The sequence below is a fragment of the Melanotaenia boesemani genome, chromosome 19 (genome assembly GCF_017639745.1).
Source record: "Melanotaenia boesemani isolate fMelBoe1 chromosome 19, fMelBoe1.pri, whole genome shotgun sequence".
NCBI classification, from domain to species: domain Eukaryota; kingdom Metazoa; phylum Chordata; class Actinopteri; order Atheriniformes; family Melanotaeniidae; genus Melanotaenia; species Melanotaenia boesemani.
In genome coordinates, this window is record NC_055700.1 from 11765365 (window position 1) to 11821898 (window position 56534).

Below are 56534 nucleotides of genomic sequence, written 5' to 3' on the forward strand. Positions count from 1 at the left end.
CAGCGGTAATACATCACAGGGTATTTCTTTTAGCTCAGAATCAAAGGATGATGATTTCAGGGTTCATTGCTGTTTGAGTTCACAAGAACCCTCATTACCTATTTTACCTCAGCTCTCTAATGATACTTTTCTACTGCAATCTGCTTTCACAGAGCTTTGTGTAAAACCACTCTCCTTCTCTGTCATGCAGGGAATTATTACATCTGAATCTTCTGGGGCTGAGGGAGTTGTTGAGAGTTTGATCGAGCCAATTACCACTGAGCCCCTCTCCAGCTGCAGCTTCAGCTCTGAACACAGTCAACCCACTCTTTTATGTAGGTCATTATCACCACAGTCCGATAGTTTAGATAGTGATACAGTTGTTACACATATGTCAGATCTTTATATTTTTGAAAATGACTCGTATGACTTCATCCTGAGCCAAACCGTAGATTCACAAATTACATGTCCTGAAGACCAGCAATTACCACAAAGTGGACTGGGAAAGGCAAGCCATGACTGTGATACACATGTCCTGATGTATGACTCAGCAGGCATTGTGACACAATGTCATCGTGGCTCTAGTGAGGAACGAGCTATAGAGGACAGTGTGTCAGAGGTGAGCCAACATGAAGAGTTAGGACCACCTGCTGCAAATGCCTTCGAGGTGGACTTGATGTCTGTAAATGATGTGAGATTAGGGAAAGTAGAGGTCGATGGTTTAACCCTTCATCAACAGCGCAGCAACAGTCCAGTTGAGCTCTGGCTGGATGCATGCCAGTATCTAACTAGTGAGGAAACAGAAGATCTGGAGGTTTTGGACAAGACAGGTCACTTGGATTTAAATGACACCTCTTTTCTCCCAAAAGACACATATGTGTCAGATTACAGCCCTGAAGGTAGCGAGAGGATTGGCTGGTTGAGTGATGACACTAGAAGTTGGGGGCCACCAGTTGAGAGGTGGTCATCGGTGGACAGCTGGGCAAGTGCACTCTCAGACTGGGTCGGCATCATTGAGGCTCCACCAGAAGACATCACAGCTGCCTTCACAGAGATAGGAGCGGAAATAGATGCTTTGACACAGGCTCTAGAAGATGTGAATACTCACATAGAGTCAGAGAAGCTGCAAAGAGATCTAGAAACAACAGTGCAGGAACAAGCACAGCAAATTATGGGTGTCCAGGATCAGCCTCTGATGACTCAAAATATCCCAGAGAGCGCCATCCACTCTGAGCACAGCTGTCTCGCTTTGTGCCTGGAAGCAGGATCTGAACTCCACAACAGAGAGGACACAAAAAGCATTGAATCCTTGTGTGATCCAGCTCTAACCACAAAAGATGAAGAGCCTCAGAACCAGCAGGAAAAATACCCCACTCTCCAGCACTCTTTCATGGATTCATCCCATGTGGCCTCTCCTGGAGAACACAGTTTGGATGAGACTGATGTACCTGTGTCATTTAGTGGTTTGGATCTTTCTCAGTTTGATGGGTATTTGAAGGCCTTTGAATCACACATTTTCACAAGTAATGAAGACCGTCCAGTTGAACTGAATATAACTGAGGATAGAGATTTTAGCCTACCTGAAGGGCTGCCATTTGAAGAGGTAAGATTTTTTTTTTTTACATAATCTTTATGATTATTGTGCTCAGCTTGATTGAAAAAGTATTAAATACTGTATGTCTTCATATTTTGCTTTTGAGAACATTGTGTTCTGTTTATGTGTCACTTAAATATATACATGCCAATACATTCTCACTTCCCGCACTCACAGCTCACACTCAGGTATTTGGCAAATCTGGAATTTTGGAAGCACTGCCAAAATGTTAAGAGACATTCCAGCTCTTGTCCTTGTGATTGCTCTCATACCTTTGGAGACAAATCAGAAATCCATGTATGACAACTCACGTGAGACTTATCAGTATTATCCGGTTGCTTTTGGTGGGAGCCAGTCAGGACTTGCCGCTGACGTTCATTATGTATTATTGGCTCCCACCTCAAAGACTGACAGACAGACAGGCGGTACTGGAGGAAACAGGAGTGCATGAAAAGTAAACTTCAGATGGACAGAAATGGCATCTAATAATAGCTGAGAGTTCGGTGATAATAGCATGCATCTGTGGCGTGTCAGGGTGGAGGGCTGAGAGGAGAGCACAGCTGAGAACTGAAACACGATCCTCCTTTGCTCTATCTCTCTTTTGCGCCCTTTAACACACCCATTCCTACCACATCTCCCTTAAAAACCTGAGATCAGGACACAGACAGGTCCTCAGGCCGGGAAGACTGCTTGGTGTAAAGCATATCTGGGCTATGAATGCAACAGTGAAAGTTTGAAGCGTATGCAGAACAAAAGGACTGTGGGATTGGATATAGAAAAAACTGATGTTTCATGAACTTCTGTTTTGCGGCTCTATAGAAAGGTATGTGTTGAACAGGAAAATCATAAAAAAAAACAAGAATCTGCCTTTAAACTAATAGTCTGCTTTTGACTTTGAAGAACTTTTTCAGAAACAAAAACTATTGTTACTTTCATGTTGTTTAACTTCTGAAATATAGGAAGACTAAAAGAAATGATCAGCCATAAAATTGTTATTTCTTAAAATCACCAAATATTTTTAATTGTGTTTGTTTTTATTTCTAGCCCTTTAGAGATGGACTGTTTCAAGTGACGGGTGAATGCAGTGTCCCCCAGCTGGGCTCGGTGGCTGCACAGCAGGTTGATTGTGAAGGAAACAAGTGCACAACAGATTTCAATTTCCTCTCTGCACACACTTCAACAACCTCAGATGTGCCAGGTGTGGACACACAACCTGACCTGCATGCACATGTGTCATCTAACATTTTGCCGGATCTTGCTGGACCACATCAAGTGGCGCCACAGTTGGGGGTTCCTGAGTTTATTATGCCTTTAGCTCCTTTGAGCGGTGGCTCCTCCCTCATCTATTGGCTGAACAGCAGTTTGGAAGGAGATCAGTCTTGTACCAAAAGGTCTCTCAATGACAGCTTTAGTTGTGATCACGTACAACTTTCGCCCTGCCCAACACCGGATGGAATTACTGACAAGCCAGCCCTGAAAGGTGATGACGAGCAGAATCATAAAAAGCAGAATACAACAAGTGCTGTTAAGACTCCTACACAAGAGACCCACGCTGATGACATTTCAGAGAGTTTGTTTACTGCAGGAAAAACAGAAACTGAGGAGACTACAGATCTCAGCAGAGAACTAGCAAACTTCACATTTTTTCCTGCAGATCATATAGTCGTCTCAGAGGAAAACCGTGTTGCATACATTACTTTAGATTTGAATGATCCATTTGTCTCCAGGGCTGCAAAACCCATCTTCACAGATTCAGTTTCTGATAGGGCTGAGCTGGAGATGCCTCACAAGACTCACAAGAATCCCTCAGAGAGCAAAACACGCTCCAAAAAGGAAAAATCATCTGGTCATCATGATGAGCAAGCTTCTAAAAAACAGGAGAGCATATCTCACCTTGTTTCCACACAAAACACTGGCAAACTGCAAGAAAGTCATCCCATTGCTAGAGAAAACCACAGCAGTGAGAAGAGTTCAGCTAGGCTTGAGGCCAAGGAGGCTAAACTGCTGATTGAGACTGTTGTGGGGACTGAGAAGGTAACAAGCAAGCCACACAGCAAGAAGAAAAAGAAACATGGTCAGAACACAACAGTAAAGAATGGAGGGGAGCAATCAACTGATCTGGAGAATGGAGCTAAACCAAAGACTGCAAAGGGAAGAATTGATATGTTCGAGGCCAAGCTGTGTGGTACAGCTGGGAAAGCTCAGAAAGACGCTGATCAGTCAGTTAGTGGAGCAAAAATGTCTCAGCAGCCAGTGGCTCAAATGCCCGCGGCAGAGCCATCTCAGCATTACATAGACCTCAAAGACCACAAGTCAAAAATCTTGACGGGTCCCCGGAACGATGAAACCATCAAAAAGAGACGTGTTACCGGAGATAAGTTCGGGAAAATTGTCAGCACTTTGGAGTCTAAACTTCCAAAAACCGATGCTTCAGTTAAAGTCAAAGTGGATGAGAATCAGACAGATGTTGGAGGAATTCGTAAGAAGGCATACAGTGAAGTGGTCAAACAAAACATCGTACCAAAGGAAGGTGAGGCGACTCATCAAACAACTCAGGATAAATTTTTTCTCCTGCTTGATAACAATGTAAACAGATTTTATTCGTGATAAATTCATTATCTCTGCAGATCCAAAGGTGGTGCAGCCAATCCAGGCAGAGTCAGTGAGTGGGGACCCTCAGAGTCTGTGTCTGTGGTGTCAGTTTTCTGCTGTCTTCTGTGACTACACTGTGACCTGGAGCAGAGAGGGAACCATCCTGACTGAGATCAAGAGAAGGTATTAACTTTTAATAAACAAAAATAAAAAATACAAATTCTTTAAATTTTTAATTAGTCATACCTCCTTCTTATGTTTTCAGCTAACTGTTCAAACCTTTATATTGCTTTCCATGTTACGCTACTTCATGTTATTTCCAAATCCTCTGGAGTACTGTGATACAACTAGCTGTGGTTAGGAGCTTGTAACATCTCATTAAGACAGTGGTTCCCAAACTGGGGGGCAGGAGTGTGTGTGTGTGTGTGTGTGTGTGCATGTGGGGGGGGGGGCACAGAAAGGCAAAATAAAACTTACAGTTTTTGTACTACTAACAAAACACGGACAAACTTGTGAAAGTACCAATGGGCAAACAGCAATGAATCAACAGAGATTTCAACTATCAACAAGTTACAACACCACTTTGAGACTTCTCATCCTGAAAACAAAGAAAAGCCTGTTGATTACTTTATGAATAACCAACTAAACTGCCATATATAAAGCAGAGTTGTTTTACTAAAGAAGCATCCGTCTCACTGAAAGCTCTTCACACCTGAAGCAGCTTGCAGAGCTTTCTGGTTTTAAATGCCTCACACTATTCACTATTATTCATTCATTATCTGTACCGCTTTATCCATTATGGGTCGCGGGTAAGCTGGAGCGTATCCCAGCATTTTAGCAGGTGAGAGGCAGGGTCACCAGTCCATCGCAACACAGAAAGAGACAAATAACCATTCACACACATACTCATTCCTGGGGAGAATTTAAAGTGACCAATTAACCTAACATGCTATGGATGGTGTAAGGAAGCCAGAGCATCTGGACAGAACCCACACATACACGAGGAAAATATGCAAACTCCACAGGTTTGAACCTCCCCCCAGCCGAGGCTCGAACCAGCAACCTTCTTGCTGTGAGGCTGCAAGCTTATTTTACTTGCATTAAAGGTGATCTTGCACAATAGCTACTGAGTGTGATGTTAAATGGGACATTTATTTCTCCAAAAGATTATTTCAGTACCAAGATCTTTGTTGCTTTTTTATGAGATTGTGTTGCTCTATTAAGTGCAGGGGATGAGAGCAGAGTGTCGCTGACCATCTCCAACGCTTCTCACAAAGACCTGGGCAGGTACCAGTGTCGTCTCAGCGGCGTGCATGGCTCAATCACCCTGGACTACCTGCTCACATATGAAGGTAGAAGAAAAATGTCAGCTATAGAAAAATGACTCAACAAGAAAAACATTCAGTTAATAACTTTCTTTTGTTTTATGGTTATATTTCAGTTCTCAGTGAGATTGTCATCCCTCTGTCTCCAAAGGCAGTTTCATGTGAGTGAAGATCTAAGGCACTGCTTTATTACTTTGCACAGCTGACCTCAAAATACCGATGGCAGATGACGCAGTGTTTGTATCTTCTTCTACCAGCTGCTCCTGTAGATGTCTGCAGTGAGGAAGAGGATGCCCAGTGTTCCAAGCTCTTGTTCAAAGAGAATTTCCTTTCTGACCAATATTTTGGAGAGAAACATCCCATCAGCATCATCACTGAAAAGGTCCACTTTGGGGAGGGGATGCATCGGAGAGCTTTCAGGACCAAGCTGCATGCAGGTCAGATACCCCTGTTGGTGCCAGGACACTCCTGTGTGCTCAAGGTGCACAACGCTATCAGCTACGGGACCAAGAACAACGATGAGCTCATTGAGAAGAACTTCAGTTTGGCTGTGGAGGTAAGAACATCATGGCTCTGGTTTAGTTGTTACGACCTAAAATAAAAAATGGAATAATTCATACTGTAGCAACTGTGTGGATCTAACATTCACTTTATAGCACACCTTTAACTTTAGAAAAAAATACAAAAATATACTTCCAGCAAATAAGGACAAGCATGGGTGAATTTAACCATATGACATTCCTGTGAAGCTCTGTTGGTTTCTTTGAGGTGGATTATTATCATGTGTCTAGATACTATGACAATCAGCTAATAAGAGTAACTGGCTGTTGGTTCTGCAGGAGTGTCAGGTCCAGAACACAGCAAGGGAGTACATCAAAGCATACAATGCTGCAGCTCAGTCTGTTGAAGCCTTTGGGGACATCCCAGAGTGAGTGACATATTTAAAAAGCTGTAAACCTCCCACAGCACATTTATGTCCTTTTATCAAACTTCCCCCCTCTTCATGTACCCCCCAGGATCATTCCCATTTATCTGGTTCACCGCCCATCCAATGACATCCCCTACGCCACACTGGAAGAGGAACTGATTGGTGACTTTGTCAAGTATTCGGTCAAAGATGGCAAAGAGATCAACCTGATGAGACGTGACTCTGAGGCGGGACAGAAATGCTGTGCTTTCCAACACTGGGTCTACCAAAATACTGAGGGCAACCTGCTGATTACTGACATGCAAGGTCAGGAGAACAGAAACATTGCTGTTAGCATAAATGGTTGTGCTTTAAATTATAATGCAGAGCTAAACATGGGTCTGATTTTCTCTCAGGAGTGGGCATGAGACTTACAGATGTAGGAATAGCCACTTGTAAGAAAGGGTGAGTATTTTTTTTTTATCAATTTATTTAATGCAAATAATTTATTTAATACAAACTGCAAACTAATTCAGACTAAATGATTGATGAATATTGCTTGTCTTTGCAGTTACAAGGGATTCAGAGGAAACTGCTCCACCTCCTTCATTGACCAGTTCAAAGCTTTGCACCAGTGCAACAAGTACTGTGAGATCTTGGGGCTCAAATCTGTGCAGCCAAAAGCCAAAAAGGCTTCAGCTGCTCCAAAATCTAAACCCCAACCCTCTGCTGCAACCAAGAAAAAAACATTCGGTTCAACAGTGAAGGGCAAGTCATAATAGGAGGAGAATCTTGGACCCTTGATTTCTTTATTAATAGAAATGCCAGTGTTTTTCCCAGATTGGGATTGCAGGATGCCAGATTACTGAGGAGGCTGGCACACAACCAACAGCTTTGTTCAATATGAACCGAACACATGAAGTTATTTTGAAAGATCTACAAGGGGTTTGTGTCATTATTTCATAAGTTTGGGAAAAACTGTGATAATATTGAGGAACACTTAAACAGTTTGTCTACAGTAATGAACTGTGATGTCTTAGACCATTTGATTGATGGAGTGCAATCATTTTTCTTTTCAGATGTTTTGTTCTTTTTCTACTTCTGTGATGTTGTCAAGCTGTTAGTTCATTAAATTAATGGACCTATTCATTGATTGATTGGAGGACATGTCTCTGAAGTAGGTTGTATGAATGGGTTCTTTTTGTGTGTTGAAATATAGCATATTCAGACTAATGATGCTTTATTTTTATTATAATACTCCTTCATTTAGTGGAGCACAGACACAGTGAACTTTTATGTTAAAAAAAAAACACAAGGAAACTGTATGCACTCAAAGTTCATGAAAAGACTTTGTTTTCCAGGAGAAACAGAAACTTTTTTCAATGCATGATTAAATTATCTGAGTTGTTTCTTCCTGTTCTGTTCATTTAAATAGTCTGGCATCATCTCAAATATCTACACTGCACTGGTTTAGGCTACTAGATGTTAGTGTATGTGAAGTAAAAGGCATGTCAAAGTATTCACACACTGACCTTACATCAATATGATCTCTGAAGTATTCCAGTTATTTAAATACAGTCTCTCTACTGTCCCACTCTTGCTGTTGCCTTTTAAATCCCTGAACCAAACTGCTGATACTGGGGCTGTGCCCAGTGTGTGTGCAAATAGTAGGTCTTTAAATGTTTTATCCATTACAAATGTTTTCTAATAATTGTGAATTTCATGAAGCATGAAGTTAGATCAGTTCATATATTATGTACTTGGACAGATATGACACATGTAATAGGTCTGAGATTGAGAACAGTCATGAAACTTGAACATTGGATGGTATTTAATTCTTAAGAATGGCTAGTGGGATACTCCATAGAAATAGACACTGTTTATTTATTTTTTGAATGCATGATAACATAAGTGCAATCACAAATTCCAACAACACAAGTAAGATGTCCTGTTTACATGTTGAAAACTCACACGAGGTCACAACAACACGGAAATAAATGCCTTCTTTTTTCCTTTTTTTTTTAATCTATTCTCACAGGCAAAGGACCCCAGCATCCAATTAGCACCTCAAATGCAAAAATAAGTAGGTTGCACTCGGAGGCTCGACATCATGTTTCGACACACTTTATGTCTATTTCCATCTCTGCGTCTCCTGTACTGGTGTAACGTGTCCTGTGCTGTCGCCACCTTTGACATATGGGGACACATGTTCAGGCTTTACAGTATGAATGAGGGAAAGTATGGATTATACAGGAGGTTACAAAATAAATACATGATCAAAGGAGGAAAATCAACCACACAAAGCAGGAAGGGAAGGAAAACACTGAGGTCCTTTTCACACTGTAGCTATTTAGTGTGATAATGGCGTTTGATAGACAGAAAACAAACACCATTGTCACACTCCACAGCTCTGGAGGACAATGTTTCGCTGTAGATGTGGAGATGAAGAGGTGGTTAATACAAGCTGGTAGATGGATGGATGACCTGGAGAAATAAAGGGAAAACAGCAGTTGGATGTGTTGAGTCAGTAAAGAGAAAGACGGGATGGGGGAGCTACAAGAAAGTAAAGTTTAAAAAAGGTGTAACATGACATAATGTGGTTTTATCTGCGTCTATTTGTGAGGTTTTCCAGTACAAAGATTAACAACCGCACTTTGTGGAAAGAAATGCAGATAACTTCAGAGAAAATTGTGACAAGTAAATACTTGAGGCTTATCCAATGTGTCCAAAGTCCAGTCATGTTGCTGTTTTTTCCTTTTTTTTTTTTTTTTTTTTTTTTTTTGATTATGGGGATGATTGCAGCTGTGTGAACTTGTGTGTGTGTGTGTGTGTGTGTGTGTGTGTGTGTGTAGAAGAGTGTGTAAGACAGAAGCAAAGAAAAATAGCATCTGTGTGATCCACATAAACAGTTTTTTTGCTTAAGTTTTCTAAAGTTTAATTAATCAATAAAGCTTATTCAGACTCTGACCTGATAACATTTTGATGTGTCTACTTTTAATAATGCACTTAATACACGTAAGCTGGAAAAAAGGATCGTAAAAGTATTCCTGAGATTGGGATTTAAGATTAAAACGAACAAAGTTAGGAACAAAATTAACATTAGGAAAGCTTTCGGGCCTTGTGCAGAATGATCCCAACTCACCTCATGATTTAAAGGTCTCCGGATTTATTCATTCATTCATAGCCAGCAGTCAGTGTCTTGCTCCCCTTCCTGCTGCAACTCTCAGCTCTCCGCTCCTTGTGTCTTTGTTAAAGTCAATTTAAGTCCAGTACTGTGTCCGCAGCTGCAGGGTTCATGAAGTGATACGTGGTACATTTGGGTTAGACACTGCCCTGTCCAAGTCTTTATGTAGACAGAGCAGAGTTTGCACAAACAGCCAGTTGCACATTAGTGATAAGCTACGGGGGAAGTATTGATCGACCCTGACCAGAGGTAGAGGGTGAAGGGTGAAGGAGGGGGAGACCAAAAGGCGGCTCTGGACGGAGCTTTTAAACTGACCTTTCTCTGAGTGTCAACGTAAGCTGAATGCAACAGATGTGATCATGTAAGTGATGGTTTCTGAGAAATGATCGAATTTGGAATATGCAGTTTGAAAGTAGACACTGATAAAGTAAGAAAGCTGCAAGCTTGACATGTTTTTAATATGGTAAAGTCTAAACATCTCTGCGCGGAATTCTGGTGAAGAATAGAAAATAGAAAAAGGCATAAGAAACCCAAAGGATAAAGAAAGAAAAACTGTAAACATTCACACATTTACGACACTGCTTAGCTCAATAGATGACCAGCGGTGAAGTTTCAACTTTAAATATCTGTCAGAAACTAAACAATTCCAGGTAGGTATGGATAGCCACATCACAGTATGATAACATTGCAAATGTTCTCACTGTATTAATATTAATTCACTGTCTCTGTTCTCTGTTATATTTAAGGTAAAGTTTTAAAGCATTACTAGATGATAGCCAGAAAGGAGCTCATTGGCAGTTCTCCTGGCTGTGCTATAAAACCAAAAAGACACAAACATATATTCCAAACAAATGTGTTTACATTAAAAAGAGGATAGAGACACCTTTAAAAGTAGAAAAACCATAATAACAGACATCATCATGCTTTCGTTCCAGCTCATCACCTCTCATCATTTAATGTCACTTTTATGACATACCAGAATCAGAGGCCTGTTAGAGACATAGAAATATAGACACCTTTACAAGTACTGTCGAGAATTCACTAATATATCTGAGGTTTTATCTACCCTTTTATTTTTTTATTTATTCATTTTTGTCTTTAAGCGTGTGAGCAGTTGGAATATTTTAGAGCTAAAGAAGAGTTGGCTCTTGATTTGTTTGTGACCAGATGGAGAGTACGAGGGCTTGATAAAATGTCCCCGGACAGGCAGGGTGGTTTTTATTTGCTCGTCCTTGGAGCTGATAACTTTTAGATTGCCTGTGTGAATGAACTGAGGTCCCTTCACCACACTACACCATGTGCACCTACACACACCAGAGAGAGAGACAGAGGGCTGCAAATCTCATTAATGTCCCCAAAAAAAAACAACGGTGTTTGTGCTATAGGATGCATATATGGGTAAATTATAAGAATCTTCCTCAACAGACACATATGTGGGATTATAAGATAACATCTTTTTAAAGGAAAGCAAATGAGTTGGCTGTTTGGAGAAGGGGGGACCATTATATACCATGAATTTTAAGAACCATTCAATTATTTTGGTAAATGTAGAGCAGAAAGAACAACGCTAAGTCCATCAATCCATGCCAACACCCCTAAACCAGCTTGTAAAACCGCTGAAGATCCTGCTAAACATCTAGAGCATAAAGTATTTCAACTTACCTTTCCCCAAGGATTATTTACTATTCCTTTAAATGAAATTACTTTCTAGTGGAAAAGTGTGACTACTTAGTTATATTTTTTTGTTTTTGCTGACTGAATTATTTTAACCTAGGGTTCACATCAGTTTTTAATCTGATAACCATGTTCACCTGCCACTTTATTCAGTTCACCTGGGAGATCGAACACAATCCAACATAAAATCTGCTTCTCTGGAGCACCTGTGTTAATTTTGTTGAGGTTATTGAAAGCTCAGCAGTAATACACTTGGGTTCATTACTGAAGAATGAACGTTGGCAGTGATGTGCTTTTACCCCTACATTCATTTCATGAAGGTAAACCCCAGAATTTCCTTGAGTCGAAGGATTATCCAAAGTCTGATGGATTTTTAAAAACAATCCCCAAAAGAATCTATGAATGAGCTGCTTTATTAGCCAACTATTTGGGGGGCTGAAACGGTTGTTTGGATCTTCTAATATTCCAGGTTTATTCATTATTAAGTTTCAATCAACTTAAACAACACAGTCTGAGAAGTTTTATTTTATTTGAAGTTAAATGAACCACAGAGTTGCAGAAAGAAGTGGAATTGTTAACAAAAAATTATATTTTCCCCAAACAATAAAAAGAAAACCCACTAAAAAAAAAGGAAAAAAAAATAATATGCAGTCAGTCTGAATGGTGACAGAAGGGAAGAAACATAAGGGAGTTAAATACAGAGAAAGGTCATAAAGGATGAAACAGGGGAAACTAAAAGACATGAAGTCTCAGCTCCACTTTTTTCTACCATAGCAGCAGCCCAGATTTACAGACTATTTATATTGCACCAAGTGAGTGCTCTGAATGGAAAAAAATAATCACATTCAAGTAAATGACAAGACATACATCAGGCGACATGACCTCAGTGATCTATAAAGTGCCCTTTAGGTTCAATTATGTTAGAAAAAGGATAGAGAACAACATAAAAAAGAACACATTTTTATCTTTGTAAGAAACGTGCTGTTTTATATTCAGTGGCAATCACAGCTTTTCTATCAGTCACTCGCACGCACACAGCTTCATTTTAGTGTTGATCAGTAATACTTCTGTTAAATGTAATACATACATATATTTATAAATCATGAAAGAACTTAAAATGTATTTTTTCCAAGAACAATTTACAGCATTATGAACAGCAACAGGCATGAGAATAATGTAATCAGATAAAATATCCCTCGTTTTACTTTTCCCTTCACAACCTCCAGACGCATCAAGCTTCCATTTAGTATGTAGTCAAAGCAAACACAAGGTACAGTTTCATGCTGCTTTTAAAGCACTACAATAAAAACCATTGTATTTAAACACATTTGCTATCACTGTAACAAATGATATGCATTAATCATTTCCCAGACGAGCCAGATTTGCACTTCACAAAAACATGTGATATATAGTTGTCAAAATAGTAAAGAACATTGTTCATCAGTACAAATACACTGAGTATGTTCCTGCAAGAGTTATACAAATGATTATTTAAAGAAAAAAAATGTTCCAGGATGACAAAATTATATTTAAAAAAAAAAAAAAAAATCATATTTGGGGATTATTTCAAACCCCAGCATTGAAATTTCTCTTAACGGCTAAAAAAGAAAAACTTCATTCTACAAAGGCTGTAGCGGCAATATCTGATCACATGACACGGAGAAGGCTCTACAGAGGGGTGTGGCCGATTTCCTGAAATGTGACTGGCTAGCATTCCTAAGGTAATCTGGTGTTGGTCATAAGATTTTAAAAGAGTTGTGATCATAGTGCCATTGCAGTTTCTTAGAGAAATAGTGCATGTAGAAGCCAGATTAAGGCCATGCTAAGACCCCTCCACTGAAGGGTGCTCGAATACTGTGCTATAGTGTACATAAAGGAGCTATTGAAATGCATTGGTGTTTTCCAGCACTGAAGATTTTCACAGGACAAGGGTAGAGGGGAAAGAAACAGGATCAGGGCCCAGCTCCTGTCATTTGTTACTCATGCCTGCAGATAAGAGATTTCAGCATTCAGACAGTGCAACACTCCCTTTCTTTCCTCCACACCTTTACAGAGCGACCAAACCACGCTGAAAAGATAGAAAGACATAGGCATATTGGCTCAACAAGTCGCTGTACAGTCAAACCACCGTGCTGTAGAGGTGGCTCATATTCAGGCATTACAGTACAACATGCGCGCACAGAACTGCTACAGCAGCTGGTTTCACATCCCTGTGACTTTTCCTTTTGATTCATTGTCGAATGCAGTCATCAAGGGGGGTTTGTGTTTAGTCGACCCCTTCGAAACCCTGCGCGTTCTCTACAGCCATTAGGAGTTTCTCTCTCAGGTCCTCGAATGATTCATAGGCAGGCAGATCCAGGCGGTTGAAACTGGGAAGAAAAACAGGATTAACTCATTTTAAAAAACAAAAGCAAACATGAACAGAAGATCAGCTAGAGTCCCAGCCTTGTTTGCATGTTTGTGCAATGGTGGCGTACCACGTGTGAGCTCTTGGCAACTTATCTGGTGTTCCCCACTGCTCGATTGTGAAAAGCTGAGGACCATTAGAACCTGAAACAAAGAAAGAATCATTAAGAGCTCATACACACCACACCTATGTCAAGAACCAGCTGTGACAAAAGGCCTCCTTGCATTGCAAAAGGCAGGGCAAAAAATATGGCATTCATACTGCAAAGACCACATTCTGCTGCCAGGATCCAACAATGTTACGGTCGTAAACAAGAAAACCAAAAGACCGGGTAGCTAAACAAAGCAGTTTGCTTATTGTAATCCCATTTTTATTCACTCATCATAGAATATTGTTTAATATTTGAAGGAGATGATCAAGTAGAACTTTGTTTTTGGACATTGTTGGCTGCTCTTGGCGAGGATGTGGAGAAGAATAATACAGAGAAACAGCAGTAACTTTGAGAAATCCTTGGAAAAGTTAGATCCAAAATTTGGTCATTTACGAAACACTATTACACTTGTTATAAATAATTGTCTATATATGTACAATCATAGGAATCCAATTCTTGCAGCACTAACAGTGACGGTCCATCTCTTTCTCAAAAAAAAAAAATATTGTGAAATATTTGTGTCACTGTTATATAAAGTTCAGGCTGAACCATAGCATGATGGTTATGAAACCAGGAATTAAGGGAACCTGAATTCGTCTGATAAGGTCACGTACCATAAAGCTCAGCAAAGCCATTCATGGGCACTCTTGATGTTCCCGTTACAAACTGGAGGAGTCGGATTCTCTTCTCAGCATCCATCAACAGAACGACCTAACGTGGGGAGAAATAAACTCTCAGTGACAAACATCTGATAAGGATTAAATTCTCTTTTTATAGAACGCAGAAATTATTCAAAGCTTTTACTGTTTAGCCTGAACGAGAATATTTTGACAGAACTTCAAAGGGTGTTTCAGGGTTCAGACTCAGTTTTGAATCAAGATTAGATGTCATAAGTTCTGGTTGGGTCAGTTTAATACAATTAACGATGTTGGCTGAGGTTTGACAGCTTTAATTATTATTATCCATGTCTTTATGAAAAACAAAATCCTCAAAAAACAGTAAGAGTGACCAAACAAATTCAAACAAAAGTGTATCTGAGGTCTGTGAGTGTGTTAACAAGATAATAACCGGGGCAGGTAATGCTTCAGGCTCTTTCAACACAGCAAACAAGCCTGTGCTTCCAAACAGACTTTGATCTTCAAAAGTGAGGCCAGTAAACCTGCCACATTCTGCGTGGAAGGAAACAAGGCTGGAACAAAATAAACTTCGTAAAACAAAACAAAAAATAAATAAAAACATGCCCTGCGTCTAAAGAATTGAGACACTACATAATAAAAATAAGTGCAGAATAAAATTTGGTGTCGTGTTTAAACTTTATGCCTAATTCAAACCGTGAAAAGGCAAAAATTAATAGTTAAAAATGATATATATTTGAAAAAGGGGATATAAAAAGTAAAATTACATGGTTACAAAACTCAAATTATCAAGAGTTTAGACAAACCCGAAAAATCTCATCATGCCTGAGAGAAAAAAAAAGCTGAAAACACATATTGAACATCCCTTATCTATAGCAGATTAAAGAGAAAAACGATTTTGTAAGTAGAATCCCTTCATGAGGTTAGGATAATGTTGTAAAACATTGTCAGTTACCACACAATTAGCGTGAACAGCTAACATGTGGATTTGCAGACTGGGAATCATGGATACTTTCCCTCCTGGTTAAAGAAAATAGGAACCATGTAGGTTTTTATCATCTCACTGAAGAAAAATCACAAGTCACTTCCACAACAGTGAAGGCAGCCTGAGTTCTATATATACATGTCGTGGATCAACATATGCCAACATCCTGGAAGGGTCCTGCTTTGTTCAGCATAAGACCAAACCACAGTCTGCTCATATTACAGCTGCATAGCTTGGTAGTAAAGGAGTCCAGGTCCTAACGTGGCCTTCCTGCAGATAAGATCTGTCACTTATTGACAAACTCTGAGCTCAGTGAAACAAAACGTGCCAAAAGTTGTTGAGCAACTGAAATCCTATTTTAAGTAAAAATGGAAACCAATTCAGCTTCCGAAACTACACAACTCATCGTAAAATAGTGTTAAAGAAACTCTTATAGAGTTGAGAAAATAAATAATTTTTATTTTCTTTTAGGCTCTTTTTTCTCTTGGGTTAAATAACATAGTTTGTGTGTTTCTGTTGCATGTAGACATGAATATAAGTATGGATATGAAACAGACCTTCCAGAACCACTGAATAACTGGATGGTTGGGACAGTAGCCGTTCTTGTAAACAGTGTGCTGTCTCCAGTCGTTGACGTCAACGTCACCCAGACCGCACATGAGCAGCTACGCAGAAGCAGAGGAGGAGGGAGAAAAGAAAGAATGCTTTACAGCCGGGACCACATTTCATCTCAACAATTTTATACATTTATATAACATTCAAATTAATGCTGCTATAAAATCTGTAACTTAACCGTTTCCATTTTAAATGAATCTGCAAATCATAATCTTAATTCAGAAGTCACAAAAACAATAAGAAATTGCAGTTCCCCAGTTTAATGTGACATTTTCATACAACTCAAGTTTAATATCAGGATAAATAAACCAAAAATAGAATAAAATAAATTCTCGCATGAAGAGCTGGATTCATGTAAAAAATTTTTCCTTCAGATCTTGCTTTAAAATACTTGTAATTAGCTTTTGAATAATCAATAAAAACAGTCTCTAAGTCTCAACTAAAGAAGTATTCATACCTCCAGTTCGTTTTCATCAAAGATTTTGATCAGATCGATGAGAATGAGTTCTGTGAAGCCCTGAAAATTAAACAAAAACCATTACGTCTGGATTCATTCTTAAAATGCAAGCAACATGAATAGAAAAAAAAGTATAAATACAAGATGTTGGTGAGGTTTTTAGCAAGACTAATAATTTGAAATTATTTCATTTAGAAAGAGAAGACATGTTCAGCTCTTACACAAAATTAAAAACATGTTGTTTCAGTGCCCCCAAGTGGTGACTATTATCACTGCAAATAGATACCTCTAAGAAGGCGTTCATCTGCTTCTGGACCCGGTTGACAAACCTCCACTGGATGACCAGGCTGACACAGAGAAAATCAGAAGTGTTAAAAAAAATAGATGAAAAAGCTTTCTGTATAATATCTCCTCAATCACAAAATAGCCTTATTAATTTTTAAAAAATTAAAAAAAAGAAAACTTACTCTATGTATTCCTTTTTGTTTTCATTTGTGACTACCATGTCTGAGCCGCTGGGCTTCAGGTCCACCTGGTATGTCTGACAAAATATATATTAATAAATAAATGGATAAAATAACATAAGACCAGAGATATTTCTTATACCAAAAAACTAATTGAGTGATTCGAGGTCTAGACACCTGTCCAAAGTTATCCTCGTCAATACAAAACCTCAGGTCAAGTTCAGTGGGATCATTTTCCAGAATCCACTTCAAAGAGTTGTAGTATTCACTGTCCTGTAGAGATGGACACAAAAAGCTTAAATCTTTTATTGGCTTTCATGTGTGAACTTGTAGGCCTTCATATTAGCTTCATCATTCCAATCAAACATCTGCCTAGTATTAGTGTACAACATAACGACTGGCAAACTCAAGGACTCAGAATTACAGAATCTTTTATCAGTTAAACTGGTAGAAATGAGACCTCACCACAGACTCCATGTCTTTAAGAGAGATCTGTTTTCCCAGCATCATCTTATAGAACGGCCGAATGAAAAAACCTGCAAAAAAAACAAGGACAGGCCTTTGATGCATAACAGTGTTACATGGAAAAATGTTAAAACGAGTGATTATGCTGAAGGAGTATTCTTACAAAATGTTTTTAGTAAATTTACACTTTAAAAAAAAATCTACATCATCAAGCAACATACCATCCAGCAGTTTTCCATGAAACACAGCCATTCCTGCTACACGCCCAATGAACTTGAAATAGGAGAGATGATCCTCATTACACAGGCCAGAGTTGGGATTGATTTGGAGCGTGTAGTTGTCCCTGAAGAGATTTATTTAAATTTCTTTTCAGTCATGCTCAGATCACAAAGTAGCACCAATAGATTGGGACTTATTCAGCTTTGTGTACATGACTCTGTGGTTACAGACAGAGTAATATCTCTGACCGCGTCCTTTCTCTGACCAGACTTCCCTCAAGGCAGATTCACATGTTTCAGGTATCAACAGCTACCATGACTCGGGTGGAAAGTTTAGAACTTATTTAATTTTTCAAACAGCAACAGAGATACCACCCAATCAAATCACCTGATAACTGCGTGTCTGATCTTATGATGCAACTGCTGCAACACCATCATGTCTGCCCAAGTAATGTGTCAGAGTGAAACCAGCCAAGCCAATACTTCTGAGCCAATGTCCCTGGGAGCTCATTCAATCATTTTTTACCTGCTTTATCCCAGTCAAAACCATGCATGTGAATCTTTCTGTATATAGTTGTTTGTCTTGTTTGTTTCTGTGTTGGCCCCTTGATTAACTAGAGACCTGCAAAGGGCTCCCACCTCTTATCTGATGGAAGCTGGAATAGGCTCCAACCTTCACTTTGCAACAGCTCTCGTGGGCAAACTGGACAGAAAACTGAGTCATGCACTGACAACAATGTCAAGACGAGGAAATAAACATATGACACATTGATTGTCGTGTATGTGGGAAACCTTTGTTTCAAGACGACTTTTTGAATAAGAGGAAAAGTTAATTAAAGTAAAAGGAAACCTTAACAAGTCTCAGAGGAATACAACATAACACCAGTGCCTCTTGCTACACTTTACAGACAAAGCCACCCAAATACATAAGCAGAGAAGGACGTTTCCATTAAAGTTTGCTCTCAATTTACAACTTTGGCTTTGTGGAAACACTTTGTTCTGTTAGATATCCTGTTAAATGTCTCAGGGCTTTAAATATCTCTCCTGGAAATTTAATGCAGGCACAAACACATAAGCAGACACTTACGTGGCAGAGTACTCAAACAGGCCATAGTACGGATTGAACATCTCCTTAGATAAGAGGAAGAACCACTCTCTGGCCACACCGCCATAGTCCAGTCCTTTCTCAGATTCAAACTCAATCCATAGTCTTGCCTTCAGGACATCTGGTCTCTTCAGGGACATAATTCGACGGTACGACTCTTCAAAGATGTTGTTTCTGTGTAGCTTCATCTCAAATCGGTTCGGGATGTCCGCCTGAAATCATTTACAAGGTAAAGTCTGTAACTACTGCTTTAAGAATAAAAACTGAACTTGTATTACACATACTCCTGTTTTAGTCAAATGAAAATAGCAGACTGGAACAAAGACGAATAGATTTCAAACCATCAAAGAGGACCAGGAGGTATAACTTACAAAATACTGACTCCAAAGTTAAAAAAAAATAAATTAATAAAATTAATCTCACATGAATTACTTTGTGAGAAAAACATGAATTTTTTTAACCAAGATTAAATTAGCAGTAAAACCAACAGCTAGAAAAAGTAACATCCAATTTCACACTTTCTGAAAGATGTACTGAAACAAAGAACATTAAGCTCAGATATCAAACTCAGTCACACAGTGACAAAGTCATGATATTTGGACCACAGTTAGCTTTATGCAGAAGTTTGCATAACCAGGAATAGTTTCTTACCGGTTTCTTTAATTTCTTTCTGAAGTAGTCATATTTCTGCTTGAACTCTCTTGAGTATGGAACAGCCTGCAGAGATAACACACACAAGGAAAGACATCATCAAAAACTGACCAGACTCACGTAGCTTGTGACACATGCTGGTAACAATTGCATTTAATCATTTAGCGAAAGTTTTTATCCAAAATGACTTAGAAGTGAGGAAACAATATTCAAGCTTCAGCGCAATAAAGCCTGGTCAGTGCTAAAGATGATGAATCTATCTAAATAAAAGAGAAAAAATAGAATTATTAAAGTTCAAGTAAGTGCAGTTTTGGTGTGTTTTGGGTATAAGAGGTTTAACTCGCTGCCCCTCTTTTTGCTTGAATAGTTAAAGTTGTTGAGTCAGAAAATAATCATAGTTCATAAGAGCTGGGTGACACACGCCGTCAAATATGGCCTGAATGTTCTTCTGTTGCAAAGTACAAAGATAATTGAGAGATAGATGAAGAGTGGTCAGAGAAGGATAGCTGCTCATCAGTAATGAACAACGTTTTCTTGTAGACATTGTTGGAGAAAAAGCCCAAGTGGTTTTTTTATGTTGAGCTAGCAGAGAAGGGGAATAGTTTCTGAAGTGGCAACACGATGACAAAGGTGTTGGCATGTTAAGTGATAAGTGCAGTGACAAAGTGATTTCTATGTTTATGTTTGCGGGGACAAACTGAGGCTAATGATAATGTGTCAGATAAAACTAAGGTACTGCATGTAGAGACATGGCTGCCTGTAGTGGCTTTCAGTAAGTGGAGTTGTAAGAGGAAGCTACTCACAGGCCCTGTGATAGCTGGACTCTGTAGACGGGGGTCCTCCCACTGCGTTGTCTTTGTATCTGGATAAAGTGCATAAGAGTAATGGTTTGTGTCTATTTTGTAACTCTTTAAGTCGAAAGAAATACAAACAAAATATTTATAAGCTCTTTTAGGACATCAGAGTCATTATTGGTAATGGTACCACATCTAAATGAAGCATTAGCAAATAAGTGCAAGACACCTGTAACAGACCAGATCTTTTGCTGTCCCAAACAACTAAAAATGTAGGGCTACACACAACATAGCATCGTCATAGCAGAGACAGACTCATCTTACTGTGGTCAATGTAAAAGGTGCGTCCATCTGTGTGAACCCTTTCTTCCCAACCAGGCTGAAAAAGAATCAAAAGAGAAGGAGAGTAAGGAAAACATTAGATGACAGAGTTCAACAGGCCATGCTCAAATAGTAATTCAAATCCATCCATTTAGTTTTCCTTTTCAATTTCTGTTCAATTGAACTTGATTGACCATTAAATGGTCCAAACGCTGACATCCCAGTAGCACAAGCAAGACAAGCTCAATCAAACACCTTAAAGGAAATGAAAGGATTTACGGTCCTATTTGAGTCAGGTCTGACACATCAGCAAGGCAGGGGTATGACCATCAAGGTTCAAACTAGAATACCACCACTGACACAGTGACCACGGTACAGTGTCATAGGCCACACACACTCGTACGGCACCAGCAAACAAGCAATAAGAAAAGTTACAGTGGATTTAGAGCAAAGGGGTGGAGAAAGGAACAAACTGTCAAACAGGGTGTAGTTACAGTATGTGTGTGTTTCTAAGTATGCCGCTGCTGCATGAGTGGAGACCAGACTGAAAAGCTGATAACACATGCAGCATACAGCCCAGCTCCTTCCTCTGGCAAACCCTCATGGCTCATTTTGCTTCTCTAAAGCCCCGCTCCTTCTTTCACTCCCCTTTTACCTCCTTATTAGCCCCATTTCCTCTATCAATCCCTCTGTTTCATTCATCTCTCTCTAATAAATGCCTGGAGCATCTCCTGTTGTTCCAGTTTCCATACTGTTCTAACTGTGCCTCAGATGCTCACACAGGTACACAAATATGGAGCAGTCTGAGGAATCCCAGGAGAATGGTGGGGAGCTCCAAAATATTACAGATTATGAGAAGGAGAAATGGTGGTGCAGGGAGGACAGTCTCAGAGAGAGGAAGTGGGGTACAATACTGAAAGTTGGGGAGCGGTACAGTCCATCCATGCCGGTCATGAGAGAGAAAGAGAAAAGACAGAAAGAGCGAGGAAATAAAGAAAAGACAAGGCTGTCTGCAGGCATTTGACCAGAAAAAGACTGGATCAGACAGGTAAGTAGGCAGGCAGAGGGAGGGAGGCACCAACCAACCTCCTCTGGTAGGTTCTGCCAAACAGACATGGCCAGGTGTAGAAGTAGCATACATAAGATCCATCAGAATGAAGAGAAAAGAGAAAGAAGGAAAGAGAGAAACACACACACATGCACACAACACACAAACCTGTGAGATGCATGATTATTTAGCATATAGCTATGGTAACATCTGGCCCATTTGTTGGGCCTTTAACTTTGTCAACCACTTTACCCAAAGCTTGATTTATGTTACTGTGTTATATCAATAAAAAAAAAAAAAAAAAACACTCACTGTAGACTACTCATGAGACCTATGCAGTAAGAGACATGTTTACCCGTGCACCACGCAACACCATCAAAATGCAGCTGCAGCAGGTTTTGTTTTATATGGTGCCAAGTTATATGAAGCAACTAAAGTTATACAATACATGGGTAGCCCATGTGAAAACTAATAAACATTAGTCTCTTGTATCAGGATTAATGGAAGACAGAGGAAAAAATACAGAACAATGAGGAGATATGAAAACTGGATTGTTGTGATTTAGACAAACCAGCAGAACTTTGAAAACTGCATATTGCAGCACAAACAAAATTATGCTTAATGGGCTCATTAGAAATAAGCTGGGTACAATTATATAATAATTTTTTTGTTTCACAGAAGCTTTATATTTGAGTGATGCAACATGCTGGTCATGGGACTTTTGGGCATGCACATAGTAGTCTCCAGGGTTGCTACAGAGCAAGGGTCTTGGTTATGCATTAGGGTGTTGTATTGATTTAACATAAAACCATAAATCAAGCTGTTTTCACTGCCTAAACACATTTTATGACAGCACTCTGGCTTTCCTTGTCAGCTACATTTTACTCCAGACCTCTTCTTTTCTAACAAGACTACAAAAGTAAACTGGTTTAGATCATGTACCATCTTTATGTTATTCACATAGTTAAATCTAGACATAAATGGACTGCTGAGTAAGGCTAAAATACCCAGACTATTGCAGAAGAGAAACAAAAGTTAAAGATGATGCAGCAAGGTCAATAATGACATCTTCTGTGTATTCATAATTTAGCTAATAACAAAAACTGATATGCCTCAAAAGATGAGAAATACTATTCATGTTGTTGATGAACAAATGTAATTGAGGTTGTCGTGTGTGCAATAGGAGCCAACAGACATAAATATATCTGTGTTTGCACTTACAGGAAGAGGGCCAAGGTCACCAGGCTCCATTGAGTTCTTACTCCTCATATGGACCGGATATTTCAATCTGGGATCCTCCTGTTTGTCAGCATTAAGAAGAGAGATAGAAGAAAAATACAAATAAAGAAAACAATGAGTAACAATATATTTTTTTAAGGATAAAGCAGATTATATTCAAAACAGCTTTATTTTGTAAATGTAATTTTTATTAAGGATAATTATAATCCTTATAAAGAAACAAATGTGACATTGACTCTCATCACCACCAGATGTCACTAAAAGATTCAGAACATAAGTAATCACTGCCCTGAATCTGAACTACTGGATCTCTGAGATTTTCAAAAGACTCCCAAAAGTAAATACATTTTTTTCTACATTCATATCCGTAAAACAAAAGTGGATCGCCAGCCTATTTCTACTGTGTGTTAGCTCACCCAGGTGGTGGTTCTGCTGTTGTGGTCAATGAAAAAAGGCCGTCCATTTGGTGCTATTCTCATCTCCCAGCCCGGAGGCAGGAAGCTCTGCTGTGTCTTGTGTTGTGACTTGGGGGAGCTGTAAGGGGAGAGCTGGGGAGACTGCGGATTGGAAAGGGTGTCTTTCACAGCTCTCCTCACCTGGATGTTGTTGGCTCCCTGAGAACAATGGAAGAAAAAGGAAGTCACGCACAAATGAGAAGTGATTTTAAGGAAAATTGTTGATAAAAGGATGTGGATGGTTGACAGTTTGCTAAAAGTCGTCACTGATCTGTTGAACACAGCAGAAAATAACAAAAACGGACCCCAATACTCCAAGTCTCATCTTCTGTTAAAATATTTTGTCATGATGGATCACCAAGTCACACATTAACGCATCGTTGCTCTTTTTCTCACAGAAATCAAAGTTCATCTCTGAGTTGTGCGTAAAGAAAATAGGATTAAAACCCAAGGAGTTACTCAATGCTGGAAACTCCATCAACCTGCCAGTGAAATTACAGAGAGATTAAAAGATGTCAAAGAGAACAACTTAAAATGATTACATGAACAATGGTAAATATCAACATTATTAACATCATTAACACAATAATAGACTTTGGTAAGTCAGAAATTATTTAAATACCAGAAACCTGTCATCTCTGATAAGTTGCCCTCACTAATGAATGCTACCTCATCACATTATTTTTTTCCACAGCTAATTATTAAAGACTGATCTTATTTTTAACAGGAGTCAAGCCAACATTAATTAATCAGACTTCCCACCTTCACTGGAGGTTGTAATTACACCATTCTGCTGTAATTGTTTAATTTTCTTTACTTCCACAATGCCTTATTAATACACACATGCTCATACACACTTTAATTAAATCCCCTTCAGGTCTGTTCCCTCGATAGAAGCAACAAATTTTCACCACCAAGGAAACCATTAAAGCAGTGGAAGGTCAAAAAGAGACCATCCATTTCTAGAAAGAGTGTTGGTCTTAATTAGCTAAGTTTGTAGTATATTTATGGCTGTAGAACATAAAGTTTAAGATGACATCTACAACTGAAACTATAAAATGATTTCCAACTTTTCTCTACAGATGAACACTAGCTGCTTTAAGAAATCAGATCCATGAATGCCATTTTGTTTAATCTAAAAGCCTAAAAAAGGTTGAAATAACAAGGTGAAATTTCAATAGTTTACCTAATATGGTTCACACGTTAACCACCTGTGCTGTCTGATTATTAACACTCTTTAACCAGTAACAGACTGGCTTTATCCTGCGTGTGCATGTGATAAATTCCAGCATGCTGCAAAGACATTAGTAAACACTCGTCAAATGGCTGTAAGCGTGCATTCACATTGTTCAAAAGCAGTGACTGACACAACGCAAATGTCTTATCTGAGGTCAGTAATGCCCCACTAATACATTAAACACATGATTCAATATTAAACATTAGGAAAGAAGAGTATGAAGACAGAAAATTATCAACAACAGAGAGAAGATAGAAGACGGGATGAGAAGATCAGTTAAATGGTGAGATTTACGCTTTGGTACGGCTGGCAAGGACGGGAAGAGAGAAAAGCAGCATTAAGACTGATTTATCTGAGGATAAGAGCAATGACTGATTCAAACCATCAATTTAATCAAAGGAATAAAAAAAGAAGACCCATGCTAAAATCCTAATTTGGTCATCTTGGAAGGAAGGAAAGGTAGATTGTATGAGAGAATAGACAGAAATGGGTAGCTCTGAAGTGGTAAAAATGGAAAAAGGGAAAGGGCAGACAGAATAGGACGGTTCAAGGTGTCTAATTCTCACCTCCAAAGGGGTGGAAAGGGTGACAGTAGGGGAGCTGAGACTACGAGGTCGTCGGACTTGGGGCTCATGGAGGTGGTTGTTGGAGGCATTGGAAGAGGAGGAAGGGGTGGAGGCGGGGGCAGAGGCTCCTCCTGATGCTGCTGCTGAAGTGCTGGGTCCATCTTCAGTCAGCTGTCGGTGACAACAGCACTTCTGATGTTAAGAATAATTGATGTGTTTGCAAAATTAAGTTTGTTTTATGACCCTTTCTGTCAAAGATTCTTGTGTGCACTGGAGTGGTCTTGATGCCAGCTTTTCTCTCAGGAAACAAGCTCCTAAAATCTCAAAAGCAAGGGCTATTTAGGCCCATTAAAAAGAAGTATTATTGGTATGAAAAGGATTATGTTTGAAAATAGAAACAGGGATAAAGTTAGTATCACTGTTACTTGAGCAAGTAGCAAGTAAAATAGGTTAATTCACACATAAAATGGGTTATGACTGCAGAATGTGCCAAAGACAAAGCATAACATGATGGTATCCTCTTTCTGAGTAATAAAATCATAAGAATCAGAGCATGAGAAGACAATATTATGGTGATAGTGTTCAGAAAAACAAAAAAGGTGGATTTCAAAGATGAGTTGTGAGCATCAAATGTGTGCCCGGCCTCACTGAGTTCAGTCTACGTAGAGCTGCCACGAATTTAGACAGTAAGACAGGGGAAGACAACTGGAAAACAGAGTGGAAGTTACAAATGTATTCCAGGGTTGAAAATTAGATCAATACAGAGATGCACCTTATCCTAATATCAAAGAAAACGCTAGACAAGACACACAATTAAGCTGCGCAGAGCAGGAAACTAAGACAGAAGGAAAGACAGGAGGAGAAACTTTGAGGTTTCAAAGCTACATCTCTGTCGGTCCTTTCTATAGCTACACAGATGAGAAGCACAGGAGGGACCAGAGGGACAAGAAGTCCAACATACAGGCCAACGCCACAACAGGAACCAAGGCAACGTCCACTCCCATGCATAGAGCCAGCCGGACAGCCAGCCCTCAGACCTGCTGTACCTGCACAATTGGCCTAGTCCAAGTAGTGGTGCGGTTGTTATGGTTGACGTAATAAGTTCTTCCCTTGGCATCCTTCCTCTCCTCCCATCCAGGGGGCAGGCCAGGGGTGGTCAAGGTGTAAGCAGCTGCCGAAGGAGACTGGCCAAGTGTGGAGAGAAAGCAAAGACAACTAATCAGTAAAAGCTAAAATGCTTAAAGCCTTGAGGGGAAATGTTTCAATATTCTAAGATTTTGTTGAAGGTAAAGAGACAAGTTCAAAAATCTGTTTTGTTTTGTTTTTTTTGTTTTTTTCATTTTATTGCAAATACATTGCTTCTCTAATCCTCTACTTTTTCTTTTCCTACTGTAGCAGTCTGATATAGCAATCCAGGGACGACACATGACTAAAGCTTTGTAACTAATGGAAAAGAAGGTAACTGTATTTGAAGTCAATTAACATACATAAAACAAAATAAAGCACAAATCAGTACTAAAATAAACACCACGTGGGGAAAATAGTAGATCATTGCTACTTTGCTTTGTGAACCATTAACCATTTGCAGCATAAACATTATCAAAACTAAATGATTATAACAAAACTAGTGACACTTTGGGTGTGACTATACAAAGGCACATTACTTTTGCACTGGAAACATTTTATTATGCAGCTTTATGGCTTGTTAAAAATGGCTGATCACTTTGTCATTACATATTCTTTTTATGAGGTTGTAATCAGATCACACAACAGTTCAAACACAGAAAGGCACTACTATATACCACAAACTACTGACGATCTAACCTAGCACTTCAGCTCATTGACATTTGAGAAATAAGGGAACTAAAGGGAGAAGTTCTTTTTAATGTTGCCCTGATGAATAAATCTATCCAGTGCCAGAAAGGATATGCATATGCTGCAAATGAACAAACTTCTGTCCATTGCAGAAAGAAGGTATGCTGTATAGTTTTCATGTATTTTGTGTCAAGAGAAGTTTGCAGAGCAAAACCTAAATATTGGAAAATTCCTGTAAAAGAAAGCAGATTATTACTTGATGTTTAGGTTTTAATGAAAATGGCTCCCAAAACTATTAAGTTAACTAATTCAGCCAGTCCTACATGGTAAGAAGTAAAACTGATAGGGTTTACACTGAACATAAACAGATATTACCATAGACTCCTCACCACCTGAGACTGTTTGAGCTCTTGTTCTTCTGGTCTGGGAACTCTGCTGGTGGTAGACAACAGGGGAACATGGTCTTTATTTCACAGTATGTGATGTTTTCATAGCCACAGTGGAAGTGAGGAGGCAAGTATTTGGGCAGTAGTGAAAGTTGAGTGAGGAAAATGTGAATGGACAAAGAAGGGGAATTCATTCTCAAAGGAGGTGAGGAGTGGCATAAAAGAGAGGTGATTCTTTTCATTATGGGCCAGGGTGGGAAAGTGCAGTGGCTGCAAACTTCAAAGACAGAGGATCCAACTGATGAGTGTAGGGGAAAAAGCTTCTGTTGTTATTGAATAAAGGGATAACAAAGAAGCAGGTTTAAAAAGGGGGGTTTAAATGTTGTGGTGCTGGTTACTTTTTACCGACAAAATGAAAAATAAATCTGCTTTAGCATTATGATTAAAAGAGACAAATCATTAGAATCTGAATCACTGCTGCTGTTAGGCTTGCATTTTCCTGTTGGAAGGGTGGACATTTATTCACTTCTCTGAAGAGTGCATTGAATCATCAAGCCCAAGTATGAAATTATATTAAAGCCGCAGACCACAAGTCAAAGAAAACAGTTGTTGAGAACAGTGTGAGCAAAACTGAAGTGATTCTTGTCCTTGATTCTCATAACGAGTGCTGCATTATGACCAAATCCATAACTGCAAACAGTCTTGTAACTCCAGTATGGAATCATTTTTACTGTTATTTCTACTGTTTAATTGAGATCTGCATTTGGCTCCTTTGATATATTTAGGCCACCTTGTACTCCACTATTAAAATCCCAACATAAGATCCAAGAAAAAACACAGGATTTTACCAAAAACCTGCAGCTACTCAGACCAAAACAAACAGAACTTAAAATGAAACCTGACTTTGTGCCTTGAAGCAGCTCATCAGGCTCAAAATCTGAGGAATCCTTACCACTTGTAAATCTAATTTTCTCTTTTTTTTCTTTTGCAGGCTTTAAAAGCTGTGGAACAAGTTTTATGTGGAGGGAATTCTAATAGTTTGCTTGTTCTATACAACTTAGCTCTACTGTATATTTACATAAATACACTGAATATTAATATAAAAAAAAATAATTTTTTGTATATTTAACCATTATGGTCAAAATGTAAATTTTCTCAATAATTTACTCTGATTGTCCTGAGTCAAAAAGAGGGTAAAACTAATTGCCAACAAAATTGCAATTCAGCTATTTTATTCTTGGACATAATTGTTTCATTGAAGACCTGCAAGTAAATGAGATGGCAGATGTGAAAAATCTGTTGGAGAAAATTTATCAAAAACACAGAAAAATAAAACTGATCTTTAATTATGGGAAAAAAACAAACAAAAAAAAAAAACATTTAGAGAAACTGATGAAAATGTCCAAAGAAACTGTTGACCAACAACAAGGTTGATTTAATCTAAGACTTATCTGCTGACCTGTATCAAACATCAATGAATAACCCAAATAATAATTTGACTGCAATTATGTCCATATGGCCAACTTAAAGTGGTTAAAAGTTGTTTTTCCTTAATAAAATTATTTGTTCCACTGTTGTCCAGTCATCAAAACTATATAATTCAAGAGAAGGACTGGCATCAGCACTTGTACTTTTCCTTGGCATGACAATGCCTAAACTCAGTGCAATGACTCAGCTGTGCGCCAAACATCTGATTAAGATCATGTGACAGTTTGTTGAGCTGAATCTCCACCGATGTTATGACTCAGGACTCTGTGGGGAGCGTAAACTTCTGTGGAGCTGTGCTTAATATTTAATCCCCATCAAGGATTCCTACTGGAATGGTCAGTCTGGTGACACACAACTGTAAAGCTAATATCAACCAAACACCAAGCACAGTGGAAGGTGAGTCACAAGAAAACAGTAATGCAAATGCAAAAATTACGGTTACCCTACAAAGACAAAAGCATAGTAAGCATAGAAAGATGTCAAATTTAAGGAGAGAAGTTAAAAGACAGCCACATCTGCTTAATTTGAGGAGGTGGAAATTTGACATGCAAGAAAAAGGCTAAAAAGGTGACAACATGCAATAAACCCAGAACCCTTAGGAATGTCAACAAAGAGGAGTTAAATGAGACAATAACCTGCTTTGGTAGCAAAGAAAGGGAGGAAATAAGAGCAAACAGAAGTGAATAGGATGGAAGAAACTCAATAGTTCAGATGCATGTACCATAAGAGGAGGAGCCTGGGCTTGATCGCTGACGCCATCCGTCATACTTGAGGAACGGAGTCTGTTTGACAACTGGCTCTGTTCAAAGCAAGCAGGGAGAGAATTCAAATTTTATGGCTAAAGTAAAAACAAAAGTACCGGCCATCAAATCAATCCTGACTGCCAACATTTACACCACAAACAATTTTGGAGAAGTTTAGATTTTAACTACAGAAAATTACAGTGTTCACTTCTCACCAGAGCGGTGCTGGGCCCTGGTACTTCGCCGTTGGTGTCGGGAGTGATTGATAGCCTCAGATTTAAATCTTCAGAGAACTCCTGAGTGACAGGGGTTGGCGGGTGTTGTGGTGTCAAAACGGAGGAGGGACCAGGCAGAGACTGGGCCAAGCTCTCGTTGGGATCTTCTTCTGTGATCAGCTCCCAAGACTTTAAGAGAAACAAAGTGAAACAACTGTGTTTTGGTGACCATATCATTTAGGACAGCTGTGGTTTAGCGTGTGTGTAATCTAGGTACAACTATGTATTTTTCCTCTCACATTGTCCATGTCCCTGGGTTCCAGGTGCTCATTCTCCAAGTCTTCACTGATGTGACGCCGTGCACGAAAGACACGGTGGGCTTCCTGATGGATTTGCCGCTGCTGATTGTCACTCTCGATCTCTGAGATCACGTCCCTTACAAATAAAAAGTGATATAGCAACCCTTCTTATAACAAAACAACAACACTGAAACTACATTTACACTGCTGGTCTTAATGCTCAAACCCATTTTTTTTTTGCAGAAATCCAATTTTTTGGAATGGTCCTTTATATTATCAATTAAATATGATCTCCACCACACTTCCGTATGAACGGTACACAGCCCTTAAGTGACCCACATGAGCAAAAAAAAGACATGACATTACAAGCGGAGCAATGCATTTATGGAAGTGAAAAAATTATAACCAAATGATGAGGAAAAGAAGGACATTGAGAAAAGAAAGAACAACTTTTAACAATGGCCTTTTGTGCAGCAGTTGCTGCTACCTCTGTATAGAGGTCAGAACCCAGCACAGATTTCTGACATCTGTCTCCCTTCACTGACAAAGTTGGATGAAATGCAACATGACTGTTCAGACTGAGGTTGTTTTGAAAAAGATGGGTTATGCATCTGATTTAGTTCCACATAAGAAAGTGGCCTGGGTCGGATTTGTGCTTTTCAGACTCTCATAAAGAGATCAGATATGAGTCAGATATTTGAAGAAAAAATAAAGAATTGGGCCACTTTTGCCTGCAGTGCGAACAAAACTGAACAGCTGTAACTATCATAAAAGCAAAAGAATAAGTAGAAAATACATGTTGGAGGGCCGTTTCCACTGTGTAGAGCGGTTGTTGTGGTTGACATAGTAGGTGCGCCCCAGGTTGTCCACTTTTTCTTCCCAGCCTGCGGGCAAAGGGGGCAGCAGCTGCTGGGGACGCTGGGAGACTGAATCTGCAGACTCATCCCAACCCTGAAAGAAAACGTCCACATTTGATGAAAGTTAATATAAGTAGCTAAATAAAATTCTTCACAGACCCACAAACATTCGCAATGGATCAAATTTAAGAGGAAAAACATTGAAGATGTGGCTGGTTCCAATTATTTTCTGACTGCAGTGTTGTGGTTTGAAAACTTTTACTTGAAATTTTTCAAACTTTTTTGTGTGATGAGATGCCGTCAGAGTGAAACATCTGTGACTATGCTCTAAAAGAACACCAATGATTTCTTTATGGGATTGATTAGCAGAAAAAAACTGAATAAATTCAGTGCTTGAATAAAAGACAGACTTTGTTTTGCTTTGCCAAAAAAAGGGGAGGGGGCTGTTCTAAGTTTAACTTTAGTGGGATTGTGGCATTTAGCTCCTTTTGCTTTAGCTGCTAAATGTTGCCTTGTCTGCCAGGATTTCTGCTTTCTTAATATGAGTATTATACATGCAGACATACTAGAGCATATTTTAATGTAAAAGAGGCAAAGCTCATATTTCTGCAAATAGCAGGCCACAATGCAAATGGTTTTTCCAGACCTTGACCTGGAAAAGACTTCGACCAGACTTTGGCAGCAGGATGTTCCTGAATTCACAGAAAATGAAGAGAAGTGCTGTCCTGTCTCCACTCTCTACTAGTTAAGACAGTTCTCACATGTCTGTCGGCCCAAAGTGAGGCATTTACTTTCATCTTTCAGCTTCAAGGTTGGCGGTGTTTGTGTAGAAAGAATAAAACTAGAATCTGGTTTGGCTTTGTCTTATTAAGAAACAGAGTTGAAGGAATACCTTAGGTAATGCAAAGTCAGCAGTTTAAACAAACTTCACAATAATAGTGTCTGAGACCTTACCTCAGCTTCCTCCCTCATCTCTCCAGCCTCCTCCTCGTTTCCTCCTTGTTTGGGCAAATAAGCCATCTTGAGGCGCAAGTAACCCTTCACCCTGGATTTGTGACTAGAAGGATAACATCTCTATGAAATGCTAGAAATGTAGAGGAGTTTCCAAAACAGCCCATTAGCCCCTGATAGTCTTTCACCCTTAATATTTGTCTTCTGACTACTGTTGATGTGAGAATCTCAAACCTTGATTTTAGGTTTAAAAATATGTCAGTGTCTTGTACATGCGTAAATTCATATAAGGAAGAACAAGATTTGTCACCCATTGAGCAAAAACTAACCTTCTTGGCCGCAACAGGAAGTCTTTAAATGTGTATGGACGCTCCATAGCAGGGTCCTCTGTCTGCAATTTAAGGAGGCACGTTGTCAACATTTGAATGAACACAAAAACAAATAAACATGAGTCACCAACAAAATATTACAGTCACCAGTTTAAAGCATGGCTGCAAAATCATCTCAAGATTGTTATGCAACGCTGAGGCTCTCCTGTTACATATTGAACAGCAGAAAGGTCTTTTGTAAAACACAACAATCTTACACGGCTCTCTCACTGGGGCCAAACCAGTCCACACTTGCTCCTCACCACATACTGCTGTCAGATACCAACAACTTAATCTGCTGGTTTACATATCACAAGCCCAATCCTAAACAGTAAAAACTTTACTAAAAGTTGTACTGATCAGGGGATTGCTGAATAACCTAGAATAAAAATAATCTTTAACATGTTAGGGATCTACAATTGACATATAATGTATAAAAATAACAGTTTCAAAGACCTAAAGTTAAAACTGTATGCAGGCTTCTTTTAAAGAACATCTGTTTGATGAGTTTGTGCAAAATTTCATGGTGAACTGTGTGTAAAAATGAGTTTGTAAAGAGCTGCTTAAAGTTCCAAAGCAAATGTGACTTCATGTGTTGAGTCATAATTTCAGATGACTCAGCATTACTGCCCTGATTCATGAAAGGTGCCTCACTATAATAAAGACGCTACTATGGAGGAAAAGGTGATGATTGAAGTAATGTCCAGTAACTATGAATAAGACAGAAATTCCCACAACATGTAGTCATTTAGAAAAATGGGTGAACTGAATCTAAATACACTTTAGCACTGTAGTGGTTTATTCAGACTCAGCCACTTTGTTTAATTGCTAAAATACGATATTCAACATAAGCTGCAGAGCCAAATATTCTCTTTCTTGACTACAGGCTTCATCTTACATGAGTAAGCTTTTGTCTGTTCCTTTGGGAACCAAATGGCACATTAATAATTAACCCCAACAACTTTTATTAATGGGTTTTTCAAGGTTGACAACTTAGATAAAACTTTAGAGAGAAACAACCAAGCTGACAGCAGACTTCTTAGTTGTTGAAAAGTGCTTCACAATTCTTCGTTTACATCTCAGGTTCTGTCATTTAAATCAAAGCTTAAAGACTTGAGCAGTGCACACCGAGTCTGCACGTTGTTGTTTTCCAAAGCAGTTTCCCAGCAGTTCACACTCTCCAAGTACACGTGAGTGTGTGCATCTGTAGTGTTTTTTTCCGTTGGTTCTGATGGTAGCTTGCCCTTAGGAAAGTTGTTGTGTTTATACTCTAGACAGCCCACTTTCCATTTCTAATAAGAATAGTGATATTAGACCACAACAAAGCACTTTCTCACACACAAGGCAGGTGTGCACATAAACATAAGCTCTGCCTGACCTTCATGTAGGTTAATAAGGCACAACAAAACAAAATGATAAGAAACAGCTGACTACTTAAAACAGGGGTAAAACAGTGTGTGTACCTACACACACACAAATAACTCACCGGCAGATGGCTGAGAGGGACATCGACTTGTCCCAGGAAATCATCTCTAGTCTGTGGGTGAGACAAAAATGTCAACTTTAGAAAGTTGTTTTTTTTTTTTTTTTTTTTTTTTTGGGTGTGTTTTCAGAAAGCCAAAAATTCCAGCAGGGGTGGTGAGGGGAAAAACTACGGAGTTAAAATTAAATTACCTGGTGCACCAGAATATCCAGTAGCATTTTGTGTTTTTAAATCACAAACAGAGTAAGACAAAATCATTGTGATTTCATGAACAGCACCATCCAGAAATAACTGTTGGCCTTGTTTAAGAACACATGTGAAAATCTGGAGAGAATCCTCAGATGGCTGCAAGAGCAACAGTGTCTGACGTTTTGTCTAAACAATATTTTAACACATCTATTGTACTGTTTTTGCCATGAACTGTTAGCGTCCAATTAGCATAGAATTCCACAGGTGTTCAGACAGAAGGCTTACTATGGGTTTTATTTATGGACAGGCCTTTGGTGTCACTTCATAGGAGAAAAACCTGTGAATCCAGCAAGGAGAAACATCCACTGCCACCAAAAAGAAGCCAAGTCAACCAACAGAAGGAGAGAATGACAGATGTGACAAAAAGGGAAAAACCAGGGAAGGTTTGTGTTTCAGATTTAAGAGGCCCACATATTCGTCCATTATTGAGCATTGATTACCTGTCCGAGATGGAAAAGCCCATTCTTGGAAGTAGCCTGTGTGTGGGACACAACTTATTAACACAAAATGCATTAACTAACAATGATGTCTGCTTGCTTAAAGTGATTTAACAGACGAGCCGAGTTGAAATAATATATTAAACTTTAGTATACTGCATGATTTTGTGGAACTGTGGATGTGAAAGAGGCAAAAAAAAGAAAAAGAAAATTAGACAAAGAGTCAGAATAAAAATAAAAACTGTCAGAACTCTGTCAGAAACTGCCCAGTAACAGAGGGACTCTCCATCAGTGTGAACTTGTTTTTCTTTTTTGAAGAGTAATCATCTAGTCTTCACGGTTTAATGTACAACAAGACTAATTTCAATCTTTTGGCATCTGTGAAAGTTGCTTGAATCCTGCATAAGTCATAAAAAGCATCAAGTTATGGAAACTATTTCCAAACAAACCCTAAGCATTGGGAACCCTGTCTATCCACTTTATATGACAATGAAATTTAACAAAATATGTGGTCACTTTCTGAGTCAGTGAAGAAAAGCTTTAAAAATATCTTATAAGAGATTGAAAACCACTGGTCAGTTCTTTAAACCTATATGAACTTACTATCAAAAATAGCTGTCTCAAATAAAGTGCAAATCAAAGAAAATGTTATCGTGTACAGACAAAAATCTGGAAGTTTAACTCTGATTTGAGGTCATAATATAAAACAAAACAGTTCTACTCTGATGATCAGAAAGAAAAAGTGAATGTAGTGGTGGGATGTGGGCCAGCTGGGTTCCCATAACAATTAACAGACCTATAATTCAGTGGTAAAAGATTACAAATAAACCACATAAAAACACTGGGATATAAACGCATGTACACATCTGACTACACATGGTGAAACACAGACACACCCGGTAAATTATTTCTTCTAGGAAAATTGTCTAAAATTAAAGCGGTATCCACTTTCATTACCCAACCCAACTACAACATTAATTTACTGCTAGCGTAACTATCAAGTCATTCAAGGTAGTCCGTTATAAACTTTTTCTGGAGTGAGAGAGAACCACAAAAGCAACCTGGACCACAGAATGAGTTCACAGTATCCTGTTGTGGTCTTTCACATGTGTCATCCAGTAACCCAAATCTGAATTTGTAAAAGCTTTAGAACAGTTCCTTCCACCTCTCTTATTGCGAAATCCATCAGCCCAGTTTTCCAGAACTGATGAGTCACTACCAGTCTGCCATTCAGACCTGGAAAACACCGTCCAACACCATGCTACCACGTACACAATAATTGCTTCTAACATATAAAAAAGGTTTTAGCAGTGGCTGTCCCATACGGGACGCATAATGTCTGTGGAGACACGGCTGTTTTTCACTTCCTTAACCATAACAGGCATTTGAAGCTGTGGTCATGTTTATGGAGAGGTATAAAATTACAGAGTCATTAAAGGGTCACATCTGAGTCTGCAGCTGCCTCCAGAAAGAGAAGAAGGAATAATGAAAAAATTATGCTTCAGCCAGATAAAGGACTATATGCAGTGGCCTTCAAAAAAATAAATAAATTCTGCAGATTAAAAAATACCTGATCTTCATTCACATAGTTTTACATATCGGTACATACTACAATCATTAAATAGGTACTCAGAGCAATTCAATAAACATTATTGGACAGACACTCATAAAACAAAGTATCAGCATTCCGGGAAAAAGCTCAATCCCAGTCAATCACACCAACTGCAGCTGAGCAAAACTACTCGAGCTGTAGGAAGAGGAGGTCAAAGAATTTACAATACAGGGCAACCTGGAACAAGTCCAGACTGGCACTGAGATGCCAAAAGGCTGTCTCACCTACTCAACAGTCTCCGTGCTGACACAACTGAATTACAATGGCATGCAACTCAAAGAGATCAGAACAGACAGAGAAAAGACCTCCACAACAATAGTGTTTTCAATCCCCCTTACACACCACTGGACCAAAATAAAAAGAAGGTCCCCAATCCATCCACTCAGAATCCTGCCTCAGGTAAATATAGCAGTCCCAGAGGCCTGCAGAAGCGCTTTATGAATGGCAACTAAGGGACATCAAGGGAGTCTGTAACAAGGCCATGGCTCTGTGGAGTAGCTGTCTGTAGCTAGACAGTCTGGCACACATACACACAGGAATGCACACAAACAAATGCATGCCCTTGTTATCGCATGCCTGTGCTTAAAAAAGGGGCCCTCAAGTCCAGGCTTCCAGCTGGGGAAGACCTGTTATTATGGTCTAAATGAGGATTTCCTTATTACATGAGAAACAGGATATCTTGCAATCACTCATTATTGCTCTTAAATAGTATCAGGGAAAGGATGAGCTGTGTAAAATGCATGTATGGACAAAGTGTTGTAAAATATACATGTAAGGAATATAGATACATTTATAAAAAACAGAGCTGGAAAGCTACACAACTAAATGGGCAAGTCTCAGACTGCAAATGAAGCAAAAGTCTAGGATATATTTTATTAATCTTATCTCAACATTTAGTTTAAAAAAAAATGTTAATGATTTTAACAAATGATTTTTAGATTTTCTTTTTTTAATTGCAACGAAGGACACTGGTCTTAGTAGTTGATGGACCAAGTGGCAGCAAGCCTGGGTGATAGTCAGCATGAGGGTATCAACAGCTTCCGTTTGGTAGTCCCATTGCACAACCAACAAATGTTGTAGGGAAAGTCAGCATGCTAGAGCACATTGGAGCGAACACTGACATTGTTGATTCTGCAACAGTGATACGCCAACTGACACCACATACTGCCTCCATTTGTTCAGTGTGAAGGAACAACAGCAGCTTCACAAGCGAGTCTTCTTTGCAACATGATAGCAGAAACTATGTGAATAAAAAAGGCTTCATTGGAGGATCGATGTGGACATTTCTGAGTTACTGTTACATTTTGGTAATTTCTATCTTGGATGTAGTATATTGTAGTCTAGCCTTTTTTGATATGGAGTTATGGTATAACCTATTTATTAACTTGTGAGACTTCTTGATCATTGCGTGGGGCTGTAACGACATCTTAGTTCTTAATCACTCAAAGAGCAGCTGCAAGGATACAGATCCATACCAGCCTAAAGCCAGAGAAGACAAGCTGCTTGCCTGCTCTCAAAATCAACAGCCCCGTTTGAAAGACTAAAGATAGAAACAGCCAACTCTTAAAGAGCACTGGCTGCAGTGGTAGGTATTATCAAACCTTTAGTGTCACATTTCTGTGAAACAGAATACAACAAGTGCAGGGGGACAAATTATTCTTTCATTTAGATGCTTGAGCCTGTTTTCCTTTCTGAGCTGAATGAGCTGATGTGTGTAAAATTTCAAATGCCTGTGGCTGCGAAGTGAAAGAAAGCCAGTATGAGCGTAATTTAGTTCAGCCACTGTGACTGTGCTCTTCAGTTCACAACATATTACCACATTCTTTCTGCATTTATCCACTGAGAAAAAGAGGCAGAAAAATTTAGAAATTAGAAGTGAAAATTCCCTCCTATATAAACAGATATCATATATCTTATGTTAAGTGTGTAATAAACCAGATATATGCACTATTTGGATGCTGTCTCTTTCCCAGCAGAGGTCATGAAGAAACAATTTATTCTTCTTCCCCTCAATCCAAACTTTTCATAATCACATTACAGTCCTACTAAATTCGACATGCTTTCTTTACCTTGGGAAAATTTGTCGTTGATTCATAGCCAAGACTCACATCCTGATCTCCACCTCCACCCGGGGTGAAGTATATCTTGAAATGTGGCTGCCTTCTGGGAGTTTCCCCACCGATTTTAAAAGTACAGTCATCAGATTCGTTTTTTGCTTCTGCCTCTTTTGCTTCTGTTTGATTTTCTTCTTTAGTCTGGAAGTCGGCACCATTTTTCTGACGTTTATTCTCCTGCAACAGCATCTGATGAGAAGAATTTCTCTGCAGTCGAATTCTGGGATAACGCACCATACAGAAACTTCTTGAGCTGCCACGGCCAAGGTTTATGCATTCTTCCTGGGATGCGGCAGTCTGATGTCTGTTCTGGCTCCGATCCTGGTTCTGGTTTTGTTGGAGCTGAAAGACTAGCCTCTGTGTTGCACCATTAACACCAACACCCTGATCCAGGCTCTGCTGCTGGACAGACCAGCCAGCACCACCAGAGGGAAGAATCCTGACATGTTGGACATCAGAGCCATCAGTAGAATTCCTCCGGATACAAATGGCACCAACACTGACCCCAGCTTTGTCTCTGCTGAATGCAGTATGGCCATTGGAACCAATGCTAAAGACTCTGCGTTTGGGGAGATTTGGCCCCATCAGGAGAGTTTGAGAGTTTAAAGAATCTGGGTTGTAATATGGAGGCGGTGGCTGTTGTGGAAAGTCCGCAGGAATTTGTGGTTCAGTATATGCAGGCGCAGGTCCTGGAGGAGAATAACAAGGTGGTGGGACATCATCAGCATGGCCACCAAAATCTCCATTACCTGATCCATTTGAGCGCTGGAGGGAGATCTGCATGGATGAGCTCTTCGTGGGACGCGGTTCAGTATAGGCAGCAAGCTGGGGTATGAACATGGAGGAGCTGCGTTTTAGCAAAGACTCTGAGCGTAAACCATATCCACCTGATGGGAGATGTTGCACAGCTGATTCTTGAGAAGGCCTCAACAATGTAGGTGGGTGAATCCTGAGTGCTCCGACCACCTCTCCATCTTCCTTCTGCTCCTCAAAGTCTCCTTCCAGTGTCTCTGGAGCTGTGTTACTTCGGCCAGACTCAAAGTACAAACGCAGACGTTGGGCCATTTTTCACCTCTTGTACTACAGCTTTTGTTCCTTCTTACTTTCCCTCTGACTGGCTTCTGGTTCTCCTCTCCTCGAGTCGCCCACCTCTTCTTTGGCTGGCTAGATGACTGATCCCCTTATTTTCCTCCACCCCCCCTTTCCGTTCCAACCTACTCCAAGACTCTTCCACAACTTTCCCTCTTACAGTAAACTGTAGAGGGAAAAGAAGTCACACCACAAAAACATATTGGTCCCTGCCAAACAGCTGACAACTTAACACTACGTATCCAAAGGAGAGGCAGAGAGAAAAAAAAAAAAAAGAGGGGAAGGGCAAGGGGGAATACAAAAATAAGGAAGGAGGATCCCTGTATAGCAAACTCTTAGCACTACCAAGCACTAGCGACAGAAAGCAGAAATAGCCTTAGTCGAGTGACAGCCAGCATTCCTGACATGATTGGATAAGAGCCGTCAGTGCTCCTGGTTACCGAGGTGATGGTGGGTTGCCTGTTAGTCGTGTGACTGCAAATGGCCCCACCACCTCTTCTTACAACCCCAATACTGCCCTCAAGTGCCAAATGCCACCCCCCTCCAGCTACACCCTGCTTACCCTTGTCCATGCTTTCCTCCATTCTCCGGATCTATTAAAGTTCTCTCTGAAAGTACTACTAAACATATCTAAAACAGAGTTCTTCATTATTTAATATCATATACTTTACATTTTCTTTTACTGTGTATGAACTCTGTTATCTGTTTATAAAGCCGATAACACCAGCCCTTTCTAGTGCTACTCATCTGTCTGAACGCACAGCACTTGTCCCCTAGAGAGGGAAATTAAAAAGAAAAAACAGGATGGACAAACACACCCATAAACAAACAATCATACCTTCTTTCAAGCAGCTACACTGGTCAGAACATGCAGAATATTTTCTTGTAAACTGACCTACTAAATGTATTTTAAAGCCAAACATGAAAACGTAACATCAAATAATGTGGAGAAATTGTGGCTTATAATTTCTTTTAGCTTGGAACAAGAGAAAGATGTACAGGGGAGCTACTACTAAAAATAGATAAAAAAAAAAAGGCTCTGGCAGAGGAAAGAACAGACTATCTGACAGATTGTAGCTTTGGTAAGGGGAAAAGTTTAGTCCTCTCTGGGGATAGATATTTGAAACAGAATAGACACACTGTCTGCAATGAGCAGCAAAACACTTAAGTGGCTGGTGGTTTTATAGGCCACCACCCAAGATACAATACAGCTGTGGTCCTTTTCTGCATTGCTAAATGAAATAAGGAACTCAACGGATGCTTAACAAACAATTGTCACTGCCTATCTGGCGTAAGCACAAGTTACAACAGAAACAGATATTTTAATAAGCAGCATAATGTACATTCATAAAGCATGCTTTGTACTGCTCAACAGCAATGTGATTCATCAGTGTATGTTTATGTGAAGAAGAGGGTTTTACAATGCCTGAAGCAAGAGTTAGTGGAGGAGGAGTCCGCCTCCATGCACAGAACTGAAAAGGCCCCAATCATAACTTGGCGTTTCGGAGGTACATGGTTAAAATGTGGCTGCTCTGTTCAACTTCTATGCCTGGTTTTGACCTATGGTTTAGTCCACAGTGGTTTACATTCTCTTAAATCACTAGCTGCTAAAAGCCAATGATGGTATATCAGACTAGAAAAATAATAGAAATATGCCAGCCACTTAGAGTTGCCACTGCCTACAGCGTTCAGCATCGTCCACAAATGTGTGTGCAAAATGTTATGGAGATGGGTTTGTATGAAAAAAAAAAAAGGCCAATGTGTGGTGCAATGGCAGCGAGCCCAGTTTGCAAAATGACATAATATGCCCATCTCAAACTAGACACCATGCTGTACTGTAGTTCTATTCAACCTTTCTCTTAAAATCAAAAGATAAAAAAAAAAGTTTAATATGTTAGATAACACTGTACCTAAAGCCTTAGTGGGTCCTTGGGTTCACACAAGAAAACTAAAATCCGTTTTATGTACTATAGTGCAACCTTTGTCAAACATCCCATCTCATCTGACAAATAAACCATAAATCTGTGGATAAAAGGGAACAAGCAGCCCCTTTAAAGAAATACTGGTGGAGGAGCCTTGGCACGCGCCTAGAGATACATGGAAAGCACCTTCTCAGACATATAAGGAGAGGACTGTGCTTCGGGCTGCCTGAGCTGTGCTCGCTTGTGTCATCCTTTTCTATACAGCAACAGAGAGCTCCCACTGTTGTGATGGGAAAATTCAAGCTACCCTTTTCTTAAGAGGCTGAGCGCCAACAATTTCCCTCTGCTGGAGCATTTGAAACATGCACCACCATGTTTTCTGATTTTACAAGCAAAATAAAGCATGTAAGAGAGCACAAAAGTGAATGACTTAAAAACTACAGTCCTTCATAAAAAAAAATAAAATAAAAAAAAGACAACATGCATGACAGTAGCCCTGAACCTGTGAGGCCCAGACAGTAGACAGTTTTAGGCAAAAATACCTAAATTGTTTCTTTTCAAAACACATAACTGAAGATCCATGGTCATTTGTTTTAAGTGAATAAACAACAAGTTTCTGAAAAGATATTTAACTGCCAGGCAAGTCTTTTGTTTATTCCACAGAACATCTTCATGATGACAACAGCCACTTCATTCACCTCTATCTGCTCCGTAGACATTTCACCGAGGTGAAGTTTACAAACTGGTGTGAATTAACGGATTTATAATCAAGGGCTTCTTCTTGCTGCAACACTTGACATCTAATTTAGCTGTCATGGCAACCAAGAGCCTATAACAGGTTTCATTTCACAAGTCAAGGAAACCAGTGTTCTCGTCTGAGATGGAAATCTGAGACATGGGCTATATTCTTAAAGCTGAACAATTAAACTAGTAGGCAAACATGTTGTTAATTATACAGTGTAGAAATTGGATTAAGCTGAAATTGTGAAATAATGTGTTTTTATAAGAATTCAGTCCAGCTTTGTAATTTTTGCAGTAAAATTAAGCAGAATTAATCAAAGACAATACAGCTATTTTATTTGGCGGCACATTTCTTATGAGCACATCTGAGACAAACGCACAACTGGAACGCATAAAATTGTCAAAACTGAATAAGATCAGGTACTATTAAAACATTTTGTAAATAATTTAAAGTTGAAATTGTTTGCATGAAACTATTTAAAAAAAAAAAAATTCAGGATTACAAAAGTAAGAAAGTAAATTTGAAGTCTGAATCTTACCAATCTGTTTTCATCAAACACCTCAAAGAGTAGTCTGTGGTTCTGCGGACACACCTGTGTTGGCAAGAAAATAACAGGGGGACATGTTACTGCCGTCATCCAGTGCATATGTGGCTGATATCGTAAGCTGATATACAATTACAAAGCATAGTTTTCCTTGTAATTCACATCATCTACCTTTCATTCACAGCATGTGACAACTACTGTGGCTAAAAAGTTGTCAGTCCTCTAATAATCAAAACAGAATTGAACTCCTTTGAAATAAATGAAAAAGATCATACACTATTTACAAAACATAAGGGACATTCAACTTTGGGCTGAAATTCATAGAAAATGTAAAAAGCTAATGCTGTAAATATATCATGAATGTAGGACTTTTAAGGAGAACCATGCAATGATAGTTCCTTCCTCACAAACAATTTATTGAAACAAAACTTAACAACAGTGGTAGGTATACAACACAAAAGTACCAATGTCTCAATAACCTGAGAAGAACTGTTTAGATCCAAGTTTTCATCGTCTACTCATTGGTTCAGACACTTATTTCAGGTTTTTCATCATTATTTCTCCTTTGCAGTTAATCACCTGTTTAGAAAATAGGATATCCCGCAACAAGTACTTAAACACAAAAGGCTTAATATGGATTCAGAAGTTTAGAGAAAGTCAAATTAAATTCACCTGTAAAGGTTAGAGTGCACTTTCTGGTTCATTTTGACATCATAAAAAAAGCTGAACAACACCAACTTTTTCTGAGTAGTGTATTTATGCTTCTTTTGTGTGACATGTGAAGAGTGGGCGGATCTCAGCTGGGTTAACATACTACGTGTAAACGGGTACAACAGACTGCTGTAAAGATGGCACTAAATTAATTAAAGTGCAAGAGCTTTAAAATCTGAACTTACCCTGAAGTAAAATTCTTCATTCCATTTAGGATTGAGGGTCTGAAAAAGCAGAGTATAGACATGATTAGACCACCATTCAATAATTGTGTTAGGTCACAGCAAAGACAATGATTATTTTACAACAGAAAACAGAACAGATGTATGAAACCTGTCCAACTCTAAGTGCGAGGAACTAAGTGAGAAATTGGCTCAGTCATTTGCGTCACTGATTCTTGTGCGTTGCTAGAGGAGGTTTGGAGCACAAAACATGACCCACTGATTGGCATTTAGTCTCTAGATTACCAGCATGAGGATTTTCACACACTTCCAGGATGGATGAACCCAGTGGACACACTCCCCTAGACCCTCCTGCTGCCTCACATGTTTGAGATTTTGTTAGACTGAAAACTATGTGACACTTCTCATTAAAATTCTTTCAGTGACTGAAATGACTTAAACACTGAAATGTCAACGAAGCCCTAATTTCACAAGTCACCTTGATTAATAAACGCAACATTTTACAGCAGCAATAAAACATCTATCTAAAACAACTACTGAAATACCACAATTAAAAATAAACTCACGGCACTTTGACAAATGGTTAATTTATCATTAAAATCCATGACCCATGATGCATAATCAATGCAGAAATAATAAAAATCTCCAGAGCAGCCCGTCTAATATCAGTGTTTGGTATACACTTGGGCAACAAGATACCAATGTTACTCTCAGCCTGGTTCTTTGCTTTCTTTATTATCCTACTTTTCATATTATATTTCATATTAGTTTGCCACAAGCCAAAACTCTTTGCTTCAACAACAAAAGATGCCATCAAAGGTGTCCCACTTAAAGACACACAGAACCCACAGAAGAGCCGAGGAGTGAAGCTTCTTTTTCTGCTCCACATAGCAGTGTATTGTCAGCTATTTATATCCTATAAAGCAACCATGGCCACTGGCAGCATATGGCTGACTCCATCAGAGTTTTGAAGGCAGCTGCTTGTGTCTTCATTTAACTACAATGATATACAGTATTATTGGTAATAACATTACTTATTATATCAGTGATGGGTACAGTGAGGCTACTGATATACAGACAGAACAATAAAGACATGCTTATAAAACATGCATTTCTACTATAATACAGCTAACTTTGTAATTAGGATATCTTCTGAACAGATTTAATATCAATTTCAAGTAAAAGCTTTTTCTGCTTTGTACACATTTCCTTCCAGAAATAGACCACTGGGGTAATAACCTTGGCCAACGTCTCTCTCTAGAGTCTCCTGAAAAGAAAAGGGAAACACTGCCTTGTGGTGCCTTCCTGCAGTTTCTATCCCAGGATGAAATTATGGCTTTGATTTGTAGGAAAGGTGGAGGTGGTTTAAAAGGGATCTAGAGAAAACTGTGACTTTAAAGCTCCAATTAAGTGAGTATGTCATGCAAGTTTTGGAAGAAAGTCATGTCACAGGAAAACAAAGGTCTCAGTATTCAACATGTTACAAAGCCACTTCTTGTTTTTATTCGTGGTCTTACCTTTTTAATGGTTTTCGTCTGGACTAAGGCAAGCTCTCTGTTTTCATCCGCAACATAGAGGGAAAGCTTGACATAGGGATCGCTGCAAAAAAAAAAAAAAAAAAAAGAAAAAAAGGTGGAGACAAAAAATGAAATTACAAATTTGCCTATGCAAATCTGATCCATGCAACCTATTAGACACTTTAATACCTAGTAATCTTTTTCACATTTGTATGAATAATATTATCATTATGTTGTATATATTTCAAACCTATTTTACTACCAGTAGAAATACAAATAAACATTAAATAAAATTATTTAGTTCATGTTTTGTACTGTCACACCAAAACCCTCCCGAATCCCCATTCCATGCAACTATCAACTGTGGACACGCTGCATGACTATCAGAGCCTATATTAGTAGTTTGAACTAAGACTGCTTGTTTCCAGACCTGACACCTGACTTCAAGTCTGGCCAGCAGATAAAAACTGCTTGCATGTAGGAACTATGAGAAAAGCCTATAACGTCTTATTGACAAAGAGTGCTAAAAATAGAAAAGGCAAAACATTTTGAGATAAGCAGCTCTAACAGTAAACTGTGTGACACAGACATTTTAAAATACCCAAATGGGATAGTTGGAGGTGCTGACAGATCAGAAATCTCTAGAGAGCTTAACATCGCAGACCAGTAACTCTGCTGATGTCAACACAAAGTAAAGTGTTGGGTTTTAACTATCCTTAAAGCCCACTCTGAGGTAAAATGTTTAATATATCTTAGCTTGGTGAGAAAGGACACCAATGTGGCACAATTGCTGACATTACAAGGCACATTGCAGTCATGTTTTTACTGTGTTTACTTTTTAAAAAAATCTAAAAGTCATAAAAAATTCATTAATTGTAATTATGTAACTATTTTTTAAAAATTGATTACTTTTATTTTTGTTCAAACTGTACAGACGTTATATTAAATTAAGATCACAATGACAATCTTTGTTAAACTGGCAGCAAATCAGAGAAAAAGCAAATGTGTCAGCCTTAAATATTTGGCATTTTTCTTCTTGTTCATTCTAACTATAAACTAAAGTAGCAGCATTCAATAATAAAACTATCGCTTAACTAATTTGTAGTGTACCTCAAACAGCTAAACTCTTCTCAGAGTTCAATGTCTTTCTGATGTTTTACTGGGTATTTTGAAGCAACATGTAAATTAGTATGATATTGTAGATGCAATTCTCCAGCATGAATTAAAAACAGAAAGCTGCAGGCTACGTGAAGAACAAACACACAATTATTTCTTTCCCCCACACTAGTATTGTGGTATAATATCATCAATTTTCACAATGACACCAAAAGATGAAATTTTTGTTGTTTTTTTATTAAAAAACAGTGTAACTCCAAAATATTAACCATTCAAATGATCATTTAAGATAAACATATGTCAAACAATCTTGACAAGACAGTTTTGTTTCAGTCATTATATCCCTGTTTTGTTAAGCTAGTCAGGTTTGACTGTGTTCTTGAGGAGCCAGGTGAGATATGGGGCATGTGGGTTGCCATACAAAATGTAATGGGAAAGGCTCAAATGACAACAATGGTGTCATTGGGAAAGAGAAGAGCCACCAACAACAGGTTGAAAAAGTTGAGGAAAGAAAGTGATATCTGTCAGAGCCAGATGAGCACCACAAGGATGTAATGAAAAGCTAATAATTTGCAAACTAAACAAAACCAAGAGAAAAGAAAGAAACAGTCTATATATAAAAGAAGAAAATTGAGAGGTCTACAGGACTTGTAGTGATTCATCCTTAAAGTCAGGAGGTATCAGTAATCTTTATCCTCTAGAAGAAGAAGCAGCTAATCATTCCCATTTTCAATGCCTTTTTTTCCAGTAAAAACAAAGCATGTCAGTAAAACATGAATGGATTCAGTTTCATTTGTTACTACTCAGTAAAGTTTATGTTGCTTTATTTTGACAAGTAGCTTTCAATAGCTGTATCCTGCATTACATTTTTACAAAAGCAAAATCACTGAAAATTCAAAACTGCCATTAAAATGTCTAAAAGCAGAAAAATATAGATACACAAAGACATTTATTCCCTAATGTATTCATTTTCTTTTTTCATTAGACTCTTTTGTGAAGTGTGCAACTGTTTTATGAGTTGGCTTGTACTTATGGATGTGTACTTGACTCATTACTTACTATGTTTATGACTACCAGATAACTGCAACAATTTGCTACTTGGTGTATTATTCAAGAGTTAACATGCCGACTAGTCGCCACCACAAATCTATTAAAATCATATTTGGTTTGAAAAAGATTTGATTTTTTTTTTAAGGCCATTTTGTCCAGCCCTAGCATCAAGCCTCGAAGGACCTACGCGTAGCCTACAGTGGTGATGCCATAGCCAACCTTACAGAGACGCCACACAAGAATAAATCCAGCTTCAAGGTGGAGGTGTCGTCCGTGCCAAGGAAGGATCATTCCCTGCTACCCAATTGTTTAGGTTAAACTAATCTCTTAACCACTTAGGCACACAGCTGCTGTGGGTTCAAATGTTATCAGACAGTGACAGTAGTCAGATTAGCAGTATGCTGACATTACTGCTCATAGGTGAACAGTGGGTTTGCTATTTTGAGTCAGGATAAGGATTTTGGGTTTCTGGCATCATCAGTTGATCATGCCAGATCAGGCAAACATCCCATTTCACCTCTGAGTCTTAAGTGTGAGAGAACAGAATGCCTCATAATTGTTGCATGTGGCTGCAGTTATCATTAGTCAGAAAAAGCTAATTCGAAACACACCCTCAAAGAATGTTTTTTAAAATAGGATTTGCCATAATAATCAGTTTCCATGGGATTTTTTGCCATCCAGACTTGAACTAAACAGGAATTAAATTCCATTCTGAATATTCCTAATATTAGATTTAGTCTGACAGCTAGTATGCTGTCTTGCATTGATTTGAAGTAGTTAAGAGAAAGCAAAGGGAAGATAATTATCCAAAAAGAAAAACTCACTGCAAACATATCCACAAGCAAAAGTGTTTCTGCTTGATTGCTAATTAGCATCTTCAGGAACCCCACTGCCTCTAATTGTGTGTTTGTGTGGTACTGGGATTTGCTGTGACTAAACAATAACAATGATCCAAGTGTATCTCAGCTGCTCTGAAACTTTTTTCTCCTTCTCTCTATCAATAAAGAACCCAGCTATAATAGATAGGCAGGCAGCCTCAGGTCAAGACTAAACATGGTGGTTTGCACAATTCCAAATGCAGCTCCACAGACTTGTTTGCTTATTTGTAAACTAATAAAGTTCTGTCCAGTTCTCAGTCAAAACAAAAACAAAACTTCACAATGTTTTATTCAGTCCAAAATAACAGAAAATAATCAGATATATCTAAGCAGCTGAAACACAGCAGCAACAGAAAGACATTTGGAGCAAAAACAACAAGCTGGCACCGTTTGAGCATCTCATGAGGTGACAGACTGCCAAGTCAGCACCAGCTATGGAAACTAGCCACACATCAAAACCTCATTCACTGTTTCTTCATTTCAGTTCAGCTTTCACCTCAGCCAGACTGAGCTGTCCTGCCAGCAGGGCATCAGGATGCTAACACAGGCACTCTGGCATGCGAGTAGCACTCACGCAGTGCTAAACATGCCAAGCTCTTTCTGCAGCACAGTCTGCTTTCCAATAGCACCAATAAAATACATTACTATTTTACTACAGCACAGGAACAGATTTTAAAAAGAATGAGGCTTGTACTAGTTAGATTATGATTTTGACTGTACAGAATTGCATTTTAATGTTTTATTTAATGCTCTGGTCATGCAGAAGTTACTGTCTAGCATTTAATAAAGTGATGATATGCATTATGTGAGCTTTCAGTAAGCCTTAACTCCTTAAGAGGCTGTTATTAAAGTACTGCTACATATGTGTGTATTATTTACAGCACTATTAAAAAATTCAGGTACTGGAATATTAATTCTGCCTTCTAAGAATTTGCTGTCTTGGGTGATCACTGGCAAAAACCTGTAGAAAACGAGCAACACCGCTGTAGGTGCTGATGATTCAGCCTTAAGAGCTTAAAACTAGTTTACTCACTTCTAAAGCTGAAACATTAAGCTGATCAAACATCTTGTCAAATGATAATTACAGCGCAACTAACAATTAATAATTTAGTACGTTTTCGGTAATTATGCCAAATTCTAAAAATGTCAAGCTGTCTGGATGTTTAGTATTTGTTAGTTTAATCTCAATAAGAAAATAATCAGAAGAGTAAATAAATTAAACATTCATTAGATTTCCCTTATATGTCTTGATATGTAAAGGCCCCTCAATGCTATATGTGTAGCTTGACACTAAAAGGCTAGTTTTGAATTAATTAGCAAAAATGATGCATTCCTCCATATTCATGAGAACTGCTCCATTTAATACATGAACAAAATAATAACTGCAGGTGCAGGTGGCACCAGTGATAACAAGTTGCTTTGTGTAATATCAATTTTCACCACAAGTATAAACTTGTTAGTTATTAAAATTCTATGGGCTACATTCACACTTTTGGTGCAGCAATGCAAAAAAAAAAAGTAATAGCAGCAACCTTACACAAAGGCATATTGTGTAACATCACATCTCTTTTTCTTTTAAACTAAAACAATGGATAACACTTCACAGGAGTACAAACAGGGAGCTGGCATTCATGAACATAACACCTCAAAGAACATCACAAGTTTAACTTTAACATCAGTGTGCTTCCACATATGAAACAGTATGAGGCATGTATAATTATTAGTCAAAGTGTTGTATCTCAAAAACCTGCAACTGTGTAGGGTGGAGAAGCAGGTAGGTAATAATTGATTAACCATTGAAGTTCAAGGTCTTGTTACTAAAAGTACTGTAGTGAAAGTCTACAACACCGTCATTTCCAAGGTTGAAAAGGACAGACTGAAGGAGACCCTTAAAGTCAAAGAGCAAAATGCCAAACACAATAGCTTGTTTGACCCTGACAAATCCTTCATTTAACTAGAATCACTCAGAGAGCACAGACATTTACCAAGTCATTGTGAACATTTTTCCAAAGGATTATGGGAATTATTTCTATAGTTAAAAGCTCTAATTGCAAAATCATCTCTATCTCTCAATAGTAATGAAGTCTTTAAAAAGTTCCCGGATCCAGGTGATCCAGATCACACCCAAAATCTAATCACTTGTTCCATTTTCCATTTCTGAGATCTCCCTTAAAATTTAATCACAATCTGCCCATAACTTCTTGAGTTATGTTGCTGACAGACAGACAGACTAATGCCGCTGAATCTCTGACCGCCTTGGCAGAGGTAACAATAATGGCATACAAGTGAATTTCAGATTGATATTTCTTCAGGTGTACCCTCAAGCATCCTGCGACACTCACCTGGCACCGATGATGTCTTTCTTTGCCAGATCAATTCCTGCTATGACTTTGACCCGCAACACTCGTGTTTCATTCTGCAGCAGAAAAAGATGACAGAAAACACTTATTAAACCCATAGAAACTTATCTTCCAGCCTCATTATAAAACATCTACAAATAATTTTAGCTGCCAGTTGCACTAACCTAACTTTTTTAATCCAAAAGACCACAGAAAAGCAAAAAGTCATTACCGCTGCCATTTTAAAACAAACAGACTCACACGTTTTTGTCAGAAATAATTAATGTGTTTTTAGTGACTATTAATTTTTGTTTGCATCCATTTACCTGTGTAAGTGTATGCAGGACCTCTCATGTGGAATAAACCTACTGTAGGTTCAATTACACCATCTGCTTCATTTACAGCTTTACACACGTATCTCCGAGTCATATCTATCTAAATTAAAATTCCTGACACACTGTTAATTGGTGGTTGCCTGGGAAGTGTAAACGGCATTTACATTTAGTCTGAAAATAAAGTCTGTTACCATTTAAGTTACAGTTGCAGTGCTAAAGAAAGAAGCACACGAGGGATTTGGAACCCAGGTCATACCAGAAGTCAGCCAGGCTGTGTTGTTATGCTTGGTGTACTGCTTGTAGTACTGAATGTTTACCTCGTAGCCAGCGGAAGTGCACTGTCTCATGCAGTGCAAACCCAAAATTATACTCGTCTTTACTTGTTGAAATAGCATGATATGGTTTCTCTGCAGAGTTCTGCCTGTCTGTTAGTAAGATTACTCACACCCCACAAGCTCTATTTGCACAGACCTTGGTCAAGAGGAGGAGCATTGTCAAACAGAATCCAGCACAGCTTAGTGCTCATCTGGATCTTTTTCTTCAATACTGTGAGCTTTGACCTGGGTGGAGGACTTAGTTCTGAATGTGCACCTCAATTTTAATGTCTCTGACATGATGAACGCTATTTTAGGGGGGGAAACATTTTTTACAAATGTTTTAATGTAATTACATAATTACATAATGTCAGTGACATAGTCTCCTTAAACAACTCATATAAATCTCCTCCAGGGAACAAACAATTCAATTTAGACATCCTTTCAGACCTTTAAATAAATACATGCAATAAATTCAATCCATCTGCTTAATAATACTATTTAAAATAGTGTTTAAAAAAAGGTTCCATACTTCTATTTATGTCTAAACTTAAGAGTGATGCGACAGCTGCTTAGTTTTGTTTTTTGATCCCAATGTTCGACACCGAAACTTCCATGTAAAAACACAACATTGATGCTTCCTCTTCATATGAATTCAAAATCAACACGGAGTCCCCAGGTGGCGTGGATATTGACCTCATTTGACAGTGCATGCTTCAGTCATCACTCAACTTTAACTTTGGCAACATCAAACAGCGGGTCTTTACTAACAAGTGAGGGTGTGTAAGTTTTAGATCGATGCCAGCCTACAATGTCATCTAATCCTTCATCCAAAAAATTCACAACCCCGAGCTTCGGTACACTAACTAGTTCAGTTACAAACTGTTCATACATTTAATGTAATGGAGGATGCAGCGAGGATGTGAAGCTGTAAAGTGGACGGGTTAATTTCAAGACCCGGAACGGGGTGGTTATTAGCGTTTAGCTAGTCCGTCGTTACTGAAATAAGGTTAATAAACGAACGGACAGCGATGTGGGGCAGAAAACTGACACCTGCCTGTACACTGCAACAGAATGTTGCCGTGGGTGAGGGCTTGTTAGCTTCACAATCAGCTAATCGTTAGCCACCTCTGGTTGAACCCCTCGTGACACTTGTCAATGACTTCACTGTACATTTTAAGAAATGCTTAAATTCCATTAAATCTTACCTCATCTTCTGAAAGTCCATATATAGGTTCGTAATTCGCAGCCATATAGCCTGCGGTTCACGATATACACACAAAAACAAGCCGCTCTGCAAAGCTAGCTAGCTAGCTTTAAACAATAAAGTCCCACTTTCCTCTCTCTGCCGTGCGGTGGTGGTAAAGTCCACGGTGAGCTCAAATTCTTGACACGGATTAGTAGTTGATTGACAGCAAAATAACGTAATGAACGCCAGTGTGGTCTGTCCAACACAAGTTGAAAGTAAGGAAAGAGACTTTATGTAAAATGTTTGTAATGAGACAGCTTGCTTTTGTCATCTCTAATCTTATCCCTCAAATGTTGTGATACTTGACTTCCTTTAGACAGCTCAACCAATCGTTGGCGAATTAGACGTGATTGCTCTCAAAATTAACCAATCAGTGGCAGTGTTAATTTCCAAGTGTCCTGGCAGTCCAATTAAATGAAGAGGGCGTTTACCAAAGGTTTTTTTTAAAGGTGTGCTAATATAATTATCTAAAAGGAATTGCAAAACATTATCGTTATTTTTTGGCATTAGATATTGCACTATATATAACCATAACTCAATTTCTTTTGCAAACGGTTTCACGAGGGTCCTAGCTGATTAAAGTTATGGGCGGGGTTTGTGGCAGCGAGCCAATCACAAGCTCACAATGAACCGCATATAACTATAGGGTTAGGGTTAAAATCTATGGGTAATATTCATTAAATTGGCTTTTAGAAGTTAGAGAATGCCGGAATTTTTATTTACGCTCCTTTTGTCAAGCTCAGTAAATGTGAAGTGTTTAACATAAGTATAATGATATAGACTCAGAAAATGTATTACAAAATATGACTTTATTGTGATTAGCCAAGGTTTCATGTTATTACTGTACCTATCCTGTTGCAACTATACTGTTGCAACAATGCAATTTCCCCAGTGAGGGACTAGTAAAGGTTTTATTTTTATTTTTATTTTTATTTTTATTCTTATTCTTATTCTTATTCTTATTCTTATTCTTATTCTTATTCTTATTCTTATTTTTTTATCATTGGAATGAAACTTAATTATAAATATAGTTACAAATATTGTAAGAAATTTTAGTATGGTTAGATGTGTTCTTTGTTTCTCACATATTTTCCACATAATTGCAGTTTATTTGTCACATGTTAATCTTAAAGTAAATGGCACGTTGAACTTAAAAAATGAGGTAATTCTAGTTCACACAGTAAGAGGCCATTCAGTTCATTTCCAATGTCCTGAACTGTGTATGAACTCCTGCTGCTCTCAGTTCAACTACAGCACCATGAAGACATACAGAGGTCATTGGATTTATTCTATAGCAGTCACTGCCTTAAGTTTTGGAGGTCATATTCGGGACCTTTGAAATAATCTTGAATAACCCCATTAAATGGAAACTACATGCTAAATAATGACTTGCCTGATTTTTATTTATTTTTTCCCCCCTTGAGGGAAAGTATATGACATTTGTAAATGCTTTGCAGAAACATGGAATCCAAAGCAAAAATATTTATAGCAAAACTGAACACTCCCTCAAAATATTTTTGTTTAAATAAGAGATACAAATCAACTTTATCACAAATGCAAGATTTGAAAAAGAGCACAAGTTACATTGTAATTAAAAGACTGTCAAAGTTTTAGTTTCAGAGACCAAGTAATTTTTCCGAAACAATACAAAGATGTATCATGACATGCCAACCTTTTTACAAGGAGAAGAAAAGTTTGAGATTTCATGCAGTAACAGAATGCTGTTATGTACTACATAAGCACACAAAAGATATAGTGAACCCACAGCGTATTAAACTCATTATATATATATATACATATATACATATATATATATATATATATATATATATATATAAGATGAGGCACTTAATTAATGTCTCAGGCAGTGGTCACTGGGAGACAAGGCGTTGGAGGAACCATCATGGGAGGAAAAACCCCTGTATGGGCTGTACGGCAGACTGATAGCTGAAGCTCCGGATAAGAACAAGTTTTACCAATGGCTAGAGAGGGTTGAACTAAAGAACAGCACAGAGGCACTAATCATGGCAGCACAGGAACAAGCCTTGAGTACCAGAGGTCTACCACACCGGGCAGGATCCCAGGTGCAGGCTGGGCATGAAGCCCTTGAAACAATCCAGCACCTCACAGCAGGGTGCAAGATACTGGCAGGAAAAGAGACCCCTGGGTTACAATGGGCAACACCTCCCAAGGTGGTAGAGAATGAGAGGGTTAAGGTCCTTCGGGACTTCCAGATCCAGACTAACAAAATGGTGGTGGCCAACCAATCGGACATTGTGATCATGGATAAATACCAAAGGAAAGCTGTAGTGATTGATGATAGTCATCCCAACGATGGAAATATCTGGAAAAAGGAAATCAGGAAACTGGAGAAATACCAAGTACTCAAGGAAGAGCTGGAAAAAGCCTGGAAGGTGATGGCAAAAGTAGTACCAGTAGTCATCGAAGCACTGGGGGATGTGCCACCTACACTGGAGAAGTGGTTCCAACAGATACCTGGAGAAACATCAGACATCTCCAACCAGAAGAGTGCAGTTCTGGGAACAGCCAAGATACCGTGTAGGACCCTCAAGCTCCCAGGACCCCAGTAGAGGAGCCGAGCTTTCCACCTAGCGGTGGAAAGTGGTAAAAGGTTAAATCTTTCTTTCTGGAGACATAGCTTGATGCTTGTTGCAATTTTGTGACTTCAGCCAAATAGTCAATCGTGACTTACCTACATTAATGGTTTTCTTCAGTAATAACGTAACAGGATGTCATTTTTAAATACTGCTTGAATAGCATCACTAGAAAATATCATTTGAGTACGATGAGAAAAGATCACTAGAGTCACACTTCTGGAAAATGTGTTTTGAAAATCTAAACAGGCATGTAATGTTACAGTTAAACAGCTGTGCAAAGTCACAGTTTAAAAAGTAATATATGAGTAAGTAACAATATATGCAAAATATGCAATATGATAAAAAAAAAGTTCCTTTTTCTTGTGAGCATCAGTGTGTAAATTATGACTTGCCTGTATTTGTTTGAACTAAAAACAGCAGTCCGATATTTCATGTCAATATTAGTTTGTACATCACATGAGCTGTTTATTCAGACAGCCCTGTTTAAAATAAATAAGCTGAAAATGAGAATACAACCACCTCAGAAGGCCCTTCTTCACTATTACACTGCACTTCATAATCATTAATAAATCAGTTAGAGGTTATTGTGCCATATCAACTTCATTACTTGTTATGAATATTGTAAAACAATAGGAATGGTTTGGTTATTATAAGTACACTACATTTTGAATGAGTGAAGGCAATGATACTGTCTTGTTATTCCTTTATTTTATTTTTATGTTTATTTGCAGCATTATTTCTTTCCAGACTGCATCGTAATCCAATAACTACCACAGTTTCAGTTAAATCCAAAAAAATCACAGACATGAGGTTTCCAAATTCAGGATTTCATCAATGGAAACAAACCCACTTCTTTGACTCTTCAGTCTTTCTTTAGTGGGATCCTCAGATTTTTAATTTTCTTTCCACTAAATTGGTTCCAAAAGATGCCACTAGGTGTCGCCATTGAGCCGTGTTGGCTATTAGAGCAGATTTGATTTGAACGTGCCAACCACAAATCACGCAGTGGTGCTTTATTTATTTGTTTGTTTATATTAATTTGTGTATTCGTTTATTAGAATTAAGGTGAATGTGGCCATCTGTTATACTTTTATAACACACACACATACACACACTCACCCACTCAAATGATACAGTAACAAAATCATACAATTTATTATGAATATGAGAAAAAAAAAATGCGTTCAATTGGGGGTGTAGAGAATATATCTGTAAATCTGTGCTTTTGCGCTGTGGTAAATATTTTGTATTGAGGACATCCATCATGTCCTTTCTTGTTCGTGTTTGCTGATACTCTCTTGTGACTGGCATAGTGAGACTTTTAAATCAATGTCATGAGCAGATGGCCATATTATATAACATTATTGCGACTAAGCAGAGCTAGAAATGGGAGGAGCAGAGCTTTCCCAAGCCACCCTTGATAGAAAGCCATCATTCTTTCCGCCCAAAAGCAGATTACTCACAGATAGCAGCATTTATTAAAGATATGACAACATTCATCACTGCAAATCAACATCTCATCTCAGAAAATCCTTAAAAAAAAAAAAAAAAAAAAAAAAAAAAACACCACCCACATACATATGCTGTATTTTTCTTGGAAATTAAATTTTAGATTTTAAAAACATCATTACTGGTAAATGTGGCTAAATCTTGAGTAAAAATACACAAAAACTAAAATGCTGGAGGTAGAATTGCTGACTGTAAACTGTCAGCATCAAGCACCTAAAGTTTGTGACCAACTTTATAAACACCAAGATTTTTAAGAAGCTCAGCATTTTCCTTTCTCTTTTTCTTCAAATCCAGATCAGGGTACATGGTGGTGCCCCTATCATCTACACATTTC

At 38.6% G+C, this 56534-nt stretch overlaps 2 protein-coding genes across 8 annotated transcripts; one reads left to right on the forward strand and one right to left on the reverse strand.

Annotated features, from left to right (window-relative positions):
• The first annotated feature begins 370 nt into the window (after positions 1 to 370).
• alpk2 (alpha-kinase 2) lies at positions 371 to 8681 on the forward strand. Its single transcript, XM_041970698.1, has 10 exons — positions 371 to 1582; positions 2618 to 4103; positions 4201 to 4348; positions 5390 to 5517; positions 5607 to 5651; positions 5748 to 6046; positions 6330 to 6418; positions 6507 to 6724; positions 6814 to 6862; positions 6969 to 8681. Exons 1-10 carry the CDS (start codon positions 371 to 373, stop codon positions 7174 to 7176), a joined length of 3882 nt encoding a protein of 1293 aa, XP_041826632.1. The 3' UTR covers positions 7177 to 8681.
• A 3084-nt stretch (positions 8682 to 11765) lies between these two features.
• Positions 11766 to 52350, reverse strand: nedd4l (NEDD4 like E3 ubiquitin protein ligase). Of its 7 annotated transcripts, XM_041969410.1 has the most exons (33): positions 52033 to 52350; positions 50179 to 50252; positions 44793 to 44874; positions 43279 to 43317; positions 42377 to 42430; positions 34363 to 34398; positions 33677 to 33727; positions 32152 to 32213; positions 31826 to 31928; positions 30811 to 30965; positions 30015 to 30150; positions 29716 to 29904; positions 29479 to 29556; positions 27259 to 27318; positions 26115 to 26252; positions 25069 to 25239; positions 23227 to 23424; positions 22793 to 22870; positions 21610 to 21624; positions 20527 to 20581; positions 20212 to 20270; positions 19409 to 19474; positions 18740 to 18969; positions 17656 to 17777; positions 17435 to 17505; positions 17147 to 17242; positions 16973 to 17046; positions 16792 to 16852; positions 16506 to 16565; positions 15991 to 16098; positions 14428 to 14524; positions 13733 to 13805; positions 11766 to 13624 (listed from the first exon to the last, which is right to left on the reverse strand). In XM_041969410.1, the coding sequence occupies exons 1-33, from the start codon at positions 52075 to 52077 to the stop codon at positions 13522 to 13524; spliced, it is 3039 nt and encodes a 1012-aa protein (XP_041825344.1). In that variant the 5' UTR covers positions 52078 to 52350; the 3' UTR covers positions 11766 to 13521. The 7 variants fall into 7 exon arrangements, with proteins under 7 accessions (XP_041825344.1, XP_041825345.1, XP_041825346.1 ...); XM_041969411.1 differs by lacking the exon at positions 34363 to 34398; XM_041969412.1 differs by lacking the exons at positions 21610 to 21624; positions 34363 to 34398.
• Positions 52351 to 56534: the final 4184 nt, after the last annotated feature.

Bases quoted from the DNA above. Each gene is read 5' to 3' on its own strand.
- alpk2 (XM_041970698.1), top strand. From the start codon at position 371: ATGTCAGATCTTTATATTTTTGAAAATGACTCGTATGACTTCATCCTG. The intron at 4,104-4,200 runs GTGAGGCGACTC...TTATCTCTGCAG, and splicing joins AAACATCGTACCAAAGGAAG to ATCCAAAGGTGGTGCAGCCA. The intron at 6,047-6,329 runs GTAAGAACATCA...TTGGTTCTGCAG, and splicing joins ACTTCAGTTTGGCTGTGGAG to GAGTGTCAGGTCCAGAACAC.
- nedd4l (XM_041969406.1), bottom strand. From the start codon at position 39,150: ATGGCCCAACGTCTGCGTTTGTACTTTGAGTCTGGCCGAAGTAACACA. The intron at 20,271-20,526 runs GTAAGATGAGTC...CACTTTATCCAG, and splicing joins CACCTTTTACATTGACCACA to ATACAAAGACAACGCAGTGG. The intron at 13,806-14,427 runs GTACGTGACCTT...TCTTTGTTTCAG, and splicing joins TGGCTTTGCTGAGCTTTATG to GTTCTAATGGTCCTCAGCTT.